The 72,089-nt window shown below is 35.7% G+C and overlaps 2 long non-coding RNA genes across 2 annotated transcripts; both read right to left on the bottom strand.

The window, feature by feature from the left end:
* Positions 1 to 29,045: 29,045 nt before the first annotated feature.
* LOC137841330 (uncharacterized) lies at positions 29,046 to 71,753 on the bottom strand. Its single transcript, XR_011088570.1, has 3 exons — positions 71,150 to 71,753; positions 63,390 to 63,478; positions 29,046 to 29,935 (listed from the first exon to the last, which is right to left on the bottom strand). It is a non-coding gene; the product is annotated as an uncharacterized lncRNA (long non-coding RNA).
* On the bottom strand, positions 54,383 to 56,763 carry LOC137841143 (uncharacterized). The gene is made up of 3 exons (XR_011088471.1): positions 56,736 to 56,763; positions 55,438 to 55,555; positions 54,383 to 54,831 (listed from the first exon to the last, which is right to left on the bottom strand). It is a non-coding gene; the product is annotated as an uncharacterized lncRNA (long non-coding RNA).
* Positions 71,754 to 72,089: the final 336 nt, after the last annotated feature.

The raw sequence follows: 72,089 nt of genomic DNA, 5'->3' as shown, positions 1-72,089 counted from the left end.
TTTTCTCTTTCAAGAAAGACAATGGATGAAAACCACAAATAGAACTTCAACAAATACAATATTTCATTTGGGCAAAAAAATCTAATGCAAATATGTCATTTCCTTGAGATGTAAAGTGGGAAATATTCAGACATGGAGCATGTGGACAATCAGGAAACAAATGTTAGTTTTGATTACTTTTTTCATGATGCAGAGAGACCAGTAGCAACCACCACCCACTGCAGCCCTGAGCAAAGACTGAGAAGGAGAAATGTGCCAAACAGCTAGAATGTAACTCTAGAAAAACCTAACTTTGGGATCTTTCAGGAACTAAGGAACAATTAATGATCTTATTGAAATGAAATTTCTGTCAAACAAGCAGAGGCCTTACCTCACTTTACTTTTTTTAGTTTGTTCAAATAAGATACTTTTCTTCACAGTGAAAAGCTAATAAATTTTGTGATTGCATGGAAAACAACACTTCTACATTTGAGAGTTTAAGATGTCACTGTGGATATTTATGTAAATAATGTTTATTAATGCATATTCATTTTTAAAGAACTTGTATCATTTTACACTATGATAAAGGTTAAACTATTTTGCAATTCAAGGGCGCAGATGAACACCGTTGAAACATCTAGAGAGGACAGATAGCTACAGATAGACGTATAGATGGTGGGGATGGGGATTAATAGACCCTAACCTTCTTCTAATCAGTCTGAAGATTTTAATTTCCATTACTACCCACAGAATTTAAATGTGTAGTTAATTGCATAAATGTTGCCAAGTGCCATATTTTATATCTGTACAGGCTTTATGAATATTCATATAAAAATAAAGATTGCAAATAGGTTGTCAATAGAGCAGATAGTCTGCAATACTTAATAATAATCATCATTGTAATAATCAACCCTTGTATAGCATTTCTCATCCAAGGTATATAATGGTACTTTCTCTTCTAATTAACAAAACTTAATTAGAATACTTCCCAATTACCAAGGAAACCACAGAGTGAGAAAGTAAAATGAGAAAGACTGCTCTACAAGAAAGAAGGCTGCTCTAGCAGACAAGCAGTGAACTACAATTAGAGGAAACCTTAAAAGAAAAGAAAGCACTGGCACATGTGCCAAGCCACTGACCCTAGGCAGTCATTATCTGCATTTCCAAATAATTTCCTGAATAATTTAGCTTCCTTCCCCACTTCATGTCCATCTTGACTGTTTAAACTGTACTTAGTGTGAGAGGTAGGCTTATGACTTTATGTTACAAATCCCTACCAGTGTCAAACTCTAAATAACAACATTTTTGTAGTGATTCATTAGAACTTGTTCTGGTCTGAATTCTGAGACTTTCTAGCTGTTCTAAGAGTTTAGGGAATAAATAGATATTGCTTTTTTCTCTTTACAAAACAGATGAGAGGAAAGAATTTAGGAAGTTTATACATTGGGATCAAACTATTCTTATGATTCCCTTCAAGAGATGGTCTCCATAGTTTATGTTTTAGATAAAATTATCCATGGCTTTTGTTAAAAGAGGTGAATTTTTAAGGCAAATGTTACTTTCACTAAGCACTGATAAAGGCAAGAGATAATTATATAAGCCTCTGTCAGCTACCTGAAATCTATTGCAATAATCCCAGGCTGTCAGCTTTGGCTAAATAAGTATAGCTCCAGAAATGTCAGTAAGGCTACGACACAAATTTAAAATTTGATCTCCTGTGTGCATATGAATATATATCAATACATAGTGAAATCTAAAGTATTTCAGAATTTTTATCTTGTCCTTACAGTTTTAAAAATTACGAATAAATGTACTTCAGTGTTAGTGTAAACAAAAAATTAAAATTTATTGGCCTAAAATTTGACCCATCTCCCATTATTTTCACTGTTGCAATGAGCTTTTATGGAAAAATACTTAACTACCAGTGTAAACTGAAGCAAACAGTAGCTGCTACCCAAGAGGGCTCAGAAACAAGGAATTTTAGAAGGCTGAATGCTGAGAAGACCACATACCATGTTAATCCCTTCCTGATCTCCATGCTAGATCTCTTGTTTTGAATCAGCAAGAGCCTGGCTCCTACTTTTTTTTCACGGAGAACAGCAGGTAAGCCTATTTCAGGCTCTCACTGAGTCAATAATACAGTAGGCAATGAAAACAGGATCTCTTGGGAAACCAACATATTCCAACTTCTCAGCAATATGAGAATTTAACGATGTGTCTGGAGGCTAACAGTAATGTATGATAACCACATATAGAGATATATACATACACACACATAGATGTACACATAAACAGCAGGTATTTCATATCAGAAAGTGCTATATTGAGAGAAATCAAAATTTATTGTCTGTCTGCTTAGGCATCTGCCTCCTGAATGCCGATACAGCAAGTAATGAAAAATAGCAAGGTTTGTAAATATGCAGGAGTTGATACCATTGGGAAAATATATATATATATATATTCAATATATTTATTCAATAAATTCAATACATCTCAGAATTCAATAAATCTCAGAAAAATTCTTCTGCTTTTTATGCAGGCAAAAATTAAAAAAAATGGAAAAGATATAACTGGAAAGCAGCAGTTCAATCCCCCTTCCACACCAAAAGGCTGGACTTACCAGAGTATGAATTAAAGCACACTCTGAGTTAATATTTATCCTACTTCCCTAGAGAGCCAGTTTCATTTATCTGTAACTTGCCAGATACTGAGTTGACTTGTTTGGTAGCTTGAATAGAAAAGGTTGAGAAAAGCTACCTTCTAACATGCTGCTACTTGATAGTTTTTAGACACTGTCTCAAAACTTCGCTGTACAGTTGTCGAACTTCTTGATCTTTGTACAGATTTATATACATAAATGCAAGTTTCTTTTTCCTCCAAACAAACACGCAAGCAATTCGAGGTTTAATTAAGTGATTCCCAGCCTGTTGTAAATGTAGCAAGGCTAAAGATGAAAAATTATACCAATAAGTGAATGACAGAAAGTCTGTGTTTAGCTGAGAAAATATTTTTGGCAAGTTGTTTACTAGCTCAGCCAGGGAACAGTCTATTTTAATAATGCCTGGAGACTGCCAAACAAGATTGAAATCCAAATATTGCATTACTTCTAAAAACACAAAGAGAATGAACAGTTCAGTACTGGTGATTTAAAGGAAACTGTTAATGGTTTTAATCATATGGTCAAAAACTAATGTATTCTGTATAACTCTCTACTGTGTTCTGCTTCTTATTCCTGTGCAATCCATAAGGATTCCAATGCAAGATACAAATCACCATCAAGCATCACAAATTAGATGGAAAATACAGTCAATAATTTCTATCTTGGGCTCTAAGCACAGTACATCTACTAGACTGAATCATTCAAGGAAAGTTTAGGGAGGTTTTACTTGTTCAGAGGTATAAACAACCAGACCATGCTCCTACTATGTGGTTCTGCAAGGCCCCTTGCTCCGATTTTCATGCCAATTCCCATTTTCAAGCTAGACTTCGATGCACTTCTCTCTCTTCAAATTACTCTGCCAACCCAATGTTCAAATCCACAGCTGCACTCATAGCCTGCTGATTACTCTGTCAAAATTCATGGTAGTTTTGTGAAAGAACAGATGTCTACTAAGCCAAGATTTCCATCCCGCAGAAACATCTCATTTTCAAAACTGTTGCGACAAGAGGAGTAAAGAGCAAAGCTGCTTTTTGGTCTGTATCAGAACAAAATCTCAACAATAATAAGGTTTCCGCAGAAGGGGAGATGAAACAAGTTGAGAAAACAAAGAGTTGTGAACACTTCTTATATCATTTCTTTTAAATGTTCTTATAAATTCTTATGAAGCTTATTCTGAATAAGCATTTTCAAATGAAAGACTGACCTCTTCAAAAAAATTTCATCAATCTTTAAGCTGAGGCATTGTACAGCTGTTGTCTTTCACGTAACAGCATTTGCAGCATGTCTTATTCTACTTACATTGTATATTCCATTATAATGCTGCCTGAAACTATAGTCTGATTTTCTTCTCCCTTAATTGCTACATATTACATAATGACTCCCCAGGAGCTGGTGAATATAGAGAAAGTGTGAAGACAGCCCAAACTTTGCCTCCTGTCTACTTCCAAATGTGGCATGTTTACTCCTAGCTGGTTCTAGCTGCTTGTTTTCAGCTGCTATTTGGCATACAGAGACAGCTCACTAATGGCCCATTATGAGATGAAAGAAGTATTTAGCGATAGACTGTATTTATTTTGGGTGCACATTCAGGGTACAGAATGGTGTAATACACTTCTTTTCTATGTATCTTCATGCAGTGAATGCAGGTTGCTTATATTGTATTTGCATTTTAATATCAATTATTTTCTGGCTTTGTTTGTAAACAAGCATTCAGAAGAATTGAATAGTGGAGTATAACAAACGGAAGGGAAAAACAATTTAATATAAACATTCAGAGGAACAAAAGCCCCACGCAGAAAAAGAAAAAAAAAAAAAAAAAAGATAAGCTAAATAAATTATGCTGTGCGTGCATTATTTTAAATGTGGCAGATGAGTTTCAGACAATGTAGTTTCACAGTATTTTATTCTCTTTACCTGAAGCAACTTTAATGCTTTATGTGCTGAAAATTGGAGAGTACATGTATTATTCCCACAAGGAGAGCTTTTTGCCACATGTTACATTGCTAACTCTACTTCTGTTTGTTGTCAGGTAGAACTGTGTTAAACATTTCTTCGTCTGAATATTCAGTGAGAAGGAAGAAATGCTCTGCCAAGCAACACTTCTGTGAATGTCCAGGTGAAGCAATACAATGGCTTTTTCCTTCTGATTGTTTAAGAATTACACGTTTCTGGTGGTCAGTCCATTATTTTTGTAAACACTGATGATCAGCAGCACCAAACCAGGTGGCACATTTAATGGTACTGAAGCAAACCAGTACTGAGTCTTCTCTTCCGTCCTCCAGAATAAATTTTTTATTATACGTTCTTACTTCAATGAGGATCTATTGTTGCAGGGGCTTTTGTTGAATCCTAGTGTTTCAAATGCCTTGACAGTTTTTAATCCCTAAACTCCTTGACAAAGTATTTTAAGTATATTCTAAACTTTGAGTTAAAACCATTTTCTAATAGAATGGGTAGAAAATTACAGTACTAAGGGGCATCAGTAGAAGACAATTCTATTGTCTAGCAGGACAGCCTGATCAATACAATTATTAAAGTGGTGTACTGAGTGTATTTTTCTTGAGACATGCAGCTTTAATGTCAATTTAAAACAGAAGGAAAATATATTAATTTTAAGGACATTTAATTTTATCTGCCAAAGGAAATAAATAAAGTAGCATACACATTCATTATATCTTGCTCTTCCCTCTGTACCAAGGTCAGACACTTCTATTAAGAAATGCTGTTTTTGCTGAATGGTGACACAATCAATCAATTTCTGTTATAATCTGACAATCACTTATCCTTTTATGAAAAACTCTATTAATGAAAGAAATTAATCCAAATTATATTATTTTTGCACTTTAAAACATCAGAACTCATTTTTGAAATTGTTTATTTTTAATGTATATGTTAATGATTTAATAAATTCTACGACTAGAGAAGTAATTGCTCTCTGAGAAAAAAAAAAAATAAGAAATGGAAGACAAGTCTACACTGGAAAGGAAACATGCAGATTACTAAACAGGCTTCTTTCAAAGAACACAGACGAGAAAGACCAAATAAAATAGTGTTAATTAGAAAATCTGGATTTTGAGGGTACATCATTGAAATACAGAGCTAAAAGGAAGCTCAAAATGTCATCCAGCCCAGCTTTTTTCTTCCTATTCTGCCCTTCGTCTGGTCAGCTCCATGACCCTGACAAACATTCAGCAATGGCAATAGTCAGTGTTGAACGCTCCACATCTTGACTATACATCTTCTTTCAACAAGTCTTATGTTTTGGAAATCTTTTCAAAACTGCATCCCTCTCAGTGTAAGTGAGACCAATTCCTTCCTCTTATATGATTAGAAAAACATGGAGAAAAACAACTGCCATTCTTTTTCACAGCTTCCTAATTTGCAATAGGTGTTATCAGATCTGCTCTCAGTCGTCCTTTTGTCCAACAGTCTTAGTTCTCATAACTCATGGTTGTGTTGCTTTCTTTACAAATGTCTTACTATTTCCCTTGCTTTCCTTGACTATTAAAAAGCATGTACCCAAAATGAGCAACCAAGATAACATGATTAATCAAATTCTCCCAATGAGACTTTAACTATATGTTATAAATCTTCCCGTAAATTATTTTACTGTTGGATTGCTGCCAGTTATGTACCATATTATAGAAAGATTATTCTGTAAGAACATTTTAAATCACTTGATGATAGTCTTTTATTATATACACTTTTTAACCTTTATTTAATAATTTATATGTGGATATTAATTATTCAGCAGGTTATTTCAACCACAGAGTTTTCATGAAAACTATAAATTGGATAAATTCTGCCTTTTGTGCGTCAGGGATGTAAGGCAGTACTAGCCACCTTCTCTCAGATGCATTGCTCTACAAGCAGATAAATACCTGTTTGACAAATGCATGTTAAGAACAAGCTTAGAAGAAATTGCATTGTCTAAAGTTTAATGAAATCTTTAAAATTGAGGTCTAAAGATCATCACAATTATTTCCCATCATCTATTTTTACAAGAACTGCAAAGTCAAAACAGGAAGATAGGAGCTTATCTCACAATTAACCTTTTGTACTAAACAGTGCTAAAAGTCTGCAGAAAGAAGAAAATTCCTTCATAAGCATTCTGAGAACATTTATGTCACCCTTGGTGTCTAATAAGGTTGCTCTGTTGTCACTCTGAAGGACACTGCACCTCAATGAGATACCTGGCAGGCAATGGGAATGAGCCAAGGCTGCTGTGATCATGGCACGTGCAATAACAACATCCTGGTGAAAAATAATGCACTAATTTTTCAGCTACATATAAAATTGACTATGTTAAAGGAAGTCCTGCAATGTCTTGGTACCTAAAACAAAACTCTTACTCTTACATGCAGTTTGGAGGAAAGGAAAAAGAGGGAGAGGGAGAGGGAGAGGGAGAGGGAGAGGGAGAGGGAGAGGGAGAGGGAGAGGGAGAGGGAGAGGGAGAGGGAGAGGGAGAGGGAGAGGGAGAGGGAGAGGGAGAGGGAGAGGGAGAGGGAGAGGGAGAGGGAGAGGGAGAGGGAGAGGGCTAGCACATCCTAGAGAATTAAATAAATGGTTCAAATTTTATTTCATTATCCAAGCTCATCCGTTAAAAACAAATAAAAAGTTTATTTAGAAAACTGAAAGGGTCAAATCATGGGCTATAGTCAGCTGCACTTTCATTGTTTCCACAAAAAGAATCCCAGTCTGTCTCAGACATTGCCTCTTCCTACTTCATATAGGCATACCTGGAATTGGACTGTGTATTGCTATTCCTAGCATTCAGGGAACCTTCCTATTTCCAAGCAATGTGACGCAGTTTCTCCAGAAGATGCCAAAGTAGCATAGAAGTCCTTAATATTAGGTTTGTGTTACAGATGGCCAAAGAAAAGGAAACATTAAAAATGGTTAAAATTTGGATAAAAAAATAAATAAAATAGCAGAACTGAGAGAGTCGCCTTCTTTGCCAGGGGAAGTCTCAGAATGGAAGCAGTTCCACCAGCCAGAATTTTCTTACATAAGAAATAAAAAGATTTGTCCATCAATGAGGAACTAAAACAAAACATGTAACTATGGTGGTGAATTTATCTGCTTTCTGTTCACGGGTAACAGTTAGTAAAATAACACTTGTGCCAGGCTCGGCTGAGGTCTCTGTGGAGCCAGGCCATTTTGTACTCTTATCAGGAGTCATAATACAGATGTTAGACACAAGAATTTCATTTTCCATCTCATCTGTTTCCTGATCAGGCTCTATGGAGTAATCTTCCTTTCTGCTTCATCAACAGTTTCATTAATCAACAGTTCAACCAAATATAATAATAGATGGATTATAGTTCTTTGGTCACCTTGTACCAATAATAAACACTCAGTAAACATCATAATTTTGAATTTAACCCTGATTCCTTTTTGCATTTAGTGAGTATTTAATTAATACCTAGCTTTCAAAGGATGCCACTTAATTAAATTCTACAACCTAATGTATTAGTAGTTTAAACAAACAAAATGCTTTAAATTATTCCACTGATTCAATTTAATTTCCCAAGCCAAGGAAACATGTATGTGTAGCTTAACATCTATACATAGTAAGTTGGTTGCTTTCAGTCTATTTTTAAAGGCAGAGAATCCTTCACAATTAAGGTAGCTTCACTGGTATCTCTGTGGAAACAAGAGATGGTTTTGGTTCGAGTCTGAGTTTTTCCTTCCTGCTACACAGCTTTTATCCACCAGTTTCAAGCCCCAGAGCAGAGGCACTGGGTGAGAAGACTGCGCTTGGTTAAGACAAATTATTCCACAGCTGCGGACAGAGAGCATATTTGCTGTTCTCTTAGCACTGCTGCCACTCTGCCAGCACTGATTTGAGGAGGCTAGCATAGCCTGTGGTCACAGAGTTGGAGACAGCTTCTCAACTCCAGCTGAAGAAGCAATTCAGCGTGTTCTTCCATGGCCATCTATAGTAACAAAACCTTGATTCCAAGGGGCTTTAAACAAGGCTTAAGGCCAAATCCCCAGCAGAATGAATATGAGCTAAGTGTGAGAGTGCCTCTGCTGCTTAGGTGTTAGATTGAACAAAGATACTTGAAACTAAAATATAATTCAAACACAACCCTTTACAGTATAAAGGATGACATTTCCTTTTGACTCCATATGAGGAGAATACATGTTTTCTAGAAGTTACACAGAAAGGCAGGAATACTATTCAAAAACTGTATCTCCAAATACATTCAGTAAACAAAAGTACTGAGTCAGAGAGCATTTTGCTACTTTACATTGTACTATTTTTTGCACAGAAGCACATTTTTTTTCATCTGCAGTAGAACTAAAGCACTAAGAAATATTTTCCAAAATTATAGTCTTCCATGTTGTATTAACGTAATAAGATAAAGAATACAAGCAATCGTGTTAGTCACTTCATATAATCAGTTTTCTTTATTTAATTGTATTTTCATCATCTCTATATACAATCTAAACACCAGTTTTATAGCAAGTTTTAGAATTTTGATTTTATACTTGTATATTTACATAATTTTAATTCTGATGTATGTCCATTTTAACTGTGTGACAATTTACAAAGCTGCTCCTTCTGCTGTTCTCAGACACATCGAGCAGAAAAGTAAGATATAACAAAGGAAAAAGCAAGAATAGAGAAAAAGTATCTGAAAAAGAAGAAACTGAGAAATTTTGAGTTTTTCCTCTGTCTTCCACATTAAATACTCCATATTTAGTCTCTACTGTATCACTCATGCTATAACGAACTCTGTACCAATTTATTTCTATATAGGTTCTGTTTTATTGTATATAAAGGACATTAGCATGGTGATAATTTTGATAGATCGATTTAACTTTTTTTCTGGATTGGCATCTTGTTTATATGGCCTTGTTGTGATACCTGCCCATCTCCTGGAAACTGTTCTTTGCATTTAAATCAGATTTAAGATGCTTCCCTACACTCATTTGCATCCTAATCAGTAAGTTTGTTTCTTCCCTGTGGGAATTTATTGCCAGCCTTTACCTGTACCACAGTTTATCACTTTCCATATATCAAGAAGGTTCTTTCTCCTTCAAATCACTATTTACCTAACTTGCTTGTACTAATTTCCTCACAAATCATCGCTACTTACCCAAAAGGTAGCTAACGTGTTTGACTTCCCCATGTTTGACTTCAGTTAAAGATACTGGATGAAAAAAGAAGACATAGTTTTCAAAAGCTTCTAATGATTTTAGCACACTGTTTTGAAAGGTCTGATTTTTTCAGAAAGCTCCTAGCAATTGTTCTCTGACAACCCTCTTTGATTAGACAGCAGGCTGATTGTTTGGAATGTGACTCATTCAAAAGCACTAGTTTGGGAAGAAAATAATAATAAATTTCTAACTGCTAGCAATACTGATAAATCCTTCTAAAATGACTCTGTGATGGACAGCAAGCATTTATTTGAATTATCAAGCTGCATTCAAACAAATAATTGCATAAATAGATGAATGTAAATAAGTAAAAACCAGAAAAGGTTTTAATCAAAAATTCAAAACAACTTGGATTTGAAAATGAACTAAAGGAATTACTGTTTTTATAGAAGCTTCCTTTTCATACAGTGTCATCCCTGTGCCAAATGCTTGTGAAGGACAAATTGCATATATTATGTCTGTTTCTTAATTTCTATGCGAAACATAGAAACACAGTTCTATGTGAAACATTTTATGCAGTCTCTCCTTTCCTAAATGTATGGGTTTGAATGAATTAATGCATAATAGTCTGAAAATGTTTTGTTCATTGTTTTTCTGAACATACTCTAATCAGCACTAGGCATAAACATACTGGTAAGTCATGCAAAGAAATAATTCCTGCAACAGTTCCTGGTGAAGACAGAATATCATTAGACAAAAAATTAAATGGGCTGTTTTGGTGTGATTTTGGGGGAGTTGGTTGGATTTGTTTTCTTTTTGCTTGTTTTAATTTATTTTAAGTTCTGGGGTACAAACTTGTTGTACTTTTTTTCCTGGTGTACATTACTATATATATATTTTTTATTTTTATTTTTTTTTCCAGCTAAACTCTGATTTTAAATTCATATTCAAAAGATTAAAAAAACAAACAAACAAAAAAAAAAAAAAAAAAACTGGTGTAAAATTGATGCTTAAAGAGAAAGTGAGAAAGAGACCTTTACAGTAGCATAGGGAAAATATTCCCCACTCTTACTCCTATGATGGACACAGAAGAAACTCCCAGGTATATATGTCCTGTTACTATGCCAAGCTTTAGCATATATTAACTAGCAATGAATCACTTTGATACTGCAAGAGCTATTTTCATATAGCCAGCAGTATTGACTCTATATCCGTCATTTTAAAAAATGGCTTCTGTGGTTTGATGTTTGATCAGTCAAGGTATTAACTTTGTAGCCAAGAAGATCTGTCATTTCAATGCCCTTCTAATAGCATCCATGTATCCACTACCCTAAATACCAAAAAATCAATCAATCTAAACAGCAAGCAATCTTTTAAATTTCTGTTAGAAAATCAGTCCCATAAACTAAAGTTTCAGAAGTAAATGAAATGAAAACCTTTTATGAATAGGCCTCACCATAAAATATGCCAGAACATGTCTTTTGCAAATAATGGTAATAATATGTCCAGATTCCTGCTGTAGTCTGCTATTACCTGACCATGGGCACCCATTGCTGTGACTTACTTCTGGTGCAAACATACCTCATGTGTCAAGTTAGAGTGGCAAAAGCTCAGTAAAAATTCAGTTCAAATTATGATATGATTTTACTTTATCCAACTAGACAATCAGAAAGTGACTGCAATAAGGCCGTGACTGAGAGAACTGAAATTCAAAGTTGGGCTTTGAGTAAAATTGGCAATGAGCAGAAAAGGCTGCCCATCTTCCAGATGACAGAGGGCCATCAGCTCTAAGGATACCTTCAAAATCTTTCACACCCAGTGAAAAAGAATCACTAGCCTCAGGGATTACCAAACCTGATACTTTATTGTGTTTAGCAACAAATAGTAGTTTTGGTGGGGAAGAGGCAAAGTTCAACAATGAAAACTGAAGAGAGCTGCAGGATGATTTAGATTTGGAATCCTAATGTATAACTTGCATATTAAAATACTTGTCATAAAGAGAATATTAAGTTTAGGTATTTGAAGCCCATCAGGGAGTGCAAAGTGCTAAATTACATGGCAATTGCTAAGCAATCCCACTGTCACACTGCCAAACACCATTCAGAATTGCAGAAGCTGACATTACAAGGTCAAGATTTAGAAATCATTTTGATTATATTTCCTAGGATTATACCATTTTGTGATGTTGTCCTACTAGCCTTTAAAGAAACCATACATCTGACAGGAAAAAAAAAAAAAAAAAAAAAAAAAAAAGTATTATTTATAGATCTACTTCTCAAAATAATGGAACTGGACAAATTAATTTATTCTCTGCCTGAGGCTTTTCATTGGTAATAATACATTAGCTTTCATACTAACCCAATAGTACCGTAAGATCCAATTGATTCCTGATTGAAAAAGAGGATTGGGTAGCTTTAAGTGAATACCTCCATTAAAATCAAGAATTAGGTGTTCTATAGCACTTTGCTCCTGGTGTATACAGACACAACAAACAGGCTAAAGCTATGTGTAACAATGCCTTTTCAGCACCAAATTCTTATTGAATTTTTAACTGCAATCAGATACCTAACTATATTCATGAATCTATGTCTAACTGTTCCTATGTGCACAAAAAAGACTGCCCAAAACTATAATTTGAAAAAGCAGAAAACTGTTTACAAATCGCAGCATCCAAGAGTTGTATGTATATATTACATTTACCTCAAAAAGATCTGAGAAAGAGAAAATCACTGACCAAGGAAATGAGGAAAGATGACATTATTGATGGTATGCCTTTGGGCAAGAAAAAGAGGTTCTTCATCATCTTTCGGTATGCCTTAGGCTTCAAGCTTGGAGCACAGGAAAGAAGTGCTGGAGAACTTTCATTACTATTTTACACGACACATTTCTTTTCAGTTGAAAATGGTCAGAGAGAGTGAAATCACAGCTACCCCTTCCAGTCATGGATATTTTTACTGTTTAATAGACACCAATGTAAATGATGACTACAGTCAAATAAACTGCTGAAGTAAAAAGAATTCAGGCTTGGGAAAAGATATTTTGGGGCTGTATGAAACACATTTGAGAATTTTACCCAGAAGAAAATATATATCTACATACAAGGGAAAATCATGCCAAATACAGTATTGTTTTTCTTAAAAACCTTTTCCAGTGAAATATTAAACATTACAAGAAATTCAGAAGTCTCCAGTGGCAGGATCTTCTCACTCCCACATTTATACTGTGACCATTAGACTGCATTCTTACATTTGTTTGTTTTAGAGGAAATTATATCATTTGTCCTATTATTTGTCATATTATTAGTATGATATTTTAGTTGTTTGGACATGTGTCTTCCTATGCCATACTATCCTTTTTATGTGTTTTTAAAATGTAGGATTATTTCACCATGCTTAATGGGCCTCTAAAGGAGTTAAGATGAAGTATCATTATTGTTCTTCTACCCCTTACAGACATGATTTGATAATACTACTTTTTTAAAGTATAGTTTTTGCTACAGTTTGCTATAGTTTTTGCTAATGCCAAAAACAAACTATGCATTTCTTTGTGGAGGGAGGACAGTTCTGTTGCTTTTGTAATTCAGGAAAAAAAAAAAAGGGGGGTTCTTCTTTCTTCACTGTATGTTATGTAGAGACTACAGAGGAGTCCAAAATGAGATTCAAAGTCAGACCCTAGTGAGACTGCTAGTTCTCCTGAAATCAGCAGATGTTCCCATTCAGAGGAGCAGTGATTTCAACTCTGGATTATCACTCACAGCACAGCAGCAGCAGGTGTCTTAACCTCTCTCTGCCTCAAATTTTCCTACAAAAAGGTGGCAAATGACTATGGTCGCTAGTTGACAATCTGGTTATCCTTAACCTTTCAGAATACCTTGTAAATGCTGCAGAGGAAAAGTGCATTTTTGATATTAATGACACTGTAAGAGCCCCAACACATTCAGAGGCACCGTAGATAAAAACCCTTTGACTCCCCTGGAAATTGTTCATACTTGATGAAATAGGGATGATGCACAGAAGCCTCTTGGCTTAGAACTGGCAGTGACTCATCTGCATCTGCTCAAATTTCATTTAACGAGGAAATAAGAGTTGTTTTTGAGTGTGCGCATGTATATGTGAAAAATTTTGAAAAACAATTGAGGCATTACCGGTTGGGTTTTCCAAGTGCACTATCAACTTTGATATCAACTTTGTCAACTTTAGCATGAGACTGCTAAATTCTCTTTTGGTTATGATTTGGAGTGGTTACAGCAATGAACAATGCCAGTTCATTAAGAAATCACATACTCTATGATTCACTAGATATCAATGAAATGAAAACTGTTCTTAAAAGAACAGTGCTTAAAGGTTTTGCAGTCTTTGGTACGCCAAAAAGGGTTCAAGCCCTTTTAATCTTGGAGAAAATGCCTGTCATGCTTAATATCTGTCTCCTAAGTCCTCAGAAGAAAGCATAATGCATCATTAAGTCTTTAGCAATTCTGGCTTGTTCTGACTTTAAACAGTTCAAATCCAAGGACTTTAGACTGCTGTTGTTAATTTTGGTGTGCAACTTACTATTACATGTGCTAGATTTCAGCATAATAAATAGCCTTTATGAATGCAAATGCTCTGATCCCTATTTTTTGCAGGTGAAATAAAATGAGAGACTTTTATGAATAACAAAATGAAACAAAGTTATTCAGCAGCTAAATCAAAGTCTTCAAACAAAAAATAAAACTTCAGAAAGAATAATAATAAATTTTTAAAGGTTCCTAACTTGGCAGGTATCTTAACTTCAAAAGGCAGAATAGAAGGAAGGTAAAATATCGTTGTGTCCAAATTTCCACTTAGTAAATAGCGGAATGATTTATTGAGCTTTGCCTCCATCTTAGATCCTGCAATACCTATAAGCAGTGTTTGATCTCTGTGAAGGAATCTACTTGAAATAGACAAAGATATTCTTACTGTATTGATTGACTTTAAATAGCTGTCAGTGAGGTATCCATTCTCTATGCCCCTCAACGGTTAGACAACCAGACCATCTAGCATTTGTCAGCATCAGCTGGACTTCATAGACAACCAGTAGAAATTGTTCCACCCAGCTCCCTGCACCTCAGATCAAGTCCACTTGGCAAATAAAAGTTTCTAGTGTGACATGAGTATTTAATGGCTTCTAAATATGTATTCTACTAGAATAGTCCAACTTCATATTCATAAGGGAAAACAAAAGTTTGCTAGCTAAAAGGGAGAAATGATAATTTCAGGACAATCGGAATGCTAGAAGAAGCACGATGACTCCACGAGCACTGTATTATTCATGTGACGTGTATAAGGAAGTAGAATAGATTTTGAAAGAGGTTGGTAAGCAGGAATAAGGCTTAAAGCATAATCCTTTCCAACACCTCAGTTTCCCTGTACAAAACACTTTACATGATGCTTTGCTAAGCATCTCACAGAATGCTTTTATGTAAAGAGAGAAAAGTTTGTAGTTTGGCAATATTTAAGTGTGGCACTGCCAGACAGTAAAGAATGCCAAGGCGATTTGAGTGCACCCCCAGTAAGTTTGCAGATGACACCAAGTTAGGTGTGTGTGTCGATCTGCTTGAGGGTAGGAAGGCTCTGCAGGAGGATCTGGATAGGCTGCACCAATGGGCTGAGGTCAACTGCATGAAGTTCAACAAGGCCAAGTGCCGGGTCCTGCACCTGGGGCGCAATAACCCCAAGCAGAGCTACAGGCTGGGAGATGAGTGGTTGGAAAGCTGCCCGGCGGAGAAAGACCTGGGAGTATTGGTTGATAGTCGGCTGAATATGAACCAGCAGTGTGCTCAGGTGGCCAAGAAGGCCAACAGCATCCTGGCTTGTATAAGAAGCAGTGTGGCCAGCAGGGCTAGGGAAGTGATTGTCCCCCTGTACTCAGCTCTGGTGAGGCCGCACCTCGAGTACTGTGTTCAGTTTTGGGCCCCTCACTACAAGAAGGACATGGAGGTGCTCGAGAGAGTCCAGAGAAAGACAACGAAGCTGGTGAGGGGCCTGGAGAACAAGTCTCACAAGGAGCAGCTGAGGGAGCTGGGCTTGTTCAGCCTGGAGAAGAGGAGGCTCAGGGGCGACCTTATTGCTCTCTATAGGTACATTAAAGGAGGCTGTAGTGAGGTGGGGGTTGGTCTATTCTCTCATGTGCCTGGAGACAGGATGAGAGGGAATGGGCTAAAGTTGTGCTAGGGGAGGTTTAGGCTGGATATTAGGAAGAACTTCTTTACCAAAAGGAAGCGTTGGAACGGGCTGTCCAGGGAAGTGGTGGAGTCACCATCCCTGGAGGTCTTTAAAAGATGTTTAGATGTAGAGCTTAGTGATATGGTTTAGTGGAGGACTTGTTAGTGTTAGGTCAGAGGTTGGACTTGATGATCTTGAGGTCTCTTCCAACCTAGACAATTCTGTGATTTACAGTAGACAATTTAATAAATATTATTGTTCATATTGGGGAATACTTATAAAGCCTTATACATGTACGTTCAATTTTTCATGATTCAGATGTACCCCAACTTCCAAAAATAATCTGAGATATTGTTATGCCATCATACTGTAAACAAAACACATATTGCATCAAAAGGGTTTGATGCATGTGTATATACTGGTGAACTACTATTTAAGGCAAAAGATGTTGCTGTAGCTGCTTAAGACAAGGGGAAAAAGCAAATGGCTCTGTTTAATTTGTTTTTACCTATGTTAAATGTTTCTGAAAATATTAAGAAAATTTACCTTAATCTAATATAGAAAACTATGATTTTTTTTTAGGTGTACTCAAACAGGTACAGGTGAAACCATAGGTATTTTAATTTATGAAAAAAAGTCAAGCACTATGCATTTACTGTATTTGCTCATATGAAACTGCCCTCTTCCCTACGCACACATTCTTCTTGTTCCCACCTGTGTTCTCATGCCAGTGTTGGTCAGATACCAATATGCTAAGGCAGTGGCAAACTAATCTTATAAAGAATGAACCATTTGCAGAAAAATCTTTTTAGTCAGCTTTATTTTCTGGTGACTCTGCAGAGATGTGGCCCAGGCAGCAGTGAGCTCAGCCTAGCATCTCTGGGACCGGATCCCCACTGAGTGCCAACCACCCTGCTTTGAATTCTGTCCTTCTCTGCCACAGATAACTAATATGCACAGATGAGCAAAGAGTTCCTGCAAGACGGCTGAAACACAAAGTGAATGAAGCAGAAAGGGAACCTGACTATGTTTTCCTATCACCATATGAGTGCACTAGAACATTATTAGCTATAGAAAGAACATTTTTTGTCTCAACTTTTTATTCTGGACCTCAGATACTCTACCTATTAAAATCTGCATGTAGTTCAATATATTTCTGTGAAACTTTCACAGGTTCAGAAAAAGAGCATGTTCATAATAGAAAAGTCACTGTTATTTTTTGATTTGTTCTTTTAATTAGCTCTGTTCTTGAGACTGTGACTCCACCAAACACGCTCATGCAATTCTCCCAGTCCTCCAGGAAATTAACAATCCAGAGAACTTGAAAGGGTCAAGACTGCAAGACCCCATTCCCATTTAAACTAAAAGAACTGCAATTTATATGCACCCATCAATTACAACTTTAAAGAGGTTGCTATATTTACAATGCTGAAAAAATTGAATGTTTAAATGTTTTAAGAATCATAGTTCAGGTAGGTTGATTCTGTAAAAATATATATCACTATTCAAAATATATATAATTTAAAGTAACTAGAAAATGATGCTTGTCTATTTTCCTATTTATGAACTTGTAATATGAAGGAATTTAACATTGCATATACTCCAAAACTTTCAGAAATCCACTGCATGACATGAATCAGAAATTTCAAAATATAGTTCTCATTCAACAAGATGCTGGTTTATGGATTTACAAGGCAAGTTGATAGGACTATTTGATCTTATAATTCCAATTATTATATTCACATCATGTGAAATGATCAATATTTTTCACTACAGGAAGTGTCCATGTTTTCTCTCCTGACATCTCAGGCAAAACAATTTCATTATTTTTAGAAACATTTATTAAGAAATAAAGAAGTGACAAGAATAACTCAATATCTGAAATTGTTTTCCAGAAACTAAGCATTTGCCTCACACATTGATGATTAAAGCAATTTGTAACCTATGCATAAGTTTGAGCGTAATTGAAATGTATGACCTTCAAAATATTATTACATATTGATGCTGCCAATTTATAGCATAGGATTAAAAAGAACTTTGCAGCAAATTGCACTATTATTGCAATCAAAGATTTTAGTTTCAGAAGAAACAAAGGTTTAGAGAAACAGCTAGAATAATTGAGCTGATTCAGATAGGAGGGTGTGGATGTGTTACGAATGCAAAGCAGCCTCTGCATAATGCTTAACACAACAATCATAGAAGTAATTGATTTCATACTTTTTTTTAGATTTCATTTCTCATTACTGGGCAAAGACAGTGATCATCTCATTTTGTTTCAATGCAAGAAATGACAATTGTTCCTAACTAATACAAAATATCTTGAATAATTTTTTAGGTATTAAGTTTTCTGGATCTCTCACATCTTCAAAATTCCTCAAGTGGCTAACCAACTTTTTTAATGGTTGTGCAACTTTTGTTTTCTTGATACTACCTAATAACAAGATACGTACATTTCAAACATTCCTAAATCAAGATTCAACTATAGCCATATCCTTTATGCTACTATCTGAACATCTGAGATAAGAATTAAAGAATATAGGGCTCAACTGTGAGCTCATCATGACAACTTCTGTGATAAGATTTCTGCGTTTCTGGGAAAATTATCCCTCCCTGAAATAAGATGTCAGAACACAAATGAACTGATTAAATTTTTTTCTCTTTCACAATTAAGAGCTGATCAGCTTCTAGTTCAGCCTCATGCCAGAAGTTCTCTGATTTTTTATGAATATTTCAAAACCTTATACATAAATCTCATGTGCTAGTTCCCTTAGTAGTCATGCCTCTGGGCAAAGGAGGGGCATAAAGCAAAATCCATGTTGATTTCCACATTTCTACTTTGTGTAGAATATCTATCATAAACATTTTTGTTATATAAATAAAAATTAAAGTATATATATATCCTATTTATATTTTATTTATTTATTTTTATGAAATGTGAAAGATGTTAAGGCTGAATTGTTATTAAAGTAGAATTAGTTTAAATGGAGAAAGGGAGAAAGGGAACAAATGCTATTTATAACAACATTATTTTAATAACAGGGAAAATTAAAGGGTTTGAATTGTTTAACCAGTTTCATTGCCAATGAAACCAGTGTACATTCTTCCTTCTTAGATATCACACAAAGGTGGTCTACCAATTTCACATCAATAAAAATATTTGTCCTTGACTCTGGTGGGCTCTGGAATGGCTTTTTGAAGGCACATTTGAATTTGCACAGGTCTGGGTGGTTTAACAGCACTGTACGTTGTAGTGTTTATGGTTAAACAGTCTTGTTCCCCATACCTTTCACACATCTGTACTCACTTCTACCCTACCATTACTTCATTTTCTTAATCTATGTCTTGCCAGGTACACCTGCCAACATTTGATTAAGTTGAAATATGAAGCATTTGTTGTAAATGGTCTATGACCAGGATAATAAATCTTGTGTCAGTATTGCAAGTTGTTCTTGGCAGTTCAGATTCAGCCAGACACTGCCACACAGCTTCAGTTCCAGATATGGTTCAAGTAAGTCGATGTGTGTGCCTGAACCAGGGTTGCCGTTGAGATTTTTAGGAAGAGCAGTGCAGGGCATGCAGCTGTGTGCTGCTTTCAAGTTCTTCCAAGGTTTTGGAAAAATCTACTGTTCATCAATAGTACAACTGAACCACTAAGGCAAAAAGAACACATCTTTAAAATAAATGTGTGTGGTAATACTAATGGCTTGTATGGAGAAAAGCCCTATACTTACATTTTACATTAAAATATAAGAAGACTATGATAATGTTTAGGAATTCTGTTTACAAATCAATTGCTAAAAAAAAAAAAAATGTTATTTTTTTCAAGAGAACTTTCTAAAATTGATAAATAATGGAATCTTCTCTTATACTTATTTTATACTGCAGAGATAGGACCAGATAAAAGCCTAGCTCTCAAGCATCTGCTTTACCAGAGTCATTATTTTCCATTCAATAACAAATGTTTTCTATCCTGCATGAGAACTGTTAGCAAAATTACATGTAACAAAGCCATATACCACACAATGCAATAACAGTCATTTCAATGCCTATGCACAAATATTTTGCCAAAATACCACCCACTATGTTGCAGTCTTTTGGGGGATGGCGCATTTTCCCACAAAATATAGAGAGTGATTGATAATGGATTTTCCTCAGAGTATTATCTTGCCTTTCCTTCCTGTCACCCCAATCCTACAGGGGCTAGACCCGTATTACTCAGCCGATTTTGTGAACAGACTTTGAAATCCATCATAAACCTGTCAGCTGATGAGTTGTTAGTCTGTTGTAGGATACAGAAACAGAAATGACTAAAACAGTATCTTTTCATCCTGAAAACAGGGGGAAAGAATATGTACAATGCACCGCAGCTGACCTTATATAACCTATTACATTATTTTTTAAATGCTTATTTTTCTCCTAAATACCACATGAACAGCTGTGCCTGTACTTTCAGTTTGAAGAGTTTTATTCACCCTAGAAGATATGAAGTGATTTTTGAAATTAGCGCTAAGTATTTTTAACATATGCTTTTTGGAAGAAAGAAAAAAAAAATTAAAAGACCACCTTGCATTTCAAGCCATACTTTTTGATTCAGACATCTTAGGACTACTAAAGGTTTGTTTTAGTCTTGAAAATAACTGACATCCATTTGTGTTGGTGTTTTCTACCATGTTAAAATAAACAGCTATAATTTGGGATTTTGAGGATTTTAAATTAAGATTTTGTCATCTTATACATGTATGTCATGAAAATCATGTTACATGATTTACATGTTATATGTTACACTTTTTTGATTAGAGAATAGGTCTTTAAGTTCTGCTTTGTTCCTCACATCCATTGGTTACACATGTGATCCTGAAGCTTGATTCTTGCCCCATGCAAAGGTTTGAAACGGTCTCTGTAAGCCACCTATTTTCTGGAAAAAATAATTTTGGCACAGAAAATTTTGTCGTATTAAGACTTGTGCTGATTCTTAGGATGAATTTCAAGCCTACAACTGACAAAAAATGTTCAGACAAGTTGCTTACACTAGTAGTTAGTTTGTGCTGACAGGTTTACTAGGTTGCGTAGTTTTTACCTCTTTATAGCACTGTAGATTTTTACAGAAGTCAATTTAGACACTACTGAAGCTGTACTGCTTTTCTAGCTGAATCAAGGGATCAGGAAAATACTAACACTCCACTAAATTGCCTCCCACCTCTTAAAAGGTCAAGGTCAATAGTGCTTCCCACAGCTGCCTGTGCAGGGCTGCCACTTACTTTTTCTCTTCTGCAAGACTGAAGTCACTCCGTCTGTCAGCAGTTCGGTTCAAATTGAAAATGCATTCTCTTCTTTGGATGATACCTCAATTTAAACTTTCACCCAAATAAAGTAATATTTTGTCAATGGTGAAAATGTTTTATGAATAATCTTAATTCAATGTTCTTAAAAAAAAAAAAAAAAAAAAAAAAAAACAAAGACTTTTTAGAGATACTACTACATAAATGTTAAAAATTGACAGCAAAACTTGTTGCCCAGGAGATGGAAGGACAATTATTATGATTTGATCAGCCTTTGGATAGCACTGTAATTATTGTGAGCTACATTTTCCCTTTGCACTGCAACAGTAAAACACGTACTCTTTTGCTCTAACTGCAGCTCCAAGACAAAAGGGAGATGAAACAGTGCTTTGCTGCAAACCGTACTGCACAGGTCTGGAAGCACACCATACACCATTTTATGAGATTCTCACAACTGAAGGTTGAAAAAGAATTGAAAAAGCAAAGCAAAAAGAAGTAACAACAAATGAGTCCACAAACAAGAGAAAACAGTTTGTCAGTACTGTGTTTACATTTCTGATTTTAGTAATACAGAAAAATTGCATTGCCTTACAACTGTGTTTCTTCAGATGTACTATAATTGGAAAGTAGATGGCTCCTCTCTAAGGAAACAGTTATCTCCTAACACCCTAAACTAATGTTTCTTTCCAAAAGTTTTCCTCTAAAAAAGCTGGTGTTGACCTATTCATCTCCGTCAGAATCAAGATAAATAGGCCTAATCTTATCCAACATACTAATTCCTTTGTTCCTATTAATTTCAATCTAGTAAATCTACAAGGTTACAGGAAATCCATTTTCTGTTGCTTTTCAATATTGATTAGTAATTATTTTGAAGTGTATAATGGAATGGGAAAACAGTAACTAAATCTCTATACTATGCTTTAATCTTGGGGTATCAGTGTCAAGGTAGTTTCATGATTTTGAGGTTCTTTCCTGCTGTATTTTATCCAGCTCATGCATACAGTGACTGCAACAGTACCTGGTGATACTTGTACAATCAGTGAATCAAATTATAAACATAGAATCACCGTTAAATTTATACCACAAATACAGTGATTTTCCAAGTTTTCCTGACTGTATCACATCAGCTTCAATTATCAAAAATGGAAGAATAACTTGACCCAGGGATACTTGGGGCATCAAGAAGCATAAAGCACATGCCTGTGCCTTTTGGGGCTTTGGCAAACTCAATAAATGAGTGTAGCCAGCAGGGAATTAAGTCTATTAAGTTAAAAGTTATAAGACAAGTCAATATGCAGTAGGCACATTCATGAGCTAGGGAGACCATAGCTGAAGATCCCAGAGTTTTCCTTCTTTTGACTGCTAGCGTGATGTACAACCTAGGTGTTCGTACATTTATCAGATCAGCTATTAATCTGACCTCATAACTACCGAACTGTGAATTATGAAGGCTCAGAGTAGGCTAGAAATAAAGCACAGACGGGAGACAATAAAATGCACCCAAATACCCATTCTAGAAGGAACAAGAGATAGAAAAGCTTTCTACAGAAAGTTACTCAGCAGTCATTAACATGCAATTAAACACTGACACATTGAGATGAGGGAAGACATTCACCCACACTTCAAAAAATATTCTAAAAAGACTGAAGAATATGTAAAGTGAAAGGAATTATGATAGTGCCAGGAGCTGCCTATAAAGGGTGATTTTTTTGGTGCATTTGCCGTCACTTATGCACATCTGGATGTGTTTTTTTTCTGCTACTTCTTGGACAAAATCCTTAGCTATAGGCAAGGGACATTTTGGTAGCTCAGAGACAAGTTGAGACCCAGCAACCGACTTTTTTCAGTTCTGTCTATAGCTAAGCATGAAAAAGCAAGAGAAAACAAAGCCAGACAACTATTCAAATAACTAAAAGCTATTTGGCTTGTTTTGTGTTTACTTAAAAATAAATAAATAAATAAAATCATTGGACCATTTTTCAACCTCCTGCATTTACTTTTGTTATATTTCAGCAGTGACTTCTGTGATTTTGATATTCACAAACACTGGCTGGCAGATATAATGTCATTTTATAGCATTTACATAAGAATCACCACTGGAAGACCGTTTCACCATTTGGGTGTTTTGGCTGAAGTAATCAGGAGCAATTTTTTTTTGCTCGTGTCTGAGCATCTGAACATTATGTTATGTTATAAAACACAGAGGTGGTTCTAACACAAGTTACATTTTGCTTTAAAAATAAAAACCTTATGAGGAAAAGTACAAGGAAAATGTTGAAAATACAGATTGAAGAAAAGTAAGAGGGGCAAATGAAACACCTGCCAAACAGTTTATTAGTGATATGTAGTGCAGGCATTAAGAGGGAGTAGACTTTACTTAAGCAATGTAATTTCTAGAGAACACATTTAAGGAGTGACTGCACTTCCTGAATGGGGCAAACATGCTAAAATAAACTACTTAAATGACCACTCTACTGCACATATTAAGTATAAATGATGTCCTGTAATATGCCATGTATTTTTAATGACTTTTCTCTGATCAGTCATTAGAGTTTCATAACAGATGTAGTGTATTTAAAGAACTTATTAAGGAAGAGAAGAAAGATCTGACCTTCATTTAAGCCAAAATGAAGGTAACATCTTAAATGGAAAACACAATTAAAGCTGTTTTGCTTATTTCAGATAACAAAGAAATGATTGAGAGACGCGGCAATTCAAGGGAGGCAAAGCCATTCTGCAGTGGCAGGGACGCCGTGCCTATGCCTGGGCTCGGTGGAGCAGCACCTCACAGAGCCACCTGAGCTGGCCATGGTGAATTATCTCTGGAGCCAGAAACACCGGGGCTGCCTAAGTGTGGTGCTTCGACTAATTACCCTTTCAGAGAGGCAGAACTAATTACTTTGGCTTGAGCCCAGGCAAATATTGTTTCCAGGGCTCAAGCTAGTTGCTCCGCACAGCGCAGCACACTGTGCCGGATAGACTTTTGTATTCGCTTGATTATCTGTACCATGGCATTGCTCGAGCTAGATAAGCATATCCTACCTGATAACCGGCAGAAGTGTCACAATACCAAGGGTGCTGAGAATATCAAGATACTGTTTGTGGAATAGAAAAATATGTATATGCTGTAGCTGCCATGGGCTATGGTTGTTTACAGATCCAGTATGCCTCAGTCAATCAACAGGTACAGATATTAGCACGTGTGCGCTGTGATTTACTGTAAGTCGGACCAAATATCAATTATAGCTTTTAGCATAGAATGTTATCAACACTAAAGTAAATCACTTTAAAATATTTTTGTCCTCCAGCATGTTTGGTACACAATTCCTCATGGAAAGCATTATTGACTTAAAATGACATAAAATCCGTACACCAGAGAATTTCTATTTAAGGCTAAGCTTCTTCTTTTGCATTTGGGATATTCATTCTGGATTTAAATTAAGATTTTTTTTTATTATTATTATTTTTTTGCATAGCCTTGTAGGCAATTCCAAGAGTAGAAAGTATTTAGAACTGTAGTTCACTACACGGTTTCCAAAATGCCCTACAGTTAGCAAACACTGACAAGCAGTACTTCAGGTAGCCCCAAATTTCAAACAATAACTGAACAAGTGTCAAACACATTTATCCCAACCCTGTGACATAACTGGAGCCCCCTCTGAAATGTTAGTGTGGCCAGAAAAGCTGCATTATAACAAGAAACAAATGCAGAAGTGGAAAGATTACATTCTCTGACACAGTTGTCCTGATCTTTGGGTGGCAACTGCAGTTGTTGACCTGAACGCACCAAGTGTTGGTAAGAACTAGAGCAATGAAGCAAGGTACTGAATATTTTTAGAGGTTAAAGCCATTCAGCAAGTTCACTGATTGCTTTGTGTTTGACATGAAAATAGGATCAGATTGAAAATACAACATCAGATACAAAAACTATCTTTAAAGGAGAAAAACCCGACATTGTCACATGAAGGCAGGTGCTCTTTTCACAAAGTTATCATTTAGATTTTAAGATACTGAATGCAAATCAATCTGGTTTAAGAAGAAAATGTATGTGGAAGAGAACTGCAATTGTTTTCCTACCACTTTTTTTGAAGCTATTATACTTCTCTGCTCTTCTCCTCTATTTTTGCAGACTAAACTTTTGCTAAGTATTTACACCAACACAGCCTGATTATAAAATAGTTTATACCATGTAAACCCCATGGAGTTCTCTGGGCCCTTCAAGGCCCTGTGCCTGGCAACATCTCTATTCCTTCACTGCTTTGCCTCCATCCCATGTTTGGGCCAGGGTACGTACCACATTCCCCCAGAAAGGGAACACTTCAACACTTCATCATCTTCTCCTTTCATCTTTCTGTTCTCTCCAGCTGACAAGTCAGTGAAAGCCCTGCTGGGCAACACTAAGCCTTTCAAAGAGTGCTTAACTTTTCCTGCCACTGCCAAGCAGGAACTGGTCCTTGTACACACAACTACCACGATTATTTATATTTCAAGAGATCTAGCTGAAAGTGGTTTTACTATGGCCACCTGCAGCAAACAGTTGCTGATGTCATTTACTGAAGTATAACAATCAGGAACAACTCGAATGTTAAATAACAAGCATTTACTTTAAACGTTACACAAGGAAGTCCTCCTTTCAATTTTTAAATCTTGAACCAGCATTTATTAAAATGGAAAATGAACCAGGAAATTTCAGCATGAAAAATTCATGTCCCTTAAACAGGAGGAAGAAACAAGGAGCAGGACATCCACATTATAAATATTTCAAAACACATCTATAAAGGAAAAGATACTGTGCTATCTCATAACATCTTGGGTAAACATCATATTTGATACCAATTTGGTAAAGAATCAGAAGGCTTGGTGAGTTTGACAAAAATACCTAAGTGATACTGAAAAGTATAACGCTAAGAAATATTTCACCTGAATTTAGGCTGTGAACCCATCTTCGCTCCCATTTGTGGGATAATGCCAGCAGTGATATGAACTGGGAGATTTCTGTGATAATTCAGAGCCCATCAGCCACAGAAATGACAGTCCCTATTAGTTACAGTTATATGGGAGTGGCAGACTTTTTTATTGTTAGTTTCACTTGTCTGAACCATAAAAAGCTCATTACTCTGAAAGCTGCCTTCTTATTTTATTCTCTAGACAAAGGCAGTACCAGGAGAACTCTATCACACACACTACACTGGGCAATATTTGACCTATCATATTTGTAATAAAAAAATCATTTTCATCCTGACTATTTCTTCTCACTGCATTTTTCACCAACTTCACAGTAAGAGATAAATGACATTTTAATAGAATTTTAAACCGACTAAATTAAAATGCTCAAGGTAGTGTTTAATGAGGCATAGTGCTGGCCACATTGCCTTTATTATAATTATAATCTTCGAAATTTTGTTAAAAGACTATCACTCTATTACACTCTTTCCTGAAGGTTGGGGTAAATCAGGACTCGGAAAGTAAGCGAAAAAAGAAAACAAACACATGTCCTACTTCTAGGCTTGGGGAGTTTAACTCTAAAAAATCAATAAGTAGCTTTGACAAGCTCTAATGTACTGAGAGATGAAACCATCATTATTCTCTTTGGGAATAAATCAGAAAGTTTTGACAACAGCATTCATGTCACCAATCCTTCTTTATGCCTTAATATTTGTTTACGTTTTTGTTCACTGGGATAGTCTCCAGAGGCAGATATCTCATTTTTATGAAAGTAGCACTGTTCACAGTTGGAAACAAAAACCTAGGATTTACTTTCAGTTCACTTCTCCCCCATGAATTCCCTATATGAATTTTTCATTTGAAGCAATTAAGAAAAAACATATTGGTAAGTAGAATGCTATTTAAACTAGAAAAGATCAGAAAACATTCTATTGCTTTATTTATGTGCATTTAGACAGCACTGCAATGCATTAATTCAAGTGCTTTCTTCTCTGTATTCGTTTTTTACCTTATTTTCTATTTATTAATCAACTTTGTCTTGTGCTCATGAAGGTGAAGGATTAGAGAGAGCTGCAGAAAAGCAAGTCCAGGGGAGAGCAGCCTTCATGTAGCTCTGCTCTGGCAAGAATAAGTGCATAAATGTATTCACTGAAAGCAGTCATGACCAAGTCAGGCTTCACATGGTATTTTGTTTTCCTCCTGTTTCACTTAGAATAACAAGTCACCCTCAGCCTTGTCAGGGGCTGAATATTTAAGTAAAATACCAAACCTCGCTCTCTGAATCTGTGAGCAACCCATGGAATCCTCTTCTATAAAAACAGAAAGAGCTATATGAAAGAAAACATGCAATGCTTCATAATATGTACTTTCTTTTCTCTTTTTCAATTCATAATTTGTTTTATTTTTTTAAATATATGTCCATTTACAGTCCCCATTGTCTTTGATTAAAGTCACTAGATCCTTCCCTAACACCAGCAAAGAGCATTAAGCCCAGATGCCATGTGAGAGGTAAGAAACAGTGAAGGAAAGGAGTGGTTCTGGCCCTAGGAAAACTTAGGATGCAGATAATGTTTTCAACCTTCCCTTAGAAAGCTAATGTGTTACATGCTTAGGGAAAAAATAAATAAATAAATAAATAAAATAAAAATAAAAAAGCAGCAGGTTTTCTTTTAAATGCCTAGATTCATTCTGAGTACACAGTCAGAAAGGCTGGACAGAAGCAATTACAGTGGCTTTATTTATTTTTTTATCTGTGCCTATGGTTCTTTCCTGACTGACAGGATAGCTGACTGCAATAACATGTTCAGTCTCCTCAGTCAGATGTGCCTGTTTGTTTACTTCTGTTTTTACCATTTTAACAAACAAATGGTGACAAGGTGCAAATCAAATAGCTTGGCTATATTCTCTAACTATAGATCTAGTTCGAAGATATATTTATTTCAGATTTTAGAATGACCCTGCCCGTGAAACAGGAGCATTTCATCAACTCTCATCTGAAACCTTACAGTACAGAGTTTGCAAATGAAGTATTCCCACGGACATGAGAGATTTTTTTTTTTTTTTTTTTACAGTGCTATTGCTGCTTGCTTAATATTATTTCTACCTTTTGTTACTGGGATTGCAAAAAACATATATGTTAGATTTCACATGAAACACCTACAAATCTAATTAGAATTTAAGTGTAATGTCCAAAACATTATTTCAAATATCTGAATTTTCTGTCATTAGGACATAAGTTGCATTTACCTTTAATCACCACTCCCAGAAAGAATTCTTTCCTATTCCTGAATAAATGACTTAAAGACATTAGAACCACAAAACTATTCACTGTGTTGTCTGCCTAATTTTCACCATCTTAATACATGTCCAGAAAGTAACCAGCTGAGGCTGAAGATCAAATGAAATATAAGAAGTAACGACAAATTACCTTTGTGACAATTATAGAACATTTTCCACTTAGATATCCTCCAAAGTTTTTAAAACATAGGCAACTTTTACCACATTTTCCAGAAGAGGAAAGCCCAGAAAATAAGACACTTTCTCAAGGAATATCCAAGTCAGTCAAAAGGAAACGTGTAGTTTCAGTCCATGTCAGGATTTCTTTTCTTTTCTTTTCTTTTCTTTTCTTTTCTTTTCTTTTCTTTTCTTTTCTTTTCTTTTCTTTTCTTCTCTTCTCTTCTCTTCTCTTCTCTTCTCTTCTCTTCTCTTCTCTTCTCTTCTCTTCTCTTCTCTTCTCTTCTCTTCTCTTCTCTTCTCTTCTCTTCTCTTCTCGTTTCTTTTCTTTTCTTTTCTTTTTTCTTTTTTTAATAAATTATTGTCGTAGCATGTAGATAGTCTAAAATACTTTATGTCAAAAACAACGTATGCAATACTGTAATGGTGTATTGTATATTTCTCTTTTTAATTTAACATGATATCTATTTCCTTAATTTCCTTCTTAATGCAGGCATATGTATATTTTATTTACCAACACTAATTTCAACTAAATTATGCAAGTAGTATAATTATTTCCAACCCTTTTTCTGAACCAATAGCTGTTCCTAAAGCATGGAAAACAACAAGTGACAACATGAAATAAAATAATGTTATTCTAAAGATGGTAGGTTTTCTGAAAGACTACAGCACTTTCACAAGCCAAAATCTCTAGACCAGACAAGATAGAAGACAATTCAGAGCATCTGTGAAATTACAAACACCGATGAGATAGCCAACGGTAGCATAACAAAACAAAACAAAACAAAACAACAAAAAGAGAGAGAGAGAAGCAGATTGAAAGATTGAAACTGGAAAGTTGCCAGTCTTTTAAATTTCTGTATAGCTAAAGGCAAGAGCCCTGTCAACAGACAACAGAAAGAAAAAAAAAAAAAAAAAAGATCATCTAAGTCTGATAACCAGATAAATTCCTGATAACCAGATAAATTCCATAAAAATGATATTCTATTTATTCTATTACCTGGGACAAAATAATAGAAGGCTAGAGGAGTATCAGATGGATATTGCCCGTGGTTTTTCTTCTTCCATAATTACCTGCTTATTACCGATGTTGTACAGGCTACTGAGCTAGACTACTACTTTTTCCATGTATCACAAAGCTTTCACACTGTCTATAACTTCATCAGGATGTCATCTGAGCTGAATATAAGCAGCAGCTCTGTCACATCAGCTGGAAATAAGCTTCCCGCCCATAGAAGAGTATGGTTTCCAGATATTTAAGGCTTTGAAAAGCTTCCAGTAGATCATTTTCTCCTTTTCTTCCTTTTGCAACAAGTAGTGAAATGCTGTAGAAGATAATTTGCAATAATCATTTGGTTGTTGAGGCAACTTTTCTCTTTAAGAATGAGAATGATTTTATGTTTAAATCAGTGCGATAAGATTCCTGCTAGGTATATCCATGTGATTAATAAATTACCATATCTAGTATTATTGAAACTGCACTGTATATTAAGATATTCACAATCAAAGTAGCCTGTAAACATGCACACACTTAGGTACATTAGCTCAGATGGCAGACAGTAGCTTGGTCGTTTGTTTTAAGTCAGATCTGCTTAATTAAATTCCCATGTCCATCTTCTGCTGATAATATACATGTAGGATGAACATCTCTCCATTATTAAACCAACTACAAACCCAACTAGTGTAATTACTTTTGCATGCTTATTAATTATTATATCATAATGGAATAATGTATTTCCAAACAGACCATAAATGAGGAGTATATAATGCTGATGTTCTCCCTTAAAGACCGACAGTTCTTGTGGTATTTGACAAAGTTCTTATTACTGCTAACTCCTATGCAATACACAAGCATACAGTAACACAGGTTTGATTATGGTATTTTGTGTATATAACTGTTTGGGGAAGATGAAAATAAAAGTGTTATCTGCTGTCCCATGGGCTATACATTTAGTAGCAACAGCATAAGAATACCTATGATCACTACTACCTCTTGAGTATGCACTATAGAATATCTAGACTTTCACCTATTTAAAAGATGGGGGGAAAGCATTGAATATACTTATGTAGTGGGCTATCAGTTGAGGTATTTAAGAACAAAAAGATGACTTTCTAAACAGTAGTTATGTCTATCATCTCCACTAGATTACTGTCACTGCCTATGTTTTATAATGCACTTGTCATCCAGGAAAAATTGAGATTGATGACAACTATTAGTCTGTTGGTTTTGTGTTTTTTTTTTTTTTTTTTTCACACTTTCTGTGTATTCAGTACCATTCTGCTTAAAAATGTTGTTCTGTAAAAACATGACTTATGCATCAGCTGTATTGTTCATTGGTCCAAATCCTATGTTGATGAATATCAGTGTAGTGCTACTAACTTAAAACACAAGAATAGCAAAGGACTCTGACAGTTCACCATGCCAAACCCCTGCAAAATCAGCCATTAGCATGAATGGCATTAGATACATACATGTACATCACCAGCCACAGAAAAAGTCTTAAAACAGTTATATACAAAGTAGAAAAGGTTTAAAATATGTAATACACTTAGAAAAAGAGAAAACTAGAGTTATTACTACCGTTCTTAAATCCTTCAGTATCAGAAAATGTTAGGTGCCATTTTTATTTATTTATTTTTAAACATTAGTTCTGTACTTTTCCAGGATTTTAACTGTATTCTGTGGTTTAAAGCGAGGATTCGTGTCCCTGGGGATACTAATTCACTTAATGCATACAAAGGTCCTTTCTCTTGCTCCGCTCTCACTGACAGATATTTTATCACCCATCAATGCAATTCAGGACCTATTCATTTTCTCTTGTAGATAGACATCCTCATTTGTAGGCCCTAAGTCGTGACTTTGCAGTTTATATTATTAAACTGAAACCTTGTTCTATTACTACAGTCAACAAGGAATTTTATCCTTACCATAGGGTAATATAGCTGTTTGCATGACTGGCAAACTTCCTTAACTTTCTGTCAGTCACAAATTGCATTTATCTCTTGATTTTTCTCTTTTCTTTAAAATCTGTTCTGAGGCTCTGCACAGAATCAAGATCAAACTAAGAGGCTTGTAGTTCTTATTGCTGAATATCTGATAAGGCATTTGTACTTCCATGTTGTAATCCTCTATTCATCACCTCTAACCAGGATGTAAAATCAGTTACTAATTATGATCTACCTAAATAGAAAAGACAACAATTGACTGAAACACTTCACTTCTCCAACAGAGGATTATAAACTCTGTTGAGTTCCTATCCCCTGGCAGTAACCTAATGGATGAGGGAATTCTCTGAATGGCACTAAGGTGGCTACTTTCCTGCTTCCAGATTCTCCATTCAGTCCAGCCCAAGCAGCAATGCCTTCCCTGCCTCCATGCTCTACATCCTCCTGCATTACACCTGCTGATTGGGGCAGAGATGACTTGCTCTGGGGCCAGTGCTATGGGCATCCTGACCAGTTAACTCCTATGTCACCACCCAGGGCAGTCCTGTGTTCCTGGTTAAAACTCAGGTACTGCTGGGGTAAAGCCTTCACTGAAGACTGTAGGAATCTCTTGGATTGTACACAAGTGGTTAAGCTGTGGTGCAGTTCCTCTATGCAACTTTCTCTGAATTACTGTCATTATTTATCTACCTTTACATTTGTTGTAAAACTACTTATTTAAATAATATTAAATAATAAATATTTTTTGTGGATTGCAGTTATACTATAAATCACAATTACAAGGAATTAATATAAACACTTTGTAGTATTTTATCATTAGGAGAACAGTACATAATCTTCATCTAGAAGGTTAATTCTGCCTGTGGCAGTTGTGCTGAGATTTTTGGCCTTTTTCTTTATTTTTTCTCCCTCTTTCCCTCTTGCAAAATCACAGCAACTATATGGCTAAGAAAAATTTATAGTTGACCAGATGGTAGCAGCTATCTGAAGAGAATGAAGGCGGAAGCAGTATTACTGACATTTCCATTTAAAACTTTTTTTTTTTTCCAAGCAGGGCTATCTTTGAGGAACTTCACCTTTTTATGTGTTTTCAAGCATTCAGACAGCAGAAAAAGACATACTAGAAAAGTAGGAAAGACAATTCACCAGCTTGCTGACTAAGATAGAGTAGTTTGTTTCTGGATTCTATAAATTTGTTTGTTAACTGAGATTGAGATGACATGTAGAAAGAATAGGACTGTCATCCTAGTTTGTAATCTAAATGAACAGAACATACAGAGTGTCCAAAGAACAATATTAGAGGGGGCATTCATTTCTGAACGTTTGCCTGTAAGTTTCATGTAACTTTGACTCTTACCAAATTTACTGGAATTTTGAGTTATTCAGAATATCAATGCTTGAATTTTATCTGAAACATAGTCTTACTTGAACAGCAGTCACCCAATTGCTGTGCCAATTTACTGGCAGATGCTGCCAAAATGCTGAGAAGCCAATGGTATCACTTGGTGGAATGCATGCAATTTAAGAGGACTCAGAAGAGTTTTACACTAACTGATCGTAAGCAGATCATTATAAATAGTTAAATTCTTGAAGCAGGCAGTGCTTAGATGGAAGTACATGCAAGAAAATTGACAAGAGTATTTCTATTAGCAGTCAACTAGCAGTACCCATGTACTCTATTTTTAATTGGTTTAAAAAGCTTACACACACACTTGCACTCATCACAACTTTCAGGATACTATTAGCAGAAGTTTACAGTCACAAGCCTTCGGTATGTTCCTATACAATTCAACCTAATTTATTTCATAAGGTGAATCCTTTAAGGAGCACTGCTTACTGAGATGTAAAATGATCATAGCATTTCATGTGTTTGTGATGGGTTTGAGATATTGCTCTTCACTTCCCACACAGCTTTTTAATAAAAGTGCTGCCGGTTTGCTGACCTTCCCCTCTTCAAGGTTAATGGTTTGTTATCTATAAATTACTTTTCATGCTACAGCTTGGGTTATGAACTCCAAAATTGTCTTCTGTGGGCTCGCTCTTCAATTTGTTTTAGGCTCAGAGAAAAATTTCCTAGTAACTGAGGCAGATTTCACAATGGAAAAAAGTACTACAGAAATGAAAAGAGATAATGCTGGCTTTAGAAATTTGCTGTTTTGTTGTATAAGAAGACATACAATTATTTCAGTTGGTCGACATTGTGGGACAACTACTGTCATGTTCTCTAGTAAAGCTGAATACCTACACAACTACAATTTAACAAACACTGCCCTGGATCCCTCTTTCTTACATATAGAGCCTTTAGGCTAAAGATGTTGCAGAGAGACAGAAGCTAGCTACAATGCATTATTGTAAATGCTGAGATATATGTTAATAGTCAGACAATTCATAATCTGCAGTTTTTGTTATCATTATGGAACATCTGCTAGTTAACAGCCAACTTGGTAATAAATTCTGCCCTGGTATTTTATAATCCCATTGGTGTAAAATGGAAAAGAAGAGATGATATTCTTGAGAGATAGTACAGGTTTGATTCCCACTAAGGACAGCATGAGCAGAGGGTGTTCAGCAATACCTGGCAGTTTTCACGTACTTTAATGATGTATCACATAATGTTTTACAAGTCAGTCCTTTACATGCTTTCAGATTTGAGAGTGAGTTTTATAAGTGACAGATGACAAGATTCAAGTGGTGTATTATAACTCTGGGCCAGGAAATGCACGTTTGCTTTCAAGCTCTGGGAAACACTAGAGTATCTACACTGACAAAAGAATACAACTTCTTGTCTTCAGATATAATTTTGATCATAAAAATAGCTGTAAGTCTCTCATCCAGTCTGACTGTTGTTTGCTAGAGACAATTTACTTTACATGATGCCATTACAGCAGAAATGTATAAGTTATACATTTATATAATAAGTTATATATTATATATATATTATACATATATAACACATATATATAGTTTTATATATATATATAATATATATATATATAGTTATATATATATATATAATATGTAAGTTATACAGCCAATAATGCAAGCAAAGCTTTCTTGTCATGCTCGTGGTACCTTTGCACGTATATCTGCAGTATTGTCAACTATTTAATTTGGTATGAAATGTCTATATTACTCTTAATTTTAAGTTTTTTGTTTGGTTGGTTGTTTTTTGTTTGTTTGTTTGTTTTGGGTTGTACATGGCAGTATGCACTTTAGAATTAAAACTCGTAATAATTCAATTATATCTTTATCAACAGATACCAAAGGCCAGATTCTTCCTTATGGTTAACTAATAATAATTCCATTATTGCCATTCAGAAACTATTGAAATTATGCCAGCTTATTCCAACAGGCAATCAGCTCAACTTTTTTTTTTTTTTGTCCAAGTTGCTTGAAAAGAATTGCTGATTTTTCAGCTATTTCCCAAAAATGTCCTGCATCCATTCTTCTTCCATTTAATTACTCACTGGTCCATTACATTGTGTATGAGAGCACTGCCAGGTGGAACTCACTTTTATTTTCCATTCTCTAAGACTGAGCTGTTCAATGGCTGTGAGGTATGTCTTCCCCACCCCCCCACCTCCCCCCAGGAGTTCATTGTTCATTAATCAAATCTCTAGTTACAGTCATGTCTGCAATGTCTTCAAGCTATTTTAGTCCAATTTTTATCCATCGTTTATATATATATATATTTAAAAAGATAAACTCTTTAAAAGGAAAAAAAAAAAAAAAAAAAAGCAGATGTGTTTATGTTTCCAGGGGGTTGCTCTTCCTCTTTTTCTTAACAGTTTTTCTTATTTACTTATAGTTTCCACTCTCAACTCTCAGTACATAGACTTCGCACTACATGGTGCACTGTAATTGAACGTTTAAACCAACAAAATCATGTACGTACCATATGTTATTTTTGAGAAAGAAAATGCCTAATTGGAGCATTTTCCATATTTTGTAAATTTTGATATGAAAACATGCCCAGCTTTGAAAACACATTTCTATTAACAACTAATCTGCCAGGAGTAACATAGAAATTATGTTTTAAAATACAATTTAATCATTACAAAACGTCATATAGTTGTCTTATTGGTTATTTACTGTCTTCCTGTTTAATTACCAGCTACCTATGGACAGAAAAGAAGCTTTTGGCTATCAAATATAAGCTCAATACCTGTAATGTTTTGCTGAAATATTCATTTTCCTTTGTTTACATCTTGTCTTCTCAATTACATAAGTGAGCTGCAGCAATGAAACCCGGGGTTCCTATACCGCTAGCAAGAATATAGATCTGTTTTTCATCTACTGTAAGAGACAAAGATAACCGGGAGCATGCCAACACTGGAGCAACAGTAGTATCAAGAGCAGTACAGGTTAAAATAAAGGTGCCAAAGTAAACAAGCTTCCCCAAAGTGTTACTCAGCTTTCATTTGTGTTCAGTGAAAGGATTTTCAAAAAAAAAAAAAAAGTCTGAAACATCTTTAAGAGCATCTACTCCCTGAAAAATAGGTCTTACTCATTTCTTGAAAAAAAAATAAAAATAAAGGTCTTAGACTGGAGACTCAATTCCTAACAAAAATCTTTGAATCACGTTAGAAAACAAGACTTGGGTGCTTTAGAACACGACAGTTTCTATTTGTCCTTCTTAAGTAAAATATACACTGAAATAAGAAACATTTCCAGGTGTGATGTGTCTGGCAGTGGTACCCTAAGACATCATCTTGAAAGCATCAGAGATCCAATTATAAAATAGACATTATAAAAAGATTAAAAGCTTTAGGGTTAAAGAGAAAGAACATGGTGCTGCAGCATTTCCATCAGAGTAAATCAGGATAGTAAAACTATCAATTCTTTTATCTCTATGCAAAATTTATATTGGTTAAAACCCTACGCCTTTCATTATCTAAATTAAAAGTACCCTGTATATTGAATTCAGAGATTAGCTTGCTGTTCTACACAGTAGTCTTTGATGTCTCAAGATTAGTATTCATGAAGTTTCAGACTATTAACTGCACATGTATAACATCTGATAAGAAAAATATCTTACAGACCACGATTGTTGTAGGATACTTTCAGTTCTGATTTTTATCTTTCATTCTGTTGTGTATCCTAGAGATTACATATATTGTCAAACAATATTTTAATATTGGTTCTGGCAGGTTTTTCATAAGATAGATTCAGCTAGAACTTAGTCAGATGCAAATTATATTTTTCAGTTTCTTTCTAACTTTAAATAGTTTTACATGAGTGATAATTTTCAAATTCAGTTGCCTGCAATATTACCCAAACCATTGGCAGAAATCACCAGTAATTGCTCGCTCCTCGGTTTAGCCCGGAATATTGCACACTATATGAAATACTGGCCAATATTGACACCTATGGTTTTTCATCTAAGTGCCTGAAAGACATTAAATGTTAGTGAACTATGATAAAAATTATGAATCATCAAAAAAATTTGCATGTGGCACTAGTGTTTTGAAAATAATACCAATCAATGAAACAAAAAAACAGCAGCAAAAAACGTAATAAATGAGGAAGTGTCTAGCACCATCAGACAACTTCAGTTACTCTGTTACTCATCCTAGGCTTAGCTCTAACTGCTGTAGTGACTATGTGAGCACTATAACAACTATAATTTAGGGACTGGCGTACAATAAGCAGGCAGTTATGTGCATTTATTTTTCTGACTAGTTGTTTGCGGTGGAGAACAGCTCTTGACAGCAGGCGTAGGCTGCCTGGGAACATCAGCTTTTGGCTGCAGGCTATCTAGGTCTGTTTTGTGAAACTACTACTTACCAACAGATTCCAAGCACAAAGAAATAGCTAAGATCTGATAGATCAAGAAAGTTTAAATAAGATGTGAGGCTAACGACAATATAAACAATGACTTCCAAGTACATCAAGGTGATTTTAAGAGCTCTTCTAAGAGACCAATATGCATGGTGACAATCAGTGGGATCAGCAAAACAAACAAACAAACAAACAAACAAAATTAATTTGGAGAGAATCTTGTGGTTAAAAGAGAAGGACAAGCTGCCATAAACACAAAATATTGTAAACTGCTACTTTTTCCAGAATTCACCAGGCTAACACTCAAAATCAAAAATCATGCATCACTTGTATAATTACCATACAAGATGCTGTGCAGAGAGCACTATCCACCTATGCTTCTGTGATGCCACTTGAAAGCTTCTACCTATTTCCCATAGCATGGAAGAGAAAGTCAAACTCCACAGCAACAGCAACAAAAAGCAATAACAAAAGCAAATGTCAGAATTTAAATTGCAAACTACAGATGAGCCTTGACTGCTAAAACTAAATGCAGATTTGAGCATTAAAGGTTTGAAGTTACTCTGCTGGGGTTAAAGGTTGCTTGTGCTCATCCCTTTAATAAACTTCAGCTTTTTGGAACTTATGCTATGCATTCCAAGTAGACCAGGGCTGGAAGGCGTCGAGAACCACCACGTAGCTGCTCTCGAAGAAAAGCTCAAAGAATGCAGTGGGGAAGATTTTCTTATTTAGCAGAAGATAAACCGAGTTGCTCTTTTTATAATAGAGAATGATCTTCTCAACAGAGTTCTCATGCTGGAATATAACTTTCTAAAACAGAGACTTATGTCTCCTGAAAATAACAGATACTGTAGACCCCTTTGGTTGAGCCCTGTAATTCCTACTCAGATCTCTGGATTTAGAGAAATATAATCTTTTGAAAGAGACAGAAATTCCCATTAAATTCAAATCAATTTGAAATTCTGGAGCTTCAATTTTGCTGTCTTTCAAATTATACTTTCATGAATGTGTCCTCCACAAATTCATATTATTTTTTATATCAGCAATTCTATTAAGCTGTGTGTCTTGTTGCAACAAGGCAATGCTATCATTTAAAACTGGTTTCAGTCTAGCTGTCCTTATATAAGAGTAAATCAGAATTGTTCCCCAAGAGCTGTGAAGAATTAAAATGCCCAATCCACAAAACAATGAAAGATAAGAGCAGTTGTTTCCCTCTAAAAATATTGATGCTGAACTATTTCTAGAGATGTGTAGTCACACCTAAAAGAACTTAATAACCACAGAACATGAAGCCAGAAAATGTAATGGACAAAGAAGCTCTTTACCATTATACATACTGCTGTACTTTCAGGCTGCTTTGCACAAATAAATATTACAAAAATCTATTCATATAGATAAGGTAAAGCACTTTTAAACCCATGTTAATTTGTAAAACAAACATCAATATCTTACATTAAGAAGCTTAGCTAAACAGCTCTTTTATGTGGCTGATTTTTTTTTCTCCAAAACACACTAGAAGCTTTCTTAATAAGTGTTGAAGGTGAGGGCTGTAGCGACCACAGAACATAACAGAGTATTTTGAACTTTTTATAGTTCACCTTTCAGCATTAGCAGAAGAATATCATAAGATAAAATGGGATTATTTTGAGAGCCATCACGCAGCACTTACAGGGCAACCAGGTGATCAGGCCCAGTCAGCATGGGTTTATGAAAGGCAGGTCCTGCTTGACGAACCTGATCTCCTTCTATGACAAAGTGACATGCTTGGTGGATGAGGGAAAGGCTGTGGATGCAGTCTACCTTGACTTCAGCAAGGCTTTTGACACTGTTTCCCACAGCATTCCCCTCAAGACACTGTCTGCTCGTGGCTTGGATTGGCATACGCTTCATAAAAACTGGCTGGATAGCCGGGCCCACAGAGTCATGGTGAATGGAGTCAAGTCCAGTTGGAGGCCAGTCACCAGTGGCATTCCCCAGGGCTCAGTACTGGGGCCAGTTCTCTTTAATATCTTTATCAATGATCTGGATGAGGGGATCGAGTGCACCCTCAGTAAGTTTGCAGATGACACCAAGTTAGGTGCATGTGTCAATGTGCTCGAGGGTAGGAAGGCTCCGCAGGAGGATCTGGATAGGCTGCACCGATGGGCTGAGGCCAACTGCATGAAGTTTAACAAGGCCAAGTGCCGGGTCCTGCACCTGGGGCGCAATAACCCCAAGCAGAGCTACAGGCTGGGAGATGAGTGGTTGGAAAGCTGCCCAGCAGAGAAAGACCTGGGAGTATTGGTGGATGGCTGGCTGAATATGAGCCAGCAGTGTGCTCAGGTGGCCAAGAAGGCCAACAGCATCCTGGCTTGTATAAGAAGCAGTGTGGCCAGCAGGTCCAGGGAAGTGATTGTCCCCCTGTACTCGGCTCTGGTGAGGCCGCACCTCGAGTACTGTGTTCAGTTTTGGGCCCCTCACTACAAGAAGGACATGGAGGTGCTTGAGAGAGTCCAGAGAAGGGCAACAAAGCTGGTGAGGGCTCTGGAGAACAAGTCTCACAAGGAGCAGCTGAGGGAGCTGGGCTTATTCAGCCTGGAGAAAAGGAGGCTCAGGAGTGACCTTATCGCTCTCTACAGGTACCTTAAAGGAGGCTGTAGCGAGGTGGGTTGGTCTATTCTCCCATGTGCCTGGTGACAGGACGAGGAGGAATGGGCTAAACTTGCTCCAGGGGTGTTTTAGTTTGGATATTAGGAAGAACTTCTTTCCTGAGAGTGTTGTGAGGCATTGGAATGGGCTGCCCAGGATAGTGGTTGAGTCACCATCCCTGGAGGTCTTTAAAAGACGTTTAGATGTTGAATTTAGCGATATGGTTTAGCGAAGGACTTGTTAGTGTTAGGTCAGAGGTTGGACTCAATGTTCTTGGAGGTCTCTTCCAACCTAGACAATTCTGTGATTCTGTGATAATTTCTATCTATCTGGCACTTTCCAGTCAATTCTACCTTTGAGATAAGACAGTTGTGAAAAGTTGAATTTACAGACTACTGTATATAAAACATGAAGTTACGAGGGAGGCTTGACCATCAGGAAATTTTAATGGAGAATATGTAACTCAAGGGATGCATGTTAACACCAGTCCTTTTTCTGGAAACAGATATAGGAAGGCTGAAACTCAAAGCACTCCACATGTCCTGTATGATGAGCTTAGTCAACCCCATTTAATCCAATGCTGTACTGTACCAAAATATCTATTTTTTAATGCTGATCCTTTAGTAGTAAAGTCTGTAAACATCTATGACAAAATTGAGATTCTTGCAATAATTATTTGGCTTTTTTCAAATCCGCAATGACTAAAGGTGTCCTTGTATTTCACAATCTGATGCTGTGTTTGAGTACTTAATGCTAGTTCTGCAACATCTGCTTTAGAGCAGATCAGAGTCACCACACAGCACAGGCCTGAAAATAACCTTGCCTATGGAAAAATCTGGTCTGTGCTCAGGAAAACTAGTTTTCTGATAAATGTTGCCCTTTCAGCGTACAGAACTAAGGGAACAGAATGTTCTGCTGCTTAGATTTCTAAGGGAAAATTATAATTTATTTTATCAGGGCAGTCTGTTCTCAAGGAATAATGCCGCAGAGATTAAGAAGCCTCTCTCAAGAATTAGTACAGATATGTCACCCTGGTCTCCTAAAACTGAAGGATTTGCAACAGCTTATTGAGCTTTCTGTTTTATTAAAAAGAAAAAAAAAAAAATCTTAGGAGAACTTATGCTTCAAAAGCAAACTCCTGTGTTCAACATTAAAATATAGAATGAACTTGTACCAATTCTTTAAGTACTGAAGTCATACACTAAAGTTATTTATGAAATAGAAGGAACAATGCTGTCAGTCTTTACACATCATGTTTCAGTTGTTGGTAACATCATCATGGAAACCCTTGAAATATAAAATAGCTGTTTACAATTGTATTTTTGATATGTTTTTCTGTGCCACAAGTACAGTATAATAATGCAATTTATCTACCACTCAAACCAATTATTATTTTGCTCTGCTTTGTTTGTCCATGGGCTTTACTCCCTGGCAGTTAGATAAGTCCTCATCAGTGCTTTAGGAGTTTTCTGGCATTTCAGTGGAAAAACAAAGCTGCACAACTCTTGGAGCTCTTTCTCAGGGTTTGTGATACTGTTTATAAACAGGTTATCACCTTTCTTTGTATTCCTGGACAAATCCCTTCTAAGGATTTGATTTTGTATAAGGAGCTCCTGAGGTACCTACAAAATCTCAGGATCAGCTTTAAAATAGTCACATTTTCTCAAACATATTCTCAGCAAAAGGTTTTAGAATTCCACAGAGCAGTAGGTACAGGGATTCATCATTTGTCTGTCATTATTACTGGGAGAAAATAAAAAAATACCAAGATGATCTTTTGTGTAGCTTCTACCACCTTCAAGGTTTTCTGTCAGCCCTGTTTCAGCGTTGCCTGCTGATAGAAGTAAAACGTAAAATGTTCAGGCCATGCAACAAAGTCAGTTACTAGAAAGTTTCTTCAGGATCATAATGAAAAAGTACACGTTTAACATATTCTCTATCAACATAAAATCAAATTGTGATCAAGTAACATGATTGGCTCACACAGCAATCAAAAGAGATATTTATTATCTCAAAAGGAAGGGAGATGGAAAGCTGGGGGTTCTGCTCAGTAACTGGAGAATTCTTGCAAGTTTTAGAATCAAATTTTGACTGATAAGGGCTTCTCTGATTCATTGGAGAATGTTATGCAATTGTATACATTTAGAGGACAAATATCTTGCTACTTCCTATCCAAATATCTTCATTACTGATTTATGACCAGTTGTTATTGTGCCAGCACTGTCTTTCAACTTCAATAGCCTTCTTCCTCCATGGCATGAAGCCTCTGATGCATGTTCAAGTAGCAAACAAGGTTTGCTAGGTTTATTTTATCCAGGATATAAAATTTACCATCTTCCTTGTAAAATATGATTTATTTTTTTTCTTTTGATCATTCTAGTGATCCACACCCATACTGATTTCCAAACTAGATTACTTGAAGCTAATGACTATAACTAGCAGATGAGGATGGAGTCATGTAATGTCTCTTGACTGACTCCAGAAGTCTGTTGTGAGACAGGGCATGGCATTTGCCATTGTTCTGCAGTGGTGTACCATAACAATTGTGATCTAGTACAACACCCAGATTTCCTTTGTGCCATTGCCAAGAGAAGATCCGCCCCTATGACCTGGCTTGCATGACAAGAAAAGTCTACTAACAGTACAAAGACTAAAAATCAGTTTACTAACACATATTCATATATGCTAAAAGCAAACACACAGTGGTAGAAACACTGGTAGAATGTTTTTAGTGTGCATATGCTTCATTTAGTTAAATCACCTAATCCAAGTAAATTACCGTGCTTATTAGCACTTGTTGTCAACTAGTTGCAACATACCTCTCTGGTATAATTTACTGAGTCTGAAAACTGCTTGCAGTTGTGCTAGGATTGTCTATGACTTTTTTTATTTTATTTTATTTTTTTTTTAATGAATAGTTCTGGAAAGCACATCCAAAGACTTATATCCTTAATAACACTATTGATTTATATTCTTAATAATACTATAAGGAAAAGAAATCTGCCCACTATAAATCATTCCCATGGTGAAACAACTGGCAAAAAAAAAAAAAAAGGCAATATGAACTCCCATAATAACCAAACAAAAAATGAAAGGGTCTAGGAGTTAAAAGTTACTCATAAAAGAAAGTCTCAAGTCAGAGACTGGACATTAAAAAGACGAAAACTGTACTATGTAAAAACAGAAGTTCATTAAATGTGTGTATTAAATGTGTGTGATTTATCCCTTAATAGTCATACAATGTATAAATATTTTGTTTTTAAGGTTATATATTACTCATTATTAGGCATCAGAGGCAGCTAGTTCTGACAGAGAAAAATCAATACAACTTTGCCAGTGATTCATATTTATCAGGACATATTTTTGTAGTAATCTCCTTTTTTTTTTTTGACCTGTTTTTTGATGTCCTTTTCTTTCTTCTTGCAATTTAAAAGGAAATTACCTTTTGAACTCTCACTTCTTTTTGGCCAGAAAAAAAAAAAAAAAAGGTTTTAAATCTGATACATTTCCCATTTGGAGGTGCATGTGTTTGTGTGGTGGACTGGTCAGTCCAACTACCTCTACATTGTCCAAAAGCAACAAGGAGGAAGCTATTATAGCTATTTTTAACCTCAATTAAAAATAGTGCAGGTTTGTAGATATAAAACTATTCTAAACTCTGGTGTATGTATTTTGAAAAAGGTTAATTTAACTACATTTATAAATACATAAGTTACCTTTCATTATTATTCAGATTTTTTTTTTAATGTTGCCTATTCCAGAATCCAGAAAATGTTCACAATGCAGGAACATTCAATTGTTTTCAAAGCTAAGAAAAATGTGATGTTCATACACCTAAAACGTAGCATCTATGAAGAGTCAAAAATATTCTTGTGTAACGACTAAAAAAAAGAAAGAAAATATTTTTCACTTGTGCCTGCTTATTGTTTTTATCTGTACTGTTAAACATGTATATAAAAAACTCCAAATTACTGCCTCACAAAGTACTATCTACATCCATCAAATTTAGCAAATATTAAAACCTAAAACAGCATGATAATTCAATGTGACACTGACGTAGCTAGTGATCTTGCTTATGTTTCAATCATAGTCAGTACCATTATGCTGCACATTGTACTCTTATCTATGTTGTATATCAGTTTATTAGCATGGTCTTCAGTCAGTAGAAAAGAAATGCCTATAGACATAATATCCAACAAAAGTTTACATTGAATTTACCTGCCTTTCATCACCTTAGTCATCATCATACTGTATGATAAAATCAGAACATAATGAACTAGTAGTACAATAAACCTTTCACTGAATACAAACTCATGCAGTTGAAAGAAACATATCTAGTAAAAGCTTAGAAATAGATGTCCTTCATCTCTCTGGAAGAAAGGCTAGTTCCTCTGTCAAGATGCCATCCTTGTCATCAATTCTCATCCTTTCTTACATAGTATACCACCCACCTACCTGTTCAAAGAAGATAGGCAAACACTAGGACTAGATTTTCAGGCATGCTGAAGTGTTGCTACACCATTTGGAAGGACACCTCAACACCTTCAGCACCTTGAGGACAAAGTCAACAGTAACGTAATATTCTCCTGACCTGACCAAATAGAGATGAGCTTTGGCAGCATAAATGACCTGTATCAAAATGCAACTGAACTGAGAAGCTGGGGTCTAACACCATGGATGTTTCTGTTGTCATATGATTGGAAAAACTTAAGAAATTCAGTAGCTTATAGACCCAAAGCTTTCAGATGTTTTTTGTCCATAAGAGAAGGAAAAGGAGAGACAAAGATGTTTGAGTTTGTTCCATAGAAATTCAGCCCAAAATATTATCAGAAAAATAACTGGCCAAATTAGTGCAAAACAAAATGAATGGAAAACTGGATGGGAAAATAGCAAACGATTCTAGGTAGACAAAAAGACTTATAATATACTTTTTGCACTTCTAGTTAGAGTAGCTTCTTTGCTATTCATGTAGAGAAACATAACTTTCAAAGAAAAGAGGAGGAAAAGGGGAGGGGAGGAAAAGGGGAGGAAAGAAGGAAAAGAAAAGAGGAGAAGAGAAAAGAGGAGAAAAGGAGAAAGAATGCCAATCTGCCAAGGACTTCCAAGTAATTATGGGTTAGTGATGTTCAGGACAGCTCTGCAGCATGGACCGTTTGTCTTCTTTTCCTCTATGCTGCTGAAATGAAATGAAATACTGCTTATTGTTTAAAGCAAGCAATCCTGTGATAGCACAGGAAAGTTAAAATAAGCATTGAGAAAACTGGAGCCAAATAGTATCGTCCTCATTTAAGCAACCTGAAGTCATTAATTTCTTAATCTGCAGTCTGCCCCATTAAACACGGGGGTTTTGTAGGTTCTTTTCTCATCAGCTAGTTCATACACAGGAATTTCTCTGATATAGTAGATCTGTTTGCTATATAAAGAACTGAAGATTAAATTCTTGGTTTTCACTTGGCAATACAGGCTTTGTAATTTGATGCTTAGATTAATGTGCACACTATATTTAAAGCGTGATTTTTCTATAACAATGATTAATGACTGATTTTTCTGTCTGATAATAAAGAGTAGCTGGCATGGTAGTTTTGGACTTTTGCCTTTATAATACTAAAAGTAATTCAATTCTTTCAAGTAAGTTTCAGGACATACAGGATCACTTTAGAAACGAACATTAAGATGTGAAATAGGACTGCTATCAAGTTAATGAAAGCTTGTTTTCCAATTAATTATATTGACACAATCAACAGATGACTTGTTAGGTGTGAGATAAGAAACAGACTTGTGGCGAAGATATGTTACTTTTGAGTTATGTAAAGCGGTAGGTCTTATCTCAAGATTTCCCTTTGTCTTGCTACTTCTACATGGCAAAGAAATAACTTTCACTTCCTTGTTTTCAACAAATTCACATGCACCTTGCAGTAAACTCAAAAAAAAAAGCAAGTGTAGATTTTAACACAGACAAGAAAAGAAATTATTTATTTATTTATAGCTTCATACAGTGGAAGGTTAAGAAAAAAATCCTAAAATCTGATGAGGGTTGAATTAATTTACCCAAATTCCTTTCCTGGATCTTTCTGCATTTTAGATTAAGCACATTTTCATGATTTCTATAAAGGCTACCAAAAAAAATCTTAATCTGTCATATTTACAGACTTTGAACAGCACATACGAGGCTTAGCTGTATGGACTAAACTGCTTTCAAAAAAGTTGGAATCATAATTTGTACAGAAGTTTTTAACTGAACTAAAATTCGGTCTGTGTTGATAAATTAAATAGTTGTTATATTGTTGCTTTTATCCTTGTACATGTATTGCTTGTGTTCCTCTTATTTGTACAGATCTACGAGCATCACCCAAAACCTAGTTTCCGAACTACCACCTTGTACTTCCAACCTACATTTGTTAACTTATCTCCTTCCATCTTATGAAGTGAAATGTGGATATAAATCAAAATGTCTCTAAATTTCAGAAGTTGATCGTTAGAGCTAAAAATATACATGTCACAGAGTACATGTTTATGAAAATCTAGTAAAATAGAAGGCAACATAAGAGCATAAAAACTTCCCTCAATATCAAAGGTCAAAGCTCTTGAAACTAAATACTGTGTAATCGCACAGGCTATAGCAAGGTGGTAGACCATGTTACATGGCACTATCCACCTTCTTTCCACTTTTTAATGAGGTAGAGAAATACTATTTAAAAAACACATAGGGTACTTCTCATATATTAAATTTTTCTGAATCTGTAGTGTCTGTGAAAAAGGTGTTTTCAAAATAATAATTTCATAAGTGGTCTGTTCAATTATTGTCTGATAAAATAAGCTATGCAGAAGACTATCCAACTTCAAATGCAGTCTGTAGCCAAAAAAAAAGAGCACAGGTCACTCTGTCTTTGGTTGGGTGCTAATATTTTACCATTATTAGCATATTGTGACAGTGTTCACACACTTGTCAGACATATCATCTGTGGATAATTTAATTTGTCATGCTGTCCATTATTCTTTCTTTGGATTAATTTTCTTGGGAGAGTTATAAAAACAAGAAAATTATCAAAATCCCCTTATCTTATTCTGAGACTCTGCAAGGGAAAAGATGAATTCTTCATTCCGAAAAGAATTTAAATAAAAGTCTAGTGCAGCTTTTACTTCTGAATTTCAATAGATTCTGAATGCACAGGTTGGGGATCATGGACTCTGACTTTTTCACTGTAGTAATTGATTATTTAATAAGAATGCCCTTCTAATACACAGAATTTTACTGAAATTTTCTTTCAGTTTTGTCTCAATGCAAGGAAATATTTAATTTAAGGAAAGAAAGTACAGAAAAGCATCATCCCTACAGAGTGATGAATTGCAGAAATGTTAGCACTGAGTACAGTCTGGATATCTGTAGCCCAAGCTCCTGCTTGATACAATACTATTGCCAAGACCGGGGAGAGCCACAGCTTTGTTTAACTGACTCCAGAAAACCTCCTAACTGCAACCTCTTGCAACACAGGCCTACCCTCCTCAGCAGCATTTCGTGAACATACAGAATTGCAGTTTAGGAAGAGTGCCAGCAAGTATACTACATATTCTGAAAGTGTTTATGTGTAGTCATAACTCTTCAAAAGTGTGAGTGTCCTTTTTCATTTATAGTAGTTGTATTCTCTACTACGCTGTAACATTCGTAATCTCAAAGGTGTCTTGCATGATTTACAATATTCTCTCATTAACAAGCAGTCGGATTAAACTGCAAAGGTAATTGCCCTGGTCCATAAATACTTAACATTCAATAGAATTTGAGAGTCGTAATGTTCATTTAAGATTACCTTCGGATCTTTGATCATATTAACACATGAAGATGCATCAAAATACAACACAGCCTTGAACAGATCATTCCCTTGTACAAACACAGGAATTCAGCAGGGAATACATCACATATAAACTACATTTATTCTATATTATATACATAAAGCTAGTTGTTTTGTGGTCAACCTGACATTTAAACAAAGCAATTTAGAATAGTTTAATTTTCTGCTTTATAGCAAAAGTAACAAAATCTGTATTGGTCCCAATCACCATATATATTTAAGAAAAAAAAGCTGCAATTAAATATGGCTTTCAGAAGGATGTCATAATTAACGGCTTTCTGCTGGCTGCAATTTTAATCACTGTCATATGCATGAAATTGGAAATTTCCAACTTCAGTTTCCCAATCTAAGTTTCTTAGATTTCTCCTGCAGTGCTACTGTGTTGCACCTCAAACAAAGATGGAAGAAAAATAAAGTCAAACTGGGCTAAGCTTTATATCTCATGATAATTATTGTACAGCTACACTAACAGCAGTTGAGCTTCATTGGCATAAAACAGCTTGAGATATTCAGAAAATCTCGAGGGCAGCCTCCAGTAGCCCAAACAACAGCTACACATGCTGCCAGGCAACTCAGCAAATCCTACAAAAGTTTATTTTCAGAATTCCAAAACATCTTTTGTTTCCCATCAAAATCAAATAGAGAAGCTCAGGAAAGGCTGTACACACACAAAAAAAAAAGGGGGGGGGGGGGAAGGGGGACAACCACAAAAAAACTGCAAAACACTCTACCCTCTTTTAAACTTGAGAACAGAATATCTCATAGTGGAACACATTTCTTTCCTATAGAGATGCTCCCTGTTTGACCCGTACACCCTCCATTTTAAGAGAGGTTTTAAATCTCTTTTAGAGAAGAAAGAGGCGTGCTGGGATGACTAGAAACTCTCTTGCCCCATTACTGTTTCTTGTACAGGTTATATGTTCTGTATTTTTTATTTCACAATTATGCAATCTAAGGACATAGCACAGAGATGCATATGGACTAACTGATGGACTATACGCTAGAGACTTTTGAGCCTCCAGCTCTCATTTCTATAACCTTAACTGAACCTCTGTCAAGACCAGCAGTTTAAGTTTATGGAAGCTTTGTGCAAAACATTTATTTAAATTTGAACCAAAGTGATCTGGATTACAGAAATGTACTTTTGTGCTTTGTATAAACTAATACTCATGACTATTCAGAGAGCATGTGTCCAACATTTCAGAGATGTAATTTTAAAAACAAAACAAACACAAAAACAGGACCCTGACCCTATAGACCCCAAACTGAGGAAAAGGTGGCATTTCTTTCTTAATAAATATTTATTAATATTCATTACTACTTTAAAAACAATTGTGTACTAGACCAAAACCATGAGAACTACTTTAACAGGAACCCCACAAAACAGTAACTTTGGCTACCACGTACAACTGAACAGTCCTGGATTTATGAGTATCAGCAGTAGAATATTAGGTTTCATTAGGAGAGTAATCCACTACCTAAAATAAAATTTACACATAGAAAATCTATTTGTTCAAGAACAAAGGCCATGTATCTGTTACAGGTGCCCCAGAATAATGTTACCTGCTGATCAGCTACAAATTCGTTTGTGTGCATAATACACAGAATTCCATTTATTGCATAGCTGAGGAAAAATTTATTTCAATCCAGATTTTGAAGGGAACAATATGTGCAGAAAGGACTCCCAACCTGACTGTTCTGGGTCAAGTGTTCGGTATTTGCAGTACTTTAACATGCTTTTGCTAGCATTTCAGTTTCCATGTGTCTGGACTCATACATTTTAATATACTCCAAAGTGATTCATACTGTGCAGTAAACAGGAGAATAGCAGCTCAAGTCAAGAAGTTTTATATTTATCTATATATATATTTGGATAAAAGTCTACAGCCCCACAAAAAAAAAAAAAAAAAAAAAAAAAAGAACTTTGCAATGCCAATCACTATCCATTACAAAGTATATGCAGGGAAACAGAAGTTTTATTTGCATCTTGCCTCTTTGTAAGTCCTGTAATAGTTTATTTGGAAAATTAAAGAAAGGATTAAGCCACTACTGACCCACTTATCCTAAGAAAATAAGGTCTAAATTACAGCATATGCTATCTGTTTCTCATTAAGAGAATTTTTTATTGATAATTGGCTGAATTCAGCTGAATCTGACAGAGAAATAGATATCTTACACAAAAGATGCTTCCTAAACATGAAAATCGGTGGCTGGACAGAATTGGTTCCAGCCCCCCACAATCTCCAGGAATGGAAAATCTTCATCAAACATTTTGTATTAGGAAGAGAATGTAACACACCTGTTTAAGAGCATCAATAAACTGGAAAAAGAAGTTTAATGAAGATTTATTTTTTTTTTTGTAGACAAAAATAATCTAGGTTATGTTTCAGAAACTTCAGAATGAGCATGGAAAGAAAGAGCTCCAATAATGCCACCCACTTTTTCTCCTGCCTCCCCACCATCTGCAGCTGAACATCCAGTATAGAATACCTATAGAGCCATCCAAAACACAATTTATTTGGATTTTACCTTAGAATCATCACCTCATACATAGTTACATTAGGGATCTCCAGGACAGCAATGCAAAGCTTTGGAGAAGGGGAGGAAGATCATCTCCTTAATGGTTATCTTGCTGCTGTTCTGGATTTTTAGCAACAGCCATTTGGAGATGCTCAGGGATTTTTAAAGTTGAGGTTAATTCCAAGGAATTGAGCTACTACTCAAGTAACACAGGCACTGAGGCAATTTGTTGTATAGCTGTCAGATCTGTGTATAATATATCAGATAGTTATTTTCTCTTGGTCTGCTAGCCTAGAAGGATATTTAATGAGAAACACAGAGGAAAGAGAGAAGCACAGAAATTTCTTCTCTGTTGTTGAAAATTACAGTAAGCTATTGAAGTGACACAGAAAGATCTGTTAATTTTAATAATTGGCTTTGTAATTTCATTACTTTGTGGACTAGCTAGGAGAAAGCCGTCAGCAAACGTGCTGCTCATGTCACTGACACACTAAAGAAAAACAGAAACTATCACTGTGAATTCATATTGTGAAAATATATTCTTTCCAGTGCCTATTTAGCCATCATCCCTGCAGATACAGCATGAAATATTTCTACAAGCAATGAGGTACACTACTCATACATTGGAGCTTGTTCCTGATAGAAACCTGACTATGCTGTCATTCAAATCCCTTTCTCTGGGAAGGGTTTGTTCTACTATGGCTGATCCCTGTGCTCATTAGTAATTGCAATATCTTGACAAATTCCCATCAGAGAAAGAGGGCTTCTCTTTCATTTTGCAAAATTACCAGTGTTCTTTGGTTTATTCTACCATCCTGCAAAAAGAAATATACGCACATAACAGTCACTGAGCAGCAGTGATACTACCTTGGATAAACGACGCATCAATTATACTAACAAACACCTCCACTGAGAGAAAGATTTCATATGAAGGAATATGTAAATTACTTTTTATTCATTAGGAGACAAAGGAAGAAAAATGCATATAATTAACAGAAAGTACAGCAGTAACTAGTTCTCGCCTATAGCTATCTGTTAAGAACAGCAGGAGAATCATGGTTGTGAAGTCTTCATGTAGGCGCACACATTCCTACGTTTAATGAGCACCTCATTGCACATCTGGTTCTCAATAGCTCTTTAAAAAAGAACTTGTATCTGTAATACTTCATATATTTTCTGAGAAACAAAAAGAAACAATAATTCATCTATCATCAAGGTAAAGAAGCTGAAGCCTGCTAACTAAGAACAGGTTATAATTCAGACACCGTCAGTTGATAAACAGCAGGAAGTCATTCTGCTCCCACAGGGAAACACTGACCTTCTTGTGTGCATGAAATCTTTGTCTTTAAGAGGTTTGCAAGGTCATGCATGCCCCTGCTTTGCTCAAGTACGTGTAACGGGACAGGGCACTGAAGTCGTGAGACTTTCACACCTTGCAGGTTTTCAGGGATCAGTGTTGCAATGCTCGTATGACTATACAGCTGTATAACATGCATGTTGAGACAACCGAAATACTAAATGTACTCAAAGGACTTTTGATAAAACCCTGCAGAAATAGTTCATACCATAAGAACTTACCATTCACAGCTAAAACAGTAAAATGATTAAGGACGATTATTAATTGTCTAATCAAGCCATTTAAAAAAACTTGATCCAGAACTAGAAATTACTTTCTACCAGAGCACATGCAATGCAGATTTGATCCAAATATATTCATTCATGTATCCTAAGAATTTGATAGTGAACTTCATTTCCCTCCTTCCAAGTCGCACTCCTCAATTTCCACCAGGAACTGACCTCTCCTAAACTCATTTTTTAATTTAAATTTGAAGTTACAGAACCTACCTAATCTAGCACCCAAACCAAAAAGGAAAGTTACCTGATATCTTTAGAAATGGCTCTTACATTGCAGTAATAAAACTGAACAAACTTGCCAACAATGGGATTCCTATGAGTAATTATAACATTTTAAAATATTGTGTTGTTGGGTGTGGGATTATGATGAAGTAAACTGTGGCTAGTGTAACAAATTCAGTATATATGTGGTTTCTCTAGGGCTCTGGCACTCTCAATCTTGCTATATCTATTTATAAGCATATAGTTAATAAAAATAAAGTTAAATGCTTTTAAAAATCTGAGTGCAATTTGTTAAAGGTAATTCGTGGCACTTAATCCATGACTCTCGGTTGCTGAGCCATCTTTCTGTTTCAGCTCTGGCTTTTATTTTTAACTTATAAGCCTGGCACAATTCAGTTGAAAAGTGTGAAGCAAAACCACTTTACACTCCTGGACAGCATAGGCCTTTATGCCTACATTTTCTCAACACTATCAAAACATAAGGCTGTATTTTTGAGGTGTATAGGAACTGCAGAAGTTCAGTGAATAAACAATAATTTGTTGCTCACTTTCAAAAAACAAAGTACAATTCTTTTATGTACACTACCAACATCATTTTTAATGACATCAAGTACTAAAAACACTTTAAAGAATGCTTGCTGCTGCAGCCACTACTGTTTCTCCCTATGGCTATATAATTTTGCAGTAATATACTACAGAAATCACCTTTTTTGCAGGTGGTGAGCTATTACTGAAACATTGACTGTATATGAGCAGAAAATAACATGCATTACATTGAACAGAAACTAACTGAAGTTTTTGCAGCTTCCATACACTCAGAATTGACAATTGGAGGCAGAAAGATAAAAAGAGACATAAACAGTTTTCCCAAAGTAACTCTTCTACAGGTGCTGACAGTTTTGATGTTACGTCCAAACACTAACATCCTTTATTTACTATTGCATTTCATTTTATGGATTTTTTTTTTCCATGTTGAGTTCAAACAGAATAAACAGAAGTTTGAGTTATGGCAAGTAACATGGTCAGAAAGGGACTTTATAGATTTAGATCAATTCTTGTTTCATATCCACCTGGATTCATAAAATACTCATATTGACTTTCTGGTACTATAATCTTTGTGTTTGGTTGCTCATACTTCACAATCCATTATATGCTAAAGGAAGACCTTTTTTTTTTTTTTTTTTTATATGTAAAAACTAGAAGTCATGGGACTTTGGTAATGGTGCTCTTTCTGCATGATTATTTTTTTTTCCTGAAGCATTTTAAGGAAGTTTTTGATCAGTTACTTCTGTTGGGTATACAAGCATTAAATAAAACCCTTCAATAAAATACCATAAACCTGTTTTCTCAGTCAGGACGATAATGGAAATAGATTTCTTTTGTTATTGAGTTAACTGGAGAAATATATTTCCAAAGAAAGGATGAAAAAAAAAGGATGAAAAATTTGGAAAAACTGTAGTTATTAAATGAGGTATGAAGGAGATGAAAGGTGTGGTGGTTTTACCGTACTGGGCAGCTAAACCCCACAACCGCTCTCTCACTCCCCCTCCTTTAGATGAGGAGGGGGAGAAGTAAAGCAAAGAACAACTCACGGGTTGAGATAAGGATAATTTAATTAAAGGGAAAATAATTATAATAATAAAATAAAGACTACCGAACTAACAATTTAACTAAGGGGAAATAAAAAGGGAAAGGGGAAAGGGAGGGGAAAAAAGGAAAATAAAAAGAAGGGAGGAAAACAAACAAACAAAATAAATGAAGGCTATATGGAAGTGCAGAGGAAAGAAATTACTCTCTACTTCCCACAAATGAGCGATGATTGACCACGTCCTTGAAGCAAGGCCTCAACGCACGCAGCCGGTGTTCGAGAGGAGGACCGACGTCTTCCAAACGAGAGCCCACCCCTCCTCTCTTCTTCCTGTTTTCCCCTTTTATTGCTGAGTGTGACATCACATGGTATGGAATATCCCTTTGATTGGTTTAGGCCAGCTGCCCTAGTGATGTTTCTCTCCTCAACTTTTGCCCACCCCCTAGGAGGGTTAGAGAAAGGCCTAATACTGTGCCACTGCTGCTCAGCAGCAGACACAACACTGGTGTGATAACACTGCTGTTCCAGCTACAAGTACAGCGTACAGCACTGTATGGGCTGCTGCTGGGAAAGTTAACATTCCAGCCAGACCCAATACAAAAGGGTATGAGGAACCCTACTGTACCATTGCTAGAGAGCTCCTGAAAGGTCTGTTGCAGTACAGTATATGTATTTTACCTTGAGTGATATAAGAAACAGTTGGTAGAACTGATGCAATATTGTCTTCTGGCGAGAACTGATGCATCAACTTGCAGTTCCGGAGCAGGAGAAGATAAAACACCCAGAATGCGTAAGTGGTTTTATGATGTTGAAACAGGCTGTAAGGAAGCATCTTTAAAGATTTCTTTAAAGTTGTATCTCTTAGATTCTTAAAATAATTTACTAACTGCCTTTACCCTCTGTACTTTTCTTAGGAATCTTAAACAATAGAAGCTTGAAATACAGTTTAAAAGAGGCAATTTCTTACTTCTTTTGCTACTTCAGGCAAAAATGAAGCTGCTTGGATTATTTCCAGTCTGGCTCTCAATACATATGAAGGAAGAAACAACAGTGTCTGCAATTTAATAAAAGTGATTATCTGTAATGAAAAGCTGTGACCCTTCTGTAATTCATCTAAATGAGATCTACACAATAAAAAGGAAAATGCTTCCTTCTTAGCTTTGACATCCTGGCTAAGAGCATGATTGTTCTAAGTGAGATGCTGAGATAAACTCAAAAGATATGGGCTGAGGATTCTGAGTACAAGGGTGCAACTTGAATTATGACCTCACTGCTACATAAAACTCAATATACTTTCCGTATGGAAACGTCTGTGAGGAAAGCTTGCATATAATGTGTCTACCAGTAGAAAAAGACAAAAAAAAGAAAAACCAAAAAGCACACACAATCTTGGGAGTTGGACACATAAATCATGTGGGCATTTAAGATGCTGGAAGTGTTTTTTCATTCCCACAGAAGTATACAGTATTATAACAACCACCACAACAATGCAGACTGGATCAAATTTCCAGTTTCTGTGAACCAAAAAAGTTTCCAATATGGGTCCAAAGAAATCATTAAATCATTTTTAAATAATTCTGAAACTCTAACAGTAACCTTCCATGTATAGAGTAAATGAAAAACATGAAAATAACCATGACTAAAGAGTGAACTAACATACCCGTTTTTTTTCATGCATATTATTCTTGCTTACTCCATGTGTTATTCTAGACTTGACTCACACATTTCTGATCGAATCCAATGATTTTGTTTTTTAATTTAGTTATTGTGTCATGACTCTGGAAAGAAGATTTTTAGTTATTTTAAAATAATTTTCACCTTTGTATGAAAATAATCTTCCTAGAAAATGACGCTATTATAATTGGTTCAGAACTATCCTATCAAAGTTAGAACTTTTTTCCTAGAATATTTAATGCTAAATATTTTAAAATCTTTGTAGCAATTTCTGCAGAAATACATTACACCTTGCTTTAGTAGTACAGATCACTTCTCTCAAACTATCTGTGTTTTCAACACCCTAACTCTCGTCACAGTAAGAGAGCTCATTAACTAATGGTGAAAAAGAATCTTTTCTAACTTGATTCACCAGCTCCTGAAGTACTGCTAGACAAGTAGGATCCCACCTTTTTTTTTTTTTTTTTTCCTGGCAGAATTAAGCCTCCCCTTTATGCCTATATCGTCATTTTGTGTTTTGCTCAATGTCTCAATGGAGAGAGTGAGTATTGCATATTATATTTTCTGTTTGGACCAGTATAAAGATTCATTACTTTTAAAATCTAACACCGACTGCTTTCACCTCCAACATATTTGTAACTTTATATTAAATTCACACAACCATAGCAATGAAAATTAAAGGGAAGATGTATTTTTCTACGCTGGTACAGCTACTTAGCCTGTCACTAAGTTACATGAAAGAAACTTTTAAGCAGCTGGCTCAAGTGCTGCACATGTCAATATTTAAAGTGAAAAACAATGAAATGAAAAGAAGAGTTATGAGTTCTTGCTGAACCCAGGAGCCAGAATGATTTGATTTATATCCTATTTCCTTTAGTAGACAATGGATACTCATGTGCTTAAGAAGTGAACTGAATTATCTAAAATACAAATGGAAATAAACAGTATCCTTCACAAGCCTGGAGCCATATCTATTATTTTCACAGATAGTTTCAATAAGTGACAACCCTCATCTCTTGGTCACTGATTCACAAATCACATAATGCATCAGCTTAGTGCTAGCTTTTAAAAACATGGCTGTTTTCCAAGAATCAGTGTACTGCTAGATACACGAGTGATATAAAAGTATTTAATAAAACATCACCTACACATAAATTACCTTCATCAATATTTGTACATCAATGAAACTATAGAAAGTGAGAAGAAAATTATACTTGACATATAACCAACTACAAATGTAACACTGAGGAATTAAGTGAAAAGTGTAGGCAAAGTTGTACTCACACAATACTGATGAATGTCTCTGAGGAAAGTGGAAAGGGAAGAAAGAAATTCCTTCAGTAGGAAGACCCTAGAAGCAACCAACTCTAAAGCTCTTCTTTGTCATCCTTCTTATCAGCTGAGCTGTGCCCCTCAACTAGTTAGCTCCCAACATTGCCAGCAAAACACAGCGTGCAAAAATAGATCATTTCTATCCAGTTATTTCAAAGTATTATAGGGTATTGAGGATCATAGTAAGAAACCAGAGTGTTTTCCCAATAATTGGCAGGCTAAAGGTTGACTCCATATTCTAAACACTTATAACATTTCAATCATTGGCAAAATCCAGGATAGTATAAAATTTTGAATCAAGGGTGATACTGTGAGGATCTCAAGTGCGACTTGTTCTTTGCATGAGTTCTCTTTGTGCACACTCAATTGTAAAGCAAAACAGTTACTTTTTCTGGTTTTGGTGGTGTTTTTTTTTATTTGTTTGGTTTTGTTTGTTTGTTTGTTTTTCCTTTTGATTACATCTCATGCCACCCCCCACACCACCTGAATGATGAAAAGAATATCACACAGAAAATGCAGAAATCCAGCTTGTTCTACTGAGTCATGACAAAGCAAATTTGCTAAATGGATAAAAACGGCATCCACACAATAATATTATTTATAATAATGAAGGTGGTAAATAAATGAGAAGCGCAATTTGCTGGTTTCCTCTGTGTGCAATATACGAAGCCATAACTGTTTTGCTAAACTAACTGTGTCCTCCTAGAAAGATTTCCAATATCAATTACAGTGCTGATTGCATTTCTACTAAATAGATTTCCCTGTCATGTTTCCTTGATTATATGTAAATATTTTCTAAATTAGACATGTTTCAAGCTCCATTTAAAGTGTAATACAACTGGATAGACTCAAAATTATGCAAGGTAGAGCAAGATTACGTGGACTATCAGAGTAAAATTTATGTCTTTCAGTTTGAAATGAAAGGAAAAAAATAATTGGAGATGTCATTTAACAATACCCTAGTAAGATATTTAGTTTTATGCTATGGAAAGTATGCCAGGCTATTAAAAAAGCACAAAAAAAGTTAAAATTCTGAGTTGTTTTTTTCTGAGGTTTTAGGGACTTAGATATTGTTCCACCAACAAATTTGGAATATAAAAGTCTGATGTTGAACAAAATCTCTTTCCACTAGGTTGATAAATCAAGCCATTCAGGTGTTGAGAACTTCATATGTAAAATAAGGACCTGTGTAGGAATGAGGTTTTTCATTACTGACTTTAAAATTCATTAAATAAATAAATAAATAAATAAAAGGAAGAGCTCTTACCTTTAAAGCTTAATACATTTTATCGTGTTAGAATTCTACTACAGTCATCTTTAAGTACTATAACGCTCCAGGGAAATGGTAGGATGGTATAGAGTACTGGATCAACTTTAGCAGCTCAAAACTGAGACGATTTGAAGAAATTAAGAAGTGTTTGGTTAATGTAAGATTGTTCTCCTCCCATTTCTGTGAAAAAGTTCTTTATATTTTATATTTATATAGATATATAGACACACACACACACCCCTCAGATGTTATTGGTAGGTCACATTTTCTCTTGATGTTACTCAAGATTGTCTGCTATTGTGAGAACTTCTCAGAATATTATTGCTTTCTCAAAATAAGAGTTAGGAAAGCTTAAATTCATTTACACATACAGACTATTTTCTCCTCAAGGGTTTGGAAGGTAAGAATGCACTAAGTTTAAGTGAACTTTTATACCTTCTTAAAAAACTTATACCTTATGCCCTGGAAAAATATAAAGCAGAGTTTTAACACATGTAGACTCAAAGCCAGGCATTTTAATGTGCTGAGTAAGTAAAAGACATATCAGGCTTGGGGGAAACTCTTGATGTTAATGAACAAAAATCCAAAATAAAGTTCACCTTCACAGAATAACATAAAAATGCTAAAGATCATTTATGAATACTAATATCCCTCTCAGTGATGACTGACAGTTTTAGAAATTCTTCTTAGATATGGTAAGACTGCAACAAAAGGAAATAAGCATTTGCTTGTCACCCTGACCATGTTTTCTGGCTTAAATTTGCATTCTATTGTGTTTGTTTTTTGTTTTTTTTTTTTGTTTTGTTTTGTTTTGTAATCAAATAGGAAATGATTTTTCAGATAAGCTTCAATAATACTATGTAAACTTAAAAAAAAAAATTACATATTGCTCAGAATGCCCAAATTTTCTTGAAACAATCTGAAATATGATGGACAGAGCTAAGGAGATTATTCGAGGTTTTTGTTTGTTTTTGATTTTTTTTTTTTTATTTTACTCATTTTTAAAATGGGACAGTAAAAAAAAACATGAAGATATCAATGAGCCTGTACACATACACATTGAAATATTGCTGTCTTGTTTAATCCTAAACTGACAGAAGACTGAACGCAATCCTGTAACACTCATTCTTCAGCTGTCCAGCTTCCTGACAGAACTACCAAAAGTCAACGAATGCAATCCTTCCATTGACTCAGAGGTTTAGGATCAGGAAATAACAGCACCAGGAGGAGCACATAAGATCTGCTTAGTCCAAACACTGAGCTTTTTCAGGGCACTAGAGGCTAACAAGGGCACGGCTGCTTGCAATAAGAGGGAACAGAAGTCAGATTAAACTGTTTGCTTCAGAAAGAAGCAAACAAAAAGGCAAACCAACCACACACGTGTCCTCAAATAGGACAGTTACGTCAGATGCAGAAGAGAGATGTTCCAGTAGAGGATGCACAGCTCCAAACAAATCAGAAGAGGGTGGAGATCACCGTGACTCTCCAGGAATGCTATTGGCACCAAACTGATGGGTTTTTCCTTCCCACTTTCCCTGTCTGGTGCTGTATACTCACCTCACACATTCTGCCTGAGATACTTTCCACATGGGCAACACACCATAGCTGAATATAATTCCTGCAGGTAATTAGGTAACCTTGTTTTTTACCTAAAGTTCCAGTGTGTCAGGTCTGTTATTTCCAGAAGCACCACCTGACAACTATTGGGTGCACTTAAAAAAAAAGACTCACTGAATTAGAATTTAGAGTGATAAAATGCCTTTTCAGAGAGTTTGCTGAATCGTAAATGGCTTTTTTCCACAGACATCTTTGTAATAAAAACTTTCATACCCTAACAAAGGATGCCAGGTGCACCTAAATATTGTGCAGTTTGAGCATAATTAAGCCCCCTGTTGCTACCCTACTGTTCCTTGCCTTCAGCAGCTGCTTGTTTGCTTTCTGTAATAGAACCACACATGCTGATGGCTCCAGGAGCAAAGAGCTCTTTGACAACACAACATCTTATGACTGTAGATCTCATCACACGCTTTATATTTGAAAAACGCGGAAATATTAAATTCTGAGGGAAAACTCAGGCAGAACAGCACTCCATGAAAATGAGGATGATCAGAAAATGCTGGCACAGACAGATAATCCCAGACATTGATCAATACTCAAGCACTAGCATTATTAAACATTTTCAGTTCTACAGGAAGGATAGGAAACAACAAAATTTTTCTATTCCAAACCATAAATTTTGAGCTGTCCCTGTGATAAAAATACATCTCTTCTCTATTTAGAAATCAATATAGAAACCTTTTTAGAAAGTCAAAATATTATAAGGTTGTATAAAAATCAATCTCATGCTTCTCATTTGATGTTCCAGTTTCATCACCATCTTTATTACTGAGAGTTACATTTTCAGAAACTTCCCAGACTTCTTAAAATTACTAGTATTAGAACTTCTCAGTTTCTCTAGCAAATCTAGACAAGCAGTCTAGATCACAGGGACAAGGTATATCACTAAAGATGAAGCCATATTAGCTCCTCTCTGCATTTTCTTTTAGCCCTTCACATTGTGGAAAGCTATTGGAACTACTGAATTTTTTGTTTTGTGTGGTTTTTGTTTGTTTGTTTTTCCAGACTTCAAGATTTTACCAGATAATTGTTCCTGAAATTCAAAATATAGACAAATCCATCATTCTTTAAAACCCATTGTCTAATATCTAGCTGAACTTGCATCTTTGCCTTTCACTGGCAATAAACAACATCTAATCAGTATTTGCAGGTATGACAGGGAAAGATACACTACCATTAGCTATTCCAGTTCCCCTCGATTAAATTTATTTTGGAGCTCCACTTCCCATATATCACTTCCCAGTTAATAAACTGCAAGGTGTTGTCAAACCACATGTCAATGAATGTTCCCCCCTTGAAAATTCCCTAACAGTCTTATACATTCCAAATTAAAGGGATTCCGTGATCTTATTGTACCTCAATTTCTCATTACTAAATGAGAGCAATTTTGGCTTTCTATCTCATCCTCAGATGTCATGAAATTTCCACAAGGATTTCACTGGGAAATATTAATGTTTTGCAAAATCTAGCAATGTACTATATAAAGAAGTCGGAAGTGATACAACAAAGTATTTTAGGAAGATAAGCTTTCTGTCTTGGTGGACCTTTCAAATAAATTCTGTATTTGAATTATACACCTGACCATCTACTGGGAAATAAAGGACTTCAAGCCTCAAAGTCAGGGTGTACTAAAAGTAACAGCAACAAAAAAAGTTCCTGAAAGAGCATGACACGGCTACAATGCCATCAGGCGGTGACAGAGTATATGAAATTTTGACCATGTTGTTGAGTATATCTGCATAAGCTAATAATATGCTAGTGACAGGTAATTGTATCTTTGTAATCTTCCAGTATTAAGTGTGACATTCTCTTTTGGATACAAAGAACTGAGAGGAGGTAGGGCAGGAGGGGGAACAGAAAATATTTTTTCTACCTTTACTACCCAACAATTTCATTCAACATTTTCATGAGATACTTTTTTCTTAGAAACAAAACAGTATTAGTTGTCAAAGGCAGGAAATACACTTTTCTCAACTTTGTCAGGCAGTAGAACAAGAAGCAGCCCTGACTAGCCAAAAATAAATAAGAGCTTGATTATTTTAACCATAGAAAGACAAGGTTTCGTTACCATTCTAAAAGGTACTTTTACTTTCTACATTCATGCTCCCAAATGGATCTGTTGCTAATCAATCAAGTACTGGCACAGATGGTAAAGGACAGTAAAATAAGGGCATGCAAATTTTGACTGTGATCCATAATAAGTTTACCAGTCTTATTTACTGAAAAGGTAATGAGGGAGTTAAGGAACTTGGAGAAACATTTACTGCAGAACTCTGGTAGCATTCATGATCTAAAAAGGTGTGCAGCAAGAAAGCTGGGCTACTTAGGTAACAATGATAATGGCACAGAGACAGATGTAATGTATGAAATGCTATGATGAAATACTCACATAGACATAACCTAAATGCTAAAAAACAAGATAAATGTATCTGCCAAAGGCAGCAAGCCACATCTTTCCCAAATCCAAGCATGCAAGATCATATATTGCCTAACCATAAATTGATCACCAAACCCAACTCTAGTCTTTTTATAAATTGGAAGACTCATCATCACAAAATAACTTGACAATACCAAACCTTGCTAATACAAAACCTCTTCATAAAATCACATCTTTTTTTTTTTTTTTTCTGGAAAACGGAATGATCCAGTGCTCACCTGAAAACTTTATGCTTTGTTTGTCAACAGTTAGTCTTGACTGCAGTCCTCACATTAGTCTCAACAAGAAAGAAAAGAACCAACTGTGTAATAAAAGCCAATTAATGGCACTGGTCCCTAATAACTTCAGTCTTACCTTACTAACCAACACTGTAGCTTCTTACTACCAGTCACAGTGTTTAAGTTATTTGACTTGCTTAACACTGTTTTCCTGACCTTGGTTTTAGCTTGAAGAAGGAAACCCATAAGTGTAAATAAGCTACACAATATAGTCTTGTTAGTATTGGTTCTCCCCTTCTCTCAGTTGGATCTACAGCTTCCATGCATCTTGGGCACCCAAGGCTGGGTATTTTGGGGAAGATAGACAGCATGACTTCATATCATTTCTCTCTATTCCCACCACTTAGATATGCCAGTGGAAGTGTAGAGGCCTTCTGGCCATCCAAGGCTCTCTAGAATGAATGTGAGGCCTGGACCACCAACTTTATGCCCCTCTTCATCCTTTGCTATCCAAGAGATTACCGTTACTGTTTTTTTTACTTGTTTGTACTATGCAAATTTATTTGATGTTACGGAATTTTCATTATCCTTCATAACTTCTTGTTGGCATCTCTAAGACAGATAGTATTTGTCACTGCATTTCTGTCACTTTCTGGATTTCTTTCTTTTAAGACCTTTAAGAGACACAGTGCCTTCATATTTGTCAAATTTAAAGGTTCAAAATCTTCATGTAGTATTAACATTAGGTCAGCAAGACAAGAAGTAATTATGTTAGGAGTAATATGTCTCTCATGACTAAATAGTGAAAGAAAAAGAAATAAAACTGACAAGAAGTGATAGCACAGAATATCTGTGTATAAACAAACAGATGGCTTCTGAACAGGAGTATATTATAACTCTCCACAAATAAGTATTAGGATATTTATTAGCCAAGGAAATCATGGAGATTTCAAAAATAGAAAGTGGTATGTCATCGTTCTGAACAGAAGAGCTTTCTTGAGTGAAAAAAAGCAGACATGTTTTAATGCATAGAGGGATGTAGCAGAATTTATGTTGTTACTCACCGAATAATGTAGCTGATGTATCTTTTTTGTAGTTTATACATCTGTTTCCTGGTAGACATCTGGACTCACATCTTGAAGCAGACAGCTAACTGACAAAAGAGATGTACTGTTGTTTCTTTATTGCAGATATTCTCATGAAAGTGACACTGAGCTGGAAGAAGCACATGTTTTTACATACTAAAGTGTTACCTAGGACCTCTCGCTTCTTCAGTTATAGTTTATCATTGCTTTATTACAGCACTTAGCTAACAAGGAGGCCAATGAGTGAAAGAATAGAAGTCTAACAAACAAAGGAAAGCTCCTTTGATTGTCCCCTTTGGTCTTTCATATCCAACAATTCCTCTCTGTCTTCTGAACTGTACAGCAGAGTAAAGAAGCAAAGCAAAGAAATGCACTCGTTAGGAATACCTCCTAGAAAACATATCACATGCTCAAAGCACCAGGATATCCTATGTACCTTATGATCCCACATGCATCAAATCTAACACATCACCTAGTTTGCAGCTTCCACCCAGCTCTGCCTTCCACCCAAGCATGCAGCTGGAACTGCAGTATTAACCCACACTAAACAACATGATGAACGTGGCATTATTGGGGTGAGAAAGAGACCCTTAGACAGAGCTACTGCTCCTGCAATGCAGATACAGACAGAGTCTGAGAAAAGTTGCAAATATCAGCCAAAGGAAGTCCAGGGCAGGAAACTCCAGCATAAGGGAGATCTCTGAAACAGATTTCCTATAAGGCCCTGTCAAGCAAGCCAGGATGGATGAAGTAAGGGCTCACAATCTGAATATGAAAAAAAAAAAAAAAGAAAAAAAAGCTACTAAATTATTCTGATTTTTTTTTTTTTTTTAAAAAAAAAAAGTTTCCAATTTTTCTTTTAATAGGGCCAATGAAGATGGCTAAACTTGCAAGATAAGCCAAACAAGAAATGCAAAAAAGCATCACTTTAGCTCAAAATGGTCTTTTTTCCCCCCTTGAAAAAATAAATAAATAAATAAAGGTTTTGGTCTGGAGGAAAAAAACAAAAAAAAAAAAAAAGAAAAAGAAAAAAAACATTTGGCAAACCTCTAATCTTGACATACCAATTCAGAAACCTTCACTCTGTCTTCAGTAGTTCTCTGACTCAACGGCTTCTTAAGCAGAAAGTCTCTGGACAGATCACAAAGTCTTAGAGCCAAATTCTTTGATGTTAAGGGAACTAGCATAGCTTAATTGAAGTCACTGACATGTATTAGTTCAGACCACCTGAGAATCTGGCCTCTAACATTGTTTTGCATCACCTTCATGTTTTAAAACCTCTACTGATTTTAATTAATTTGTCCCCTCTAGGCGCACTGGCTCAAAGCTCTTTAAATAAGGAGTAGGAACAGAGACTCACAGAGGAGGCAGATTTTTTTCCTCCAAGCTCAAACAGCTTTAACAATTCTAGCTAAAGGGGAGTTCCAGGGCACTGAGTATTTTCAATACTGTTATGTGGTTGGTTTTATTATCAGGATTCTGTAGTGGATAATGTTCCATATGGGTATTCTGTTGCCTTATCTCAATCCTTCCTTGGATTGACCAAGTTTTCAGTTTCAAACACAACAGGGGAAGAAAAAAAGTGCCAATCTAGTACAAAATCCCCTGGGCAGAACTCTACCTGAAGTTACACAAAGAGAGAAAGGACCATACAAGCGCTATCTGTGGAACAGCAGTACTCAATCTTTATGACATATTATACAAGCTATATTGCACCAACGCTGACCTAGGTAATCTATATTGCAGCACTGACCCAGGCTCCCAGCCAGGTAACTTCTAACTCCTCTCCCATCCAGGCACAAAAACCTCTTAACTGAATACAGGGGGCATTTACTGCTGGGTTAATCTGGGTGATATGGGGATATAAATGAAAACCAGAGTACTGCTTTCCTTCTAGGGAGTAGCTTATAGGGGTTTTCTCAGTGCAATTACTTGTCACGTGCCTTCCTATAATTCAACGCATGTTCAAAGGCCAAACAAATTATCCTGTAATCCAGTGGGAAAGGATCAAAGATGATTCTTTCTGCCTTATTGCATTTGCTTCTGGAAGTCAGATGTATCTGTGCAGATAGCACAGAGCAAATGATCACACAATAATTCTGATACAGCTTTGAAGTAGGAATAATAACAACAAAGGTAAATTAACTGGGATGCTGATTTCTTTTTCAAGGAATATTATTTCAGGCAGCGAATAGTAGAGAGCCCTGTTTCCCACATGGATTGCCAGAACAACAGGAGAGTGCTCTGAAAACACTCACGTAATATTTCTTCTGTTCAAGTTTTAAACTGAACAGACTACATAGAAAAAGCTCCCTAATTCATCTGGAGTGCAGACCTTTTTCAAGGGTGATAAAATTTGGGGTTCTTTTGATGAAATGAACCTCTGAGGCATTGCTAATTATTGGAACAAGACTTGGGCAGACTGTGCCCCTATATGTTTTTGTTCCCAAGATGATTACAAAACAGTTGCTGACAGTCAGATATACACAATTATAAGTTTTTGAATACTACTTGGCACACTGTATCATTCCACAGGCATACAATAGAGACTCACATTTTTAAATTCATGTCATTTTCTAACTCCTTTGTTATCTATCTGGATGTTTTGCCAGAGAAATGGAAAATAGCAAGAACATTGGTAGTGCTGCTATGGTTCTGCCTCCCGGCTGGGATGCTGTTATGATAAATCTTATCCAAACAAGATGAACCAATTCTAAGCAGCTTAGATCTCTATCTTTCTAGCTGTTAAATTTCTTCCTATTCATAGATCAGGACTTGTGCAAATTCTGGAACATAAAAGGTTTAATGTTAAGGCAGGATAACCAAGTTAATTCTACAGGCATTCTCATATGTTTCACTTAGTGATAAAACAAGCTTTCTCTGTGCTTCTTTCCACTCCCATAATACACATTTTCTTTTCAGTCCAGTCAGTCTTCAAAAAAAAAAACAACAAAAAAACAGCCCTTCAAAAAAAAAAAAAAAAACAGCCCTGAGGGCACTGCAAGCATTGTAAAGGTGTGATATGATTTTTAATTGCAAGCAGCTTTTATTTAGAGTATTTTCTCCCATTTGGAAAGAGTACTGTAGAAAGAGAGACCTGTGGATCTCATCAATTATAGAACACTCCTATTTACAGGCAGCAGATTGCACTGCCTGGCTTTGCTTGGGGTACCAGGAAGAAATGGAAATCTAACACTTTTAAACTGGAGATTCACATCAATGAACAAAGGAACAATATAAGCAAGCACTGCTGAAGAAATGTAGACATAAGTATTCAGTCTTCTCACCTTTTAATTTGCTAAAAAGGTAATTAGCTAAGACAATTATGAGACAAAGACAATTTATTTTATGGATAATTGCATGCATTTCTAGTATGAGCAGATTTAGAGTGGTTCACAGAAGTATTAAAGCCATTCATCTCTCCAGCTTTTTTCATGTTTGAGGTTTCTTTTCCTACTCCGTAGTCTCAGCTTTGCCAGACAATATCCATTGGAAATTTGTACTCATACTTTCAGCACTGTAGCACAGCAGTTATGAAAGCCAGAGGAAATTATCTAAAACTACACATCATATTATACTGCATGAGATGTTTTTGTTCGCAGTAACACAGTTCAGTCCATACTGCATTAACTCTGTCATCTACTGCAATGGCACCTTTCCCTACCATTTAAAAGGAAAATGCTACATGAAACAAGAAACCTCCTTCAGGGTTCACACTGTTAGAAAAAAAAAATAAATAAAAATCCATGGAGCAAAATATATTGTTCTTTGAACTTAACCAGACTAATAATGAATATAGATAAAATAATATTACGATGCAGAGTAAAATCTCTACAACGTTGCACGAAGTACTTAATTATATTGTTTAGATGTAATACCATAGCTTAAGACTGCATGCTTTATCTCACTAGTAGAAGTGCCACAACAAGAAATCTTTGATATTTACATTCTGAGCTTATATCAGCAGGAATCCTTGCTCGTTTAAGAAATGTTTTAAACTCATTGCACATTGTATTGTCAAAATGAGTCACTTCAGTAGGTGAACAGATATCAAAATAAAACCAATGAGATTATCTCATCATTTAGTTTAAAGAGTTAGGCTCTTAGAACTATCTCCCTCCATCAGGGACATCTGCCTTCACAGCAGTAACCATCCAGAAGAACAGAAGTGATGACAACCCTATTTAACCTCCACCTGAAGTGGTGCCTATGTAAACATTTGAAACTGGTTTAACATGTTCAAACTTAAGTGTATGCTCTTCCCCTTCAGAGGCCCTACCACATTGTCTGCTGATCCCTTTGATAGGAGTGATGTTGGAACAGTGTTACTGTCTTCTGCACAATCACTCTTACAGCTAGGATGAACGAGCGTTCCCAGCACATTTTTAATAGGTTTGACATGTCGACTTATTCCATAGACCTGTAGCTTATTTTAAGGACAATCCTAGGACTGGTCATGGAAAAAGCCACATTTTCACTACCATATGTAAGATATCAGAAAACCTCTTAAGTGTTTCCTGCAGCTTCAAGCAATACCGGCACCATGTCAATCAAGCTCAAGGTCTACATTTTTCCCCACCATGTTTGCTCTTGGCTTTCAATCCTCAGGCATCTAACATTTATTTAGTCTGATGCTACTAACAACTAGTTTTCTAGACAGTGTTTTCAGATATTAACTAGGGAAATATGCTTGCTGTCTGCTGTAGCCTATTATCTGCTTTAATCATGCATACCATAAGTGAAATATAATACAATGTGATATATCACTGGGATTCAACAGCAAGTACAATAAATCTTTAAGATTAGAAGCACAATCTTGACATTAGCAAATGCAGGACTAAAGTGTTTCTGCTTGCTCTAAACATCCATTAAAGAAGTATAAACTAATAAATGAATGACCCAAGGTGATAAAACAGGTAGATTCAGTACAAGATGCTAGCACTTAATTATGGAGTAAGACCACAGCAATGCTACAAGGAGTCATAAGTAAAGAAAACACACAAGGAGAAAAGGGAAAGAAAATTGGGATGATAAAACTGCCAAGGTAGGTTGGTAACTGATGTATTCAGGAGGTAGCTTGCAATGTGGTGCTATGATAATAAATAATACTATATTACGTTTATGCAGTGCCCTTCAGTGACAGGCAAAGTGCTTTACCAGGTGAATCACACACAGCAGCAGCAAAACACTGCCAGCACATCAATGCCTTTTCAACATTGATGTAAAAACGCCCCCAGTATAACTGATTTAAGTTCAAAACTATTAAAAAAATAGGCAAGCCATTATCATGGGAAATAAAAGAATCTGCTCTTGACAACTTCAAATTAGAATTAAAAAACATGCTGGGGAAGAAAAAAAAAAAAAAAAGGCTTGTAGAAGTCAGTGGCAGTAAAAGCCAAGATCAGAGGTGATCAAAGAAAGGACTGAATGGATGTTTATGCAGTTATGCATGTAATATTGTAATGAACTAATTTAATATAACAGCTTTCATGCTCCAGGTATTTCCTAAGGAATAAATGCAATAGCTTTAATCCATATAAAACACAAATGTAAGGGCTCAGAGTCAGGCAACGGCGTAGCAGAGTACAAAAGAAGGTGAATCCCCATCAAGTAACAAGCCCACTCTCATTAGCATTTAACTGTTATAAAACATGCCTTGGAGCAGGAGTTCAGGGCACCAGTTCAACTGAAGTGGTTTACTGATACCATCCACAGTTTTAGACTCTAGAATTCTTGATTTCACTTTTTTAAAGATTGTAGTAACAGAATATGTAATGGGTAACTTTAGTAGCATACTTAATGCTTATTTTTCTGTGAAGCATGGAGGTACAAGTGATATCAACAAAGCCCTTAATTTGCCAAACCTCAAACCATCTCCAATGACACATTACAACTTTCAATTACATAAAGTCAAGATCATTTTCAGCAATACCACCCATCTATTAACAGAACTATTCCAAGAGAACTTCGTAATAAGGTAGATGTGAGTCTCCAGGATATATCAAAGCCCTCAAATATAAACCAACTAATAGATGAAAAGTCAAATTGATTCTTTAAAGGGACAACCACCTACCATCTGTGATTCAATTAAAGCCACAAGCTATGTTGTGAGCAAGGGCTGTCTGAGCATCCAGTGGGCTGACTGAACAAGAAACGAAGAGGACTCTTGGAGTGCTTCAGGGCTCTGGCACTCAAGTCAGAACGAATGAAAGACTCATCCATCCTATTTAATGCACATCTATTTTATCTGATCATTTTTAATTAGTGCTGCAGTTTTCACTTTGTACTTTGACTAAAGAACTCTGATAAATGTAAATGGGGGTGAAAAGTGAATGACAAAGGTCACAAGAACAAAAATTTAATTTTATAAATCAAGTAATAAGAAAAAAATATATTAATTAATATCTTTTAAGTTCTTCTGATCTCACTACTGGTCCAACCAACCAAGGCAGGAAGGGAATTTAGGAAACTGAAATCTCTTAAGCAGTTTTCCTCTTATTCTTTTCTTTTTCAAAGCTGCTTATTTTAAATGAAGTAGCTGAGGGGACTGATGCTAAGGGTGTACACTTTCATTTTATGACTTTATTGTATTTTTTCCTAGATTTTTTGATTGCTTTTAAACATTTACCGAACAATTGTAATGAATAATTTTATTAGTCATTCATTGTTCCCTTGGACTGTACATTAGCCATATCATCTGACAGATCATCCAGCATCATACTGTTTCTGCCCTTGTACAGAAGGTACCAGAAGGTACAGGAGGAGTGAGAGGATAACAAATAGCTAGGAGTCATGTTTTGTTTTGTTGTTTTTTAAGCAATAACATTCACTGCTAAGATTATGAAGTTTTGGAGTTTTACAGTAGTTTGGATGAATAATACATATAGCAGGTATCAAATAGCAGGACTCTACAAATAACAACAGAATTAACTTAGTGTGCAACTTGTAGAAAGTAAACTTTTTTTTCTTTATGTTGTTCCGATAAGTGATAAAGTTAAAATTAAACCTTTGGCAGAGTGGTTAACACACAACCACTTTAGATTCCTCAGAAAGAGAAATTTCACTTCTTTTAGTACTATACTACACACAGCTTACAATTTCATGGTCTCCCTTACTTGAACCAGATCTATCTACAAAAAAGATGAGTTATGACTTTTTATTTTCCCAAGTTTCAGAGCACTGAAATGCAGACAGTCCAAGGGGAGTTGACTATAAAGATTCTAAGAGTAAATATCCAAACTAAGATGTCTTTGGCCAAGATCTCACTTCTAATTTCACCTCTAAGTAAATTCACTCCTCAGTACTATATTCAGAGATCTTTCACTACTTCAGTTCTAACTAGCTCATTTCTGGGGAGATGAGATCCAATAATATGAGAGGTAACTCCTAATCCTTAAGCATTGCCAAGATGACAAAGATACTCCTTTGTTGCTAGTGAAACAGAATTGCATTTTATGGGATGCTTCAAGCTTGTCTCATTTCCTTTGAATTTGAAAAGTGTAGAGATCGTCATTCTGCCAGTCTTATTATAATACCACATGAATATTATCACCCCACAATAACACACGGGGCTGAGCTATTGTATTTGCTCTATATGCAGTCACCTAGCTACTGCTTCCTCTGCCTTGGACATGCAAAAATACATGTGAAATTTGAAAATTTAAAGCAGTCTAACATAAAACATGCATACATATATATACAAAACCAGATATGTTCTGTTTGGAATTCATTCCACTCACCTGAGAAACAAAAGGAGACAGTCACTTCCACTTCCTTCCACAGTCAAGGGAGGAAGAGGTCCAGCGAGCAATTCAACCAAAGAGCAGATTTGATCTGTGTTTCCCAGTACAAATACCACACTACTAACAATACCGCAGTATACTTTTATATAATATTTATCCTCTCTTCACATAATTTCTTATGTATGCTCCATCACGTTCATGAAAAAAGACAGATAAAATAGGATGCAAAGTTTTGACTGCCATGTGGCTTTCAGGTGGATCTGCAGACCTGGCCTCTCAGCAGGAGGCTAACTCTGTGCTGTGGGTTGCCTTAACGTAAGCATGGTTTCTAACATTCCTTGGGAAATTAAATTTTTACTGAGATTTGATGCATACCACTATTCTCTTTGCCCAGGTGACACCCCAGATTTTAGCAGTAAGAAGGGATGTGGGAGGGATCTACTCAAACTGACAACGTTTCTTACACCCAGGCAGTTCTCCCTGGAAGTCAAAATAGATCTGCCCCCGATGGAGAGTCCCACCCCTTGATTTTTACTCTAACACATAAATAAATAAAAATATATGAAAGTGGAATTAATTTTAAATTCCTATCCACCTGAAAGTTGACGATACTCTGTGATTTTGCCGAAGGCACTAGGTGGCACTGTGCTCTGTCTTTTGCTCACCCTCAATTTGCTAAATTGGTGAAACCTGGGCAGTTTTTATGTTCTCTTCCCAAACACTGCATGAATGTTAGTGAAAGTTTCTTCAGCACCTATCATTATACTTTGCTGCCCATCTCTAATTTTCTTTTATTTGTCAAAATGGCCAGTGTTATTGAACTCAACAACATATTCAAACTTACATTTGCCTGCCTAAAAAGCACAGTTTTCCTCTAGTTGGCATTTAGAATGGACAAGAAAAAATATATAGTGTAATGCTGATTACTCAGCATTAC

This window comes from Anas acuta, chromosome 17 (assembly GCF_963932015.1).
Source record: "Anas acuta chromosome 17, bAnaAcu1.1, whole genome shotgun sequence".
NCBI lineage: Eukaryota > Metazoa > Chordata > Aves > Anseriformes > Anatidae > Anas > Anas acuta.
Note: the sequence above shows the minus strand (reverse complement) of the source record. Positions and strands in the feature narration are given on the sequence as shown.